Source organism: Schistocerca americana, chromosome 1, assembly GCF_021461395.2.
Source record: "Schistocerca americana isolate TAMUIC-IGC-003095 chromosome 1, iqSchAmer2.1, whole genome shotgun sequence".
In the NCBI taxonomy this organism is placed as follows: Eukaryota; Metazoa; Arthropoda; class Insecta; order Orthoptera; family Acrididae; genus Schistocerca; species Schistocerca americana.
The window spans coordinates 462,836,505-462,908,593 of record NC_060119.1 but is presented as its reverse complement, the minus strand read 5'-3'; the positions used below and the strand labels follow the sequence as shown (position 1 = coordinate 462,908,593).

Sequence of the window (72,089 nt, the reverse complement as noted above, 5' to 3'; positions counted from 1 at the left end):
GGATTCAACATACTCTCAACTATACGCCCAAGACAAAAGGTAAAATCTTCTACCTCGATTACCCTGTTAATGGACTACCAGTACACCACATGAAAACTGCACAGGTCTAAAGAGCATATTTCGATTCAAACTCAGATGCATTTATGAGAATGAACTATTTTTTTGCAAGATCATCCGCTTGGAAAAATCTTTCGCCAGGGAATGTTATAAATTTATTATAGGGTTTTTACCTCTGTTCATTTGCACTTTGGACTTACAGTAAATTTTTAAACAATTATTGGGAAAATATAGACTTCTTTATACATTTAACAAGCCACGAAAAAGTACTTCTTAACAGACGTGTCCAATTTTTATATATGTGGACTAATTTCTTATGTTGCAGATTAACATACGATCACGCTAATTCTGTGACTTTGTCCGTAATTATTGTAGGGCCACTGCAGAGCAAAAAGTGTGACAACATGCTTTAATATTTGCCTTTGGTAAATGTATGGAACGTGTTGGCAGTTTGAACATATGGCAGTGGGAGAGAGGAAGGGGTTGCTGATGTACCTGCAAGCAAGATATGCGGCATTGTCTGACCGCGGATGTGCCAAGATACTTTTGCAAAAAAGAATTCTCAAATAGCCCAATGTACGTCACAGGGAGCATTTCTATGGGTGAATTCAACAGGGAGGAACTTACAGAGCTACTTCATTTGGTTAGGCCAACTAAATTTCCATATTGGATACACTTGCAGTGGGAGTTAGTTCATAGCCCGAAAGACACAATGGATTTTTTTTTTTTTTTTACTTTGTTGAGGAACTGGATTAGGCAATAGTCCATAATCCTCAGTGCATGAGCAGCAGCAACATTGCCATCAGAGATAAGACATGCATAATTGGCCATACAACAAAAGGAGGGTAAAGATGATAATTGGAGGAGAAATCCAAACAGATTCAATGGCATCAATAATTTCCACAAATGTGACTCTGCACATACAAAGTAAAAGACATAGGACTGACAAGCAGAGATAACACGACCTATGTGACAGGACGGAGCAGGCATGTTCAGCAAACTAAACACTGTCTCAACTGTGGCCCAAGAGGAACAAAAATTTATATCTTAAATGTTTGTGTAATGGTTATCATCAAAAAACATACACCATGTACTGAAAATACTTTTTCAACACTGCATAGTGAATATAAAGACATTATTTTGTCTTTTGTTCTGTAACTGACAAATCAGTATTTTCAAACATTTTAAATGTTATGATGGATGAATGAAAATAATTAAAAGCGCATGCACAAAGATTCCAAATGAAAAAAGAGTGATACAATGAAAGAAGGAAAGCAAATAAATAAGTTAATATGACGATTAAAATCACACAGAAAACTACACTCCTGGAAATTGAAATAAGAACACCGTGAATTCATTGTCCCAGGAAGGGCAAACTTTATTGACACATTCCTGGGGTCAGATACATCACATGATCACACTGACAGAACCACAGGCACATAGACACAGGCAACAGAGCACGCACAATGTCGGCACTAGTACAGTGTATATCCACCTTTCGCAGCAATGCAGGCTGCTATTCTCCCATGGAGACGGTCGTAGAGATGCTGGATGTAGTCCTGTGGAACGGCTTGCCATGCCATTTCCACCTGGCGCCTCAGTTGGACCAGCGTTCGTGCTGGACGTGCAGACCGCGCGAGACGACGCTTCATCCAGTCCCAAACGTGCTCAATGGGGGACAGATCCGGAGATCTTGCTGACCAGGGTAGTTGACTTACACCTTCTAGAGCACGTTGGGTGGCACGGGATACATGCGGACGTGCATTGTCCTGTTGGAACAGCAAGTTCCCTTGCCGGTCTAGGAATGGTAGAACGATGGGTTCGATGACGGTTCGGATGTACCGTGCACTATTCAGTGTCCCCTCGACGATCACCAGTGGTGTACGGCCAGTGTAGGAGATCGCTCCCCACATCATGATGCCGGGTGTTGGCCCTGTGTGCCTCGGTCGTATGCAGTCCTGATTGTGGCGCTCACCTGCACGGCGCCAAACACCCATACGACCATCATTGGCACCAAGGCAGAAGCGACTCTCATCGCTGAAGACGACACGTCTCCATTCGTCCCTCCATTCACGCCTGTCGCGACACCACTGGAGGCGGGCTGCACGATGTTGGGGCGTGAGCGGAAGACGGCCTAACGGTGTGCGGGACCGTAGCCCAGCTTCATGGAGACGGTTGCGAATGGTCCTCGCCGATACCCCAGGAGCAACAGTGTCCCTAATTTGCTGGGAAGTGGCAGTGCGGTCCCCTACGGCACTGCGTAGGATCCTACGGTCTTGGCGTGCATCTGTGCGTCGCTGCGGTCCGGTCCCAGGTCGACGGGCATGTGCACCTTCCGCCGGCCACTGGCGACAACATCGATGTACTGTGGAGACCTCACGCCCCACGTGTTGAGCAATTCGGCGGTACGTCCACCCGGCCTCCCGCATGCCCACTATACACCCACGCTCAAAGTCCGTCAACTGCACATACGGTTCACGTCCACGCAGTCGCGGCATGCTACCAGTGTTAAAGACTGCGATGGAGCTCCGTATGCCACGGCAAACTGGCTGACACTGACGGCGGCGGTGCACAAATGCTGCGCAGCTGGCGCCATTTGACGGCCAACACCGCGGTTCCTGGTGTGTCCGCTGTGGCGTGCGTGTGATCATTGCTTGTACAGCCCTCTCGCAGTGTCCGGAGCAAGTATGGTGGGTCTGACACACCGGTGTCAATGTGTTCTTTTTTCCATTTCCAGGAGTGTATTTGAAATTTAAAAAATACATTTAAAACAAAGCTATTTCATTTAAGATCTAAAAATAAAACTGTGTGATCACCTCATTAGTTTTAAACACATGACTATCACATCGTGAAAGTATCCTAACAGCCACCCTATGCCACCACTATGGCTAACACTTATTTTTAAGTGTCTAGCCCACCACATGAAATTTTCTGCACATCCGCATTGAACTATTCATTCACATTTCAAGTGCTCACCTTTGCGAAAACTCTGATAAATAACATTTATCATCTTTCAAGCAATATTAATGAATTGTCCTCCGGTGCAATTACAGTAACCCTTGTTCATATTGACATGAAACAAGCTATTTTCCTTCGATGCACACAATGATTTCCATATCCTGCTGAATGATTGTATCCTCTCCATAATATAATGGCGAGTGAGGGAGTCTGGGAATGTTTTGCTTGCCAGAATGACCTACCTCCACTCTTATATACCTTGGGTGGCAGTAAATAAAACTTCTCTGTGGGATATTAGCTGTTGTTGAGAATATACCGGGTGATTCAGGAGGATTATAATTTATGCAGGGATTCTACATGCGAAAATAAACCGAGAAAGTTCTACGAACATGTCTCCGATATTTGATCATTATGGAACTTGAGCAGGTTGCATCCAAGAATGATTATGAAGACAAGTGTGAATATTACTCAGCCACTGTGGTGGACAGAATAATAGTGGGGCAGACAACTGATACACCACCAAATGGTGGTCAAAACGTCACCAATCCATCTCAATCCACTTGTCGACACATTGGAGGGTGTGTTGTGCTGCACACTAGACGTCATCTCAGCTGGCTTTAATGTGGGCAACAGCGTCGCTGATTGGAGCAACAAGTTCTGCGCACTTATCTACCTTCATAACGTACACATCCCCATTCAATCTGCCCCATATACTTAAGTCTAATGGTATTAGGTTGGGTGACCTGGCAGCCAGTTAATAGCTCCGTCACAACCAATCAAATATTGAGGAAATGTTTTATCCAGATACTGAGATACTTTTCTGGTACAGTGAATCGGTGATTCACAATGTTGCAGTACATCACCTATGAGCACGTGTGTGTATGCTGCGGCTGTCATGCGATTTGGCAGCAGTACAGCCCTATCACCAGGTCATCTATTAATCACACCACACCAGACATCCGCTGAGAATCTAATTTGGAATCTTGTTTCTCTAGTGTCATGTGCATTCTCACCTATGTATGAGAATTGTGGATGTTCATAATATCACGCCATGTAAATGTAGCCTCATCTGCAAATAAAGTTTATTGCATGATGTCTGTGTGCAACCAACCATTGCAAAATTGTTGTTTGCTTACTACGTGACCTGGATGCAGGTCTTGCACAGACTGCACACGAAAGTGGGTACAAGCCCTCAGAATGTAGCATACGCCACACTCATGTTTGTGGAAATTCGAGCTGACGGCTTATGCTCCATACACTGGTGCTGGGATACCTTTGTACTACGACAATGTCATCCCTTTCCTTCTTTCCTAAGGTGACTGTATGGCCTCACATTCTGATGTTACATGTATGCTGAGTAGTTTTCTGGATTCATTTAATGTCCGAAAAACCCTGGGAATCCCCCGACACAGGAGGTTCGTCGATCAGGGAAATGTCTCTCGTATTCCGCAACAGCCTCAAGGGCATGCCATTACAGTACCCGAACACAAAAAAACACGTCTGCGTATTCTACATGGGTTAAAGGTATGCAGCATTTAGGTATTCACAGAAACAATGGACATGCACAAGGACTCACAACTGCTCAATGATCCAACCCACAATTGCACACTGATTATGCTTACAGCCATTTCCTCTGTGTAACATCATACAACTGCCATCTGTTAGAGAGCCCCCCACCTCTTGTAGGATGTATCAGTCATCTGTCCCATCATTATTCTGCCCACCATAGTGCCTACACAGCTTTTCAGTAAGCAATATTCACACTTGTCTTTGCATTCAGTCATGGATGTGTGTAGTCTTCAACCTGCTCCAGTTTGTAACGATCAAAAATTGGACAGCTGTTCATAGAACTTTATTGGTTTATTTTCACATGCTTAATCACCTTATAAATCATGTGAAATATCTCCTGAACCACCATACATAAACACACAACAGGTCAATAATGCTAAGTTATCAAATGTAAGCAGTAGAACTGAGAATTATTTGTTATATATAGCCAATGAACCTTAGCTAGGCTGTTATTTTTGGTGTACTAATGGTGATAATTTTCAAATAACTTCAGGTAATTTAGCCAGGTAACAAGTTCAGCGACCGCCGATATTTCGGAGGGAGAACACCCCGCCATAATATTGGCGGTCGCTGGAAGTGTTACCTGGCTGAATCTCAGAAGTTATTTGAAAGTTGTATACGCCAGGAGAAACTCAGGTCTCATAATGGTGACATCTTTATCATACATCACAAGCACACACAGGAAACAATACGTATCAGTTGTAAGTCTACGAATCTTCCCAGTGTACTGAATTCCTGATGTTTTGCACCAACAGTCCATCATTGTTTACTATCATGCATGATACTCCATTTGGGCACCTGCCAGACATCTTCAGGTGAGACATCAATGACAGGGATCCATTAAAGACGCAATGTTTAATGGCACACTGTGTGCATTTTGCCCATGGGTCATGACTAATTGCAGGCTTAGTCACACTACCAGTAGGCTGCACACTTTATGGTGGAAATGTCAAATTCAGCTGTCTGGTGTGTGTGGTTACAGCGGTTTTTGGTTTACTCTGTTGTCCGTGATGAGAAGCAATCATTGAAATAATGGAATGAAAAGCAACTTGTGCTTAGATTACACCTAGTGCTTGGAATTGGCCAATGGGAGCAAAAAAAAAAAAAAGTCACGAAGTAAATACAATACAGAATGTTATGCAGCCATGGTGGAACAACCATTACTTCCTTCGCCCCATTAGTTAGCACATTTGTAGCTTTATAAATCTTTTTACAGAACCAACACAAGCATATCACAATAATGTTCTGTGTAAAACTTGCTAGGCTTAGTAAAGAAAGGATAATACAATAAGTCAGATAGGGTTAAAGCCTGCCCTTCATTTCCACGATAGACAAAACCCACTAAAGTTATTTCCCAATTATCACAACAGAACATCATTTGCACTACTCTACCATTTTAATATAATTTAACACACTTAAAATAACTTATAAGAATTATAAAATCAATTGCAAAAGTATGTTTCATGGCATGTAATTGTTTCTGGTGCTTACATTTCAACTTCAATGCATTCTCCACACAGCATCAACACTCACAATCAAAAACCTCCCACCACACTGCTAACAACTGAACCAACTTTGACAGAGTGGTGACTTTCTTTGTTATTCAGAAGTGCTGCCTTGTTTCAAAGCTGCATGTCTTCCTGTAAGGTGTTACAATATTTCTAACAATTGTCACACTTTATAGCCTAATGGCCGGGGTCCGCACATTATTTTAGATGGCGTCCAGAAGCTTTTGAAAATTTTTATTGAGGTCGACAAGAAAAACTTCATATTCCTTACTAATTTTTTATTCTAATTGTCACTCACAAAACCGTATGAAATACAATAGAAATTTGTATTAGAAATCAAGGGAGATATTGCATTTGTGGTCTTGAGCCAGTTTCTTAAATTTAAGTTCGCATGCGGAGCAGCTTAAGCGAATAGCTTCTTCAAAGTAGGCAGTCGTTCATCTTGAGCAACACTTGTTTAAGAAATTCTTATTTGAAAATGAAATTTCACAAATATATGCGGAACCAACATAGTAGCCAGAAATAGGGCTAATTTTTTGCAGTTTTCATATTTTCTGGGACAAGTTTACTTCAAAATACTACAGCAGGTGCAGTTATATATGACTGCAGGACGTGTCTTACTGCAAGACTATTACCTCCATTTGCTGTGACGGCTTTGAAAGGCAGAACAGATTTGTAGCCACATCTGTCCATTCTGCCACTGCAGAAACTTCAAAATGAGATTTTAAGAATAGCGACAGCTTCTGAAGTCTTGGAATCTAGTTGCAAATTCTTTCTTAAGAACTGACACAAAATTTGAGAATACTGAAATGTCTATTTCAGAATTACTTTTATATTCAAAAATTGTTGGAAAGTGAAAAATTTCTTGACTTGCAGTATTTTTTTCAAAGATAACCAACTTGTGATGAAAAGAAGACACACTTTGTATTACACCAAATATTAATGTCTCATTTCCTTCTAGCTCTGTATTGAGTGCATTTAAATGTTTCAGAATATCTTTTAAGAAAGCCACAGATAGAGTACTGCATTCATTTGCTAGGAACTACAAATGGTTCCTCGCTTCTTGTGAATGTAAGTTTACTAAGAAAGATGTTACTACTTCTTTATGTTACTTCTTTTATTTGCCAAAAATGTTTAATTACTTGACCTTTATTCAGCCAACGAACATGATTGTACTGTAGTAAAGTCAGAATGTGCCAAATCTCTCTTGGAAATAAACTCTGTGAACTGTCTGTGCCTAATAGCAGAATGAGACCTCATAAAATTAATCAACTTCAACATATCCATTACTTCTTTCAGAGTCATACTCAGTTTTCCACAAAGAGCTACCTGGTGAATTATGCACTGATAAGATAGTAGCCCAGCATTCATATCTTTGCTTCACTTTACTAGCCCTTCTTCTTGCCGATCAGGCTGGGGCCACATCAGTTAGAAGAGACACTGTTTTATTGTAATTAATGTTCGATTTTGTCATGAAGTCACCAAAAGTCTTGATTGAGTCTTGCCTTTCAGTGGCAATATTGTCCGCAATTCTTCCCCAAATTCTTTATTTTCAATACCCAAAACACACCCAAAAGCAGACTGTTCTTTATCAACTATGTTGCACGATTCATTTACCGCTATGGCATAGCCAGGCGTGTTCTGCAGAAAAGAAGCTACATGTGCCTGCAGTTTTTCTTGATGAGCTTCACTACCAGCAGGAAAATTTTTATGTAACTCTTGATAAGTTGTTTCACACTATCATTTTTATTGGCACTTTTAACAAGAGTGACAGTTCTGTTGCATACAAGGCAAAGTGGAACAGCTCCAAGCCTATCAGGCAACACAAAACAATGCCGTTCAGTCCACTCAGTCAAAAACTTCCTATTTTCACTACCAACTTCACACTTTTTAGGATCCATATCGATGCAAAAGAAATGTTATAAGCCTCAATAATACTGAAACACTCCGTACAAGCATAAAAAAATACCCCTGCTCCTGGAGCGAAGCAAAATCTTTTATCTGAAAAATAAAAACCACTTCTTTGAACTTCCAGTTCGCCCATCTGTGAATCATCTGCTAATATTAAAACTAAGGAATCTGGAAGACTATACTCAGTATGAACAATGTGTAGACAGCATAAGAGTGGACTCCTTCCAACAGGGATGGAAGGAAGAGCACCAAACCGCAGCAGTCTCCTTTATTGTACGAAGTTTATTATTAAGAGCAGTAGCATACCATATGTCATTACACTTTGGGGTAAAGAGAGATTTGACAAAGATCCGCATATGCCACAGCCAGAATAATGAAAACAAATGGGGTAAGTACCTGCTTTTGTAGCCAAACAGTCAGGCGGTCCATTCCCTGGGATACCCACAACTCGGGAGCCAGAGAAAGACATCTGAGCAGGCAGCACAGCCAAGGGCAGAGAGAAGGTGACCAAAAGGTGACGAGAGCAGTCAATTGCCTGCAGGCTGCTCATTGAGTCACTACATATTAAAACACTGTGAATGGACACCTGAGTAACTAACTGAAGGGGCTGTTAATGGCTAGCATCTCTGCTATGAACATCCATGATCCCAGCAACGTGTTCTAAGCCATTAAGCGACATTAAAGCATATCCCGCCTTACCTATCATCTCAGAACCATCAATGTAGAAGATGGTAGCACCCTGGAACTTTACAAGGATGGAATGTACAAGATGCTTGAATACCATAGGGGCAACAGAGCCATAGGACCCTAGGATAGGTCAGTCCTAATCCATAGTCCAGGCACCATCAAGGTGGGGTGTGGGAGGAAATACACGAGTGCATTCCAGTGAGTGGAGATGGAGATCCCGACAGAAGGAAGTGAAACACATTCCAACTAGCGATCCTACCCATTAGCAATTATCAAGAGGGAGACATCCCTTGTTCATGAAGAGAACAGGGTACATGGGATGGTCACGGAATTAGCAAAGGTGATTGTATAAGAAACCAGGAGTTAGCTCCATCATATCTGTGGAGGGGGAATCCCCACTTCTACAGATCAAGTATTTTCAGAGTGGAAGGAGCCGCTGAGCCATAAATCTGACTACCATAATCTAGTCCGGACAAGACCAGAGCATGGTAAAGATGAAGACAAGTAGTGCGATCTTCACCCCAAGATTTGTGGGCCAGGAGGCGGACAGCATTAAGCTCGCACATGCATAAAGTCTTCAGGTGGTGAATATAAGGCAGCCACATCAGCTTTTTATCAAAAATAAGGCCCAAGGAACTGGACTGTACTCCATTACAAAGAAGCTGGTCATCTAAATAAATTTCTGGGCGGGGTGTAGTGTGGGTAGACAGCGAAAATGCGTAACCTGTGTTTTAGAGGGAGAAAACTGGACGCCATGGAAGACAGCCCATCCAGAGGCCCGTCGGATGGCACCTTGGAGCCTGCACTAAACAGATGTTACCAGGTGAGAGCTGCACCAGATGCAAATCAACAACATGGAGTGCCGGGGTAACCAGATGCCCAACAGAGGTTACAAGCCCACTGATTACTTATAAGAAACAGTGTGACACTTAACAGAGAAACTTGTAGAATACCGTTCTCCTGGATTCAAGGGGCACTGTGAAATGCCAACTCAAACCCAGAAAACTCGCGAATAAAAATCTGAAAGTGGCTGCAAAAGCGCCAGTCATGCAGGATAACTAAGTTGTGATGGTGCCAAGCTGTGTCATATGTCTTATGTAGGTCAAAGAAGACCGTGACAAAGTGCTGGCAGTTCCAGGTTGCCAGAGTCTGAAATCAATATATAAAATTTCCTTGTTCATTAAATAAAATTCTTCTATTACATTTATGTGTACAGTGCTTTTATGTGGATCGACATAACATGCTTCGCTGACCAGCCAGCTTGCTCCCTTCTGCCTCCACTCTTCAGCATGCTGCCCTGTGCTGCAATGCATACAAACTATGTATTTAATCTAGCTATAACTAAGGACAGGAAAATTCGTCGAAACAGTAAAGCAAAAACTTAACACAAAAATTGGTGGTTTTTTGCAAAATGACACGAAATCATTGATTTTTATGAAATATTGTGAAATTTGTTGATTTACTGTATGAAAACGTAAATCTGAGGGTGACACTTAAGGATATTTGTGACTGATAGTTACTGAACAATGAAATTACATTTTCCCTACCTTTTTTCTCATGGCTGAGGTTTATTCTTTTAATCTTAAAATGACACTTCATTTCTCACACAACGAAGTGTCATGTAACGTCAAAAGTAGCACCAAAATACAAAAAATAAATAAATAATAAATAATTGGCAAATAAAAAACAATGAATTGACAAAAAATCTGCAAATTTGACAATACACACATCTAATCTGGCAAGAAGATACGCTGAAATTTACAAAAAGACAAAAAAAATTGGCAAAAAAGGCAAAACCGACCTCGGCGGAAAAAAAAAAAAAAGGCAAAACCGACCTCGGCGGAAAAAAAAAAAAAAAAGGCAAAACCGACCTCGGCGGAAAAAAAAAAAAAAAGGCAAAACCGACCTCGGCGGAAAAAAAAAAAAAAAGGCAAAACCGACCTCGGCGGAAAAAAAAAAAAAGGCAAAACCGACCTCGGCGGAAAAAAAAAAAAAAAAGGCAAAACCGACCTCGGCGAAAAAAAAAATAAAAGTAACCCAGAGCTCGGCAAAACATAAAACTGAGCTCGGCAAAACATAAAACTGAACTCGGCAAAACATAAAACTGAACTCGGCAAAACATAAAACTGAACTCGGCAAAACATAAAACTGAACTCGGCAAAACATAAAACTGAACTCGGCAAAACATAAAACTGAACTCGGCAAAACATAAAACTGAACTCGGCAAAACATAAAACTGAACTCGGCAAAACATAAAACTGAACTCGGCAAAACATAAAACTGAACTCGGCAAAACATAAAACTGAACTCGGCAAAACATAAAACTGAACTCGGCAAAACATAAAACTGAACTCGGCAAAACATAAAACTGAACTCGGCAAAACATAAAACTGAACTCGGCAAAACATAAAACTGAACTCGGCAAAACATAAAACTGAACTCGGCAAAACATAAAACTGAACTCGGCAAAACATAAAACTGAACTCGGCAAAACATAAAACTGAACTCGGCAAAACATAAAACTGAACTCGGCAAAACATAAAACTGAACTCGGCAAAACATAAAACTGAACTCGGCAAAACATAAAACTGAACTCGGCAAAACATAAAACTGAACTCGGCAAAACATAAAACTGAACTCGGCAAAACATAAAACTGAACTCGGCAAAACATAAAACTGAACTCGGCAAAACATAAAACTGAACTCGGCAAAACATAAAACTGAACTCGGCAAAACATAAAACTGAACTCGGCAAAACATAAAACTGAACTCGGCAAAACATAAAACTGAACTCGGCAAAACATAAAACTGAACTCGGCAAAACATAAAACTGAACTCGGCAAAACATAAAACTGAACTCGGCAAAACATAAAACTGAACTCGGCAAAACATAAAACTGAACTCGGCAAAACATAAAACTGAACTCGGCAAAACATAAAACTGAACTCGGCAAAACATAAAACTGAACTCGGCAAAACATAAAACTGAACTCGGCAAAACATAAAACTGAACTCGGCAAAACATAAAACTGAACTCGGCAAAACATAAAACTGAACTCGGCAAAACATAAAACTGAACTCGGCAAAACATAAAACTGAACTCGGCAAAACATAAAACTGAACTCGGCAAAACATAAAACTGAACTCGGCAAAACATAAAACTGAACTCGGCAAAACATAAAACTGAACTCGGCAAAACATAAAACTGAACTCGGCAAAACATAAAACTGAACTCGGCAAAACATAAAACTGAACTCGGCAAAACATAAAACTGAACTCGGCAAAACATAAAACTGAACTCGGCAAAACATAAAACTGAACTCTGCAAAACATAAAACTGAACTCTGCAAAACATAAAACTGAACTCGGCAAAACATAAAACTGAGCTTGGCAAAAAATAAAACTGAATTGGGCAAACAATGGAGTTCCACCAAAAATAATACGGAGTTCAGCAAAAAATAAAACTGTTCGGCAAAAAAATAACATCGGAAGTGGTACAAATTGAACAAAAAAAAGGCAGCACTAAAATTGGAGAAAATTAACACCATAATTGGAAAACAGTATAACGGAAATAGACAAAATAAAACACAGAATTTGGTAACAAGAAGCATTTAATGTGTGAAAACAGCACCGAACCTAGTAGAAAATAGCACCAAATGTGGCAAAAAAAGATAAAACCATTTTTTTCTGTCTCTACCAATAACTAACCATTAAGAATGTGCATTCCATGCGGGAAGGCATGCCGGTCCCCAGCACAAATCTGCAGATTAGTGTTGAGTTCCAGTCAGTCTGTGGATGGTCTTTAAGGCAGTTTTCCGTCTGCCTAGGCTAATGCGGGCTGGTTCCTCTTATTCCACCTCAGTTATACTATGTCAGTGGTTGCTGGTGTGAGACTTTCCCATGGGGTTCACAGGGAGCCAAACCACACAATAATCCTGGGTTCGGTGAGAGACAGTGGTGGGGTGAGTGGACCTGCTGTAGCCTGTTGTCGGGTTGTGAACCACTGAGGGCTATGGTGGGACGAAGCCTCTCCGTCATTTCTAGGTCCCCAGTTCCATGCAATACAATACAATACAACCATTAAGAATACGAATTATTCAGCAGTGAACTGTACACTACCTGAAAAATTTATAAGAGTAGAGCTCAAATGAATTGTTATTTACAGAAACTTTTTTTTAAATTTGAGTACATAATATGTGCTTTCTAAATATTTTTGGTAGACCAGTTTTTGAGCTTCAGTGGCCTGCCAGTTGTAGACCACTGCTATTTGGGATCATTAAGGATTGATCATGAAACTCTCACACCGTGCCACTTTCTGTGTTAACAGTCCCATATACACTATGTATTCTCCGATTTCAGTCTTCTCTAACAGCTTTCTGGTGTGAAGTTTGATCGTGTCGCTTATTGTAATGACATTCAGTTCTTCACTTAAGTCTCTTATTCCCTCCCCAAAATTTCCAGACTTTTCCGGATGGAAATTATACAATTCCCTTAACCAGTTTCCACTGTATGTGAGACAAGTTATACTTTTCTAGTTTTGAAGGCAGCAAATTAATTTTCTTCAGTTATTGCCTCACTTATTAGTAATTATTCAAAGTTCAGCTAGAATTCACAGTTTTCCCAACAACTCTATAGCTTCTAAGACCTTATCATACTTCGAAATTCCTTTGCTACTGTCATTCATTGCCATGCTGTCTCACTGAGTGATAACCTCAAACATATAATAAATCCTCACAGGTACACACTATGAACTGTTGTCATGGAATGTAGTGTCAACAGAATGATACTTACTAGGCATCTAATATGACTCCTTCCTTTCACATTACAGCAGACTAGAAGCATGATTCGCAAGATAGGTGGCATAGAACAACTCTGCAATGAAATTAATTAAAAAAAAGAATCAAAATCTGAACATTCTATGCAGATCTACAAAATGTGTGTTCAAATAAGAATTTATGTTTCACTAAATTAAAGCACCCACCTTTCGTTTTGTGTGAATGTCAAATTCACACTATGTGACAAATCCTCAAGCACAAGTTACACTCTGTCACACTACCGAGCTTTCAATTAGAAACAGCCCTAGAGCCACAGACAATAACAAAGACTTCTGAGGTTGGCAGGCATGCCAGACATAGCTGTGATGAGGTAACCAGTATTACAAAAGTTTAATGACCATTTGCACTTTTTCTCAGGTGATTCCAAAACAAATTGTTTCAGTAGACTGCATAAATTGCCACAAAATAACTGAGAATGTTTCTTTCTATCAATGAACAGATCTACTGCCCCTAAGTGCCTCAATTCAAATCTTCCTGAATTCCCTGATGTTCCCCATAGTTTTGTAGTGAATTCAATTTATCTGATTCCAATTTTCCAGGTTTTGCAGGCAAGCTGCCACTCTGTGTGATATTCCCCACTCAAAAACCTGAATTTAATCCACACTGTGGCTCAGAAATGACATCGTCGGAAAATAAAAGAAATAACTCTAGATGATGCTACCACATACAGTGAACATTGTGTGTAAAACTCAGAAATGAATTTTTATGGCATTCCACAATACATATACAAAAATGCCCAACTGCTCATGACACTTCACAAAAGTGTCAACAATTATGCAACAACTAACCTACTGATCTTCGCCAAGTGCTATGAGTGATGGTCTTATGTGTGAATACCATTTGGATTGTGATCAATATGTATAACCCCATTATTCACAGCACCTTATGAAAGCAACTATGCCAGTAGTTGATACAGTGTGAATAATTGGAATCATCAGTTTCACTGAACAATGTATTTGCAACACACACAAAACTTAAGTATCATAATACTCTTACACTAAAATACACACAGCCTCCAATCTAAACTTCATCACAATGCTCGTATTAGTTTATCTCCCAGTGTGTACGGGATTGTTGTCCACAATCCCATCAACCTACGCACCAGTAATGGATATTCTTACTCTTTAAAATATGATCCTAATCATTATAGCATTTTTCACATGCACAACACGCCTTGAACGTTGAAAGCTCTTCACCCGCCAATGCACCAAGAACGTTAAAAACAATGAAACTTAAATTAGTTCCTCCTGTTAAGGTAATGGCTTTTTTTTATATACAACCATTCCTCTCCACAAAGATATAAATTTCACGAAGATAGTCAAATGTACAAAGCTCAGTTAAATACTCAGGTGCAATGCACAAATGCACAGTTCACTATTAAGACAAAAAGGCAACAGGGTTTGGCACAAGTCTTATTTTCACATATTTCACAAAACTAATGGCAAAAGAGAGGAAATAAAAACAAGAAATTTTTGACTAAAGTTATAGATGTTATTCACAATCTCAAAGAATTTCACAGTCAGACTTAGTTGAGTTTAAAAAGCATTTGATCAACAAGTACACTTGCAGGTAGCACAAACTTATTTTATTATTTGTACATAGAAAAGCAGTTACCAAAAATAGCTCTATCTCGCATTTAACAACAGTTATCTTCATTTGTAAAATTTAATGTTTTTTATTTCCCTTGTTCTACTGAAAAAGGCTGATTACTTCACCCGGTGACATTTCTGCCATATGATGTGGCACTTTCAATGACCACGGTGCAATAAATGTTATCCAATGCAAAGAGGAATATGAATAATTTCCTTGTGCTGTTGTAAGGTCAAAGTAAGTGTGACCTCTTCGATTATTATTTTGTAGCCACGAGTGGTGCCAAAACCAGTCCACTAGGCTCTTCACTAGTTTCCAACTAATTTCATCATCAAAGCTGTATGAATTTGTTACAGCAGGGCAAGCAGTTCCATTTCCTTCCACAGTTTCTGTAGACTGTTCTGACAACTTCATTGCAATATCATTGACAATATTATGATTGAAGTCAACTGACACGGCAGTGTTGTCTCTATCAGATGACCCGAGAGAGGCAAGAATGAAATTTGTAACCACGGCATCAGCATTCTCCTGCTCACTGTTAGCTGTAAAATTCTGAGGTATCTCAGCAGCTGATTGACTGACGTCTTGAGTATTCCGAGAGATGGCATTTCCTGGTATTTGGCTGACAATAAATGCAGATCCTAGCAGAGCCAAAACACTTACAGTGTAACTTGTTATGCAAACAGCAGACACCTAAAAAAATAACAAAAGTCTATTATGTATCATTTGAAACTTTTCAAGAGGAAAAAAGAATGTTTTATTTAAAAATATCTTTTACTAATCAGAAGGTATGAAAATTACAACAAAAATATGGCCATTGAAAGCCTCAAGCAGAAAACAAACAATGGGCAGACTAAGCTCAGAGTATTTCAGGCACTGTGTGGTAACAGCCACTTACACAAGATCGAAAATGTTGCTAAGCTTTGGGACAATACCCTTTTCTGAAAGCTAAAGTGACATTTTCCATCTTTTTTGATGTACTTGATACCTGAAGTACTTGGCGAGTAGCTATATTAACACTGCCATTATAAAAACACGAAACTTAATATTTACTGACACTTGCTTATATAGCAAAATTTCATTTTAAAGTTTTAAATGTGAAGGACTTTGCATCAATTTCACGTGTTCAGTTTATTTTAACTAGTGGAAACATAACCTCACATTTTGGTTGTGATGCTCTTATACTCTGCCTGCTCCTCCCCCCTCTTTACATTACAGTGCCATTAACACACACACACACACACACACACACACACACAAGTCAGCCTGAAAGTTCCCAGAGTGGTACTACCCCAAGCATGTAAGCAATTTCATTAAAGTAAATACAGTGTCACCTTGAAATAACAATCATTGTAAATAAAAAAAATGTGCATTCGACCAGTCACTCATGAAAATGCAGCATTAAGTAGTGGACAGATATGTCAACATTGTTGTGTCACAAATCACAATAGAACGTTTCTAAATCAAGAGTTCAAAACTTCTCTAGAATGTTCTAAGGAAGAGAAAAGAGTGTGCAAAGTTTGTCGCAGACATATTGATTGCCAAATGAAAATGACAATGTAGGGTCATCTGGTACAAGTTTATTGAAATTCAATATTCAGACAATTCTTTACTTGAAATAAATCGTCAAGGGTTACAAGATTAGTGCTAACAATATGAAACCACCACAAAACGAGAAAGTACAGAATGGGTCATTGGTGGTTCGCCAAGACCGAAGAAAATATGAATGTGATGCACAGGTTAAACAACATCGCAAAGAAATTTTCTGAGTTTTACATGGTGAATGTTCTGTACACCATACTGAACTGGCAGGAGAAAATTTAGAAAAACTTGATGCATTAAAACTATAATCTCCACTTTTGTCTCTGTTTTCTTAATCCAGTCTTTAAACTTTTTGGATTGATGGTGTATTTGATACACACTACATACACAATCAAAATACCTGTCATTTTTTAGTTGTAACCCAACTGCAATAAACAAAGGAACACACGTCAAATTACATGAAAACATCAAGCACATTTTATTTGCAATTCAGGGGCATTTGGCACTGTGTCCAGGCTCGTTTGATGAACTTAAGCAAAGAGCATTAGTCAGTACCACTATGTCCACCCTTTCTTTAGTTGCACTAAATAAAGGCACAGCCAATGACCTTGCCGCAGTGGTAACTCCGGTTCCCATTAGATCACCGAAGTTGAGCACTGTCGGGCTGGGCTAGCACTGGGATGGGTGAACATGCGGTCTGCTGAGGGCTGTTGGCAAGTGGATTGCACACGGCCCTTGTGAGGCAAACTGAGGAGTTACTTGATTGAGAAGTAGCGGCTCCGGTCTCGTAAACTGACATACATCCGGGAGAGCGGTGCGCTGACCACATGCCCCTCCATATCTGCATCCAATGACGCCTGTAGGTTGAGAATGACATGGTGGCTAGTCGGTACTGTTGGGCCCTCATGGCCTGTCCGAACGGAATTTAGTTTAGTTTAAATAAAGACACATGCATCTGTTAATACTTTCATGTCTTGATTTGAAGACCTTCCCCTCTGCCCTCCATCCTGAAGGTGTGGCAAAATAAATACCAGTATATAGAGGGTCCAACTGCTCATAAAATCAGAATACTTGTTGAAAAAGAGTTACTTTTCTAATCCACATTTAAAACAATTATCCTGGCAAATGTGTTGCCAACAACTCAAAAAAATAAACAAACCAATAAAATAAAACTAAATCAAATGCATGTATCTGCTATTGCGGTAGAAGGCCTTAGGCAGTATCTGTACTGTAGTGCCACATCCTGTCTTCTGAGGATGTTATTCCTGCCTGATCTGCAGAAGATTCTCTGCATAGTTTGTAAGAGGTGGTGAGAGGTTATAGCAGATCAAAAGCTTACAGTCAATCCACCATGCATGCTCAGATCACTGAGAAAGTAAATATTTTTGTGTTAAGGGCAAAGATCCTTATCAATTTAGTTTCAAAATCTCAGGACATAAAGCTTTCATCATCACCCTATTCAAGAATGGAAGTGTCCTTCAGCATGTTAGCACGCTGTTAGATCTAGACCTCACACATGCTGCCAGTGTATTGTGTTCAACAGGCTGGAAAAATATGCTTGGGCATCCATCTATTGTGTGGAAAGAGGGAGGATCACACTCGGTATAGGTGCATCAATACAGTGAACGCAATTCAAGTGCACACACCTGCCATTACAGTCAAAACTGAAAGCCAGTAACAATATCTATTCAGCCGACTGCACATTTTCAAGCCAGGAGTAAAGCTAATAAGTAACTCCATATCAACTGTTTGAACGTGTCCTCTTCTTGGCACTATCCACCTCATTTATTCTGAAGCCAAATAAAGATAATCAGCCATTTTACACACAGATTAATGTACAGTAGTTTTTTAACCACCCTTCAATACTGAGATCTACTCAGAGAGCATCCAATATCAAGAAATCTTTAACATGATAGCTAGGGAGACGTATTGACAATATTGTATGGTTCAAATCTGTAAGATGTCACAAGCATACTGTTCATATTGCTCAGTTAAATCGTTAATAGTTATGAATTGCACTTACTGTAAGAACTGCATTCACTAATGCTGTTATGTCTACAGATTCCAGAAGTCTCTCCATGTCTGTATAAGTAAACCAACCTCTCCGCTTGCCTTCTTGTAATGCAATCTGCTTCTCGAGACACCTGAGCCTCTTCCAAAAATTCTGTTCACTCACAAAGACTTCCCAATTCTGAAACAATGTAAATGAAAGACAAGGTGACATAAAATATGTTTTCCTTACACAAAGTGATGAATCATTGTCCAAGTTAATCACTTCTTGCAGGTATGTTTTATATACAAAGGTAGTTTTACAAGAAGCTTCAAGTGTAAAATACACATGGACATTGGGATATTTTTCACATTTTCTGCTGAGTTTTAGTAACACCCTCTCATAATATTTCTTATCATACACTTGTACAAACAAACAAACATTAAAATCCCACCTTTTCCGGAAATTTGAACTAACAGAAAGTTCTCGAGTACTCCAATGAGTTTGATAACTAACTGATTCAAGAGGCCATTATGTCCACAACAATGCCACATCCCATACATACTCAACTCAAGTCATAAAATTTTAAAATACGCAGTGGACACAACTTTATCATCCTCTCTGTGATTTTCATTTGTTTGGGCCATTAAAGAAGCTCTAGGAGGGCTAGAATTTGAAGATGATGAGGGTATCGGGGGATTGGCATGCAATTGGCTCCCGACGAAACCAGTTTCATTAAAAAATCCTGTGATAAAAAGCGTTCCTTCTCGCTGGTAAAAATGAATTTCGAAAGCAGGAAACTATGTCAAAGAATATATAGGAATACTGTTGCATACAAATCTGTATGTCAATGGGTGCAGCTTCCACCATCCAGCTCACAAGAGAGCTATGCTGAATGCTCTTGTACACAGAATCAGAACTATGCTAGACAATGACCACCTCAATTCCAAGTTTAACCATCTAATGATTGTGTTCAATGGGAACAAGAATTCTATCCATGACATTAGGTGAACACTGTAGCGCAAACCAAGACGAAATCATTCAATGAAGCCACAAGGACCAACACAAAGTGTGATTTCCATTCTTAAATGCAAAAACTAATGGAATAGGTGAAGTCCTAAACAGCCAACAAATCAGACCGGTCTTCCGGCCATCCCAGAAAATTAAAGAAATGTTGCAGCCTGTTGAAGATAATTTTGGCCTGAGAGTTTCAGGGATTTATAATATTCCTTGCTAGTATGGCAAAAGTTATGTGGGACAGTCTATACGGACTGTTGCCAATGGCTGCGTTGATCATCAGTCACCTGAAGTACAGGAATTTGGGGAAAAAAAAATCTTTGTTGCCTGAGCAACGCCTGCTAAACAAATAAAAGATTTTGTTTTTTCACACAAGGGTTGCTACACATGTCACACTATTTGGACTCTGACCAGGGAAGCAGCTGAAATTAAACAAACAACTTTAATAGAAACAACAGTTTTGCACTGAGAAACGAATGTACGCATGACCTTGGTAAAGAAAGGACACAGAGGAGGACTTCACATACAGCAAATTTTGTATCGTGGCCATACACAGCTGTAGAAATGTACAAAGATGAATATGACCACATGAGCTGTATGATAAATCTTTATTTGTGATCCAACTAGTTTCGCGTCATTAGAGACGCATCATCCAGTATGCATATTTATTTTGTAATTTATTTCAAACAATAACCATAGAAATTTGGAACACATGAGGCAATACTGACCCTATGGCTTATCTTAGAAGCTAGATTAAGAAAAGGCAAACCTACATTTCTAGCATTTGTAGACTTAGAGAAAGCTTTTGACAATGTTGATTGGAATACTCTCTTTCAAATTCTGAAGGTGGCAGAGGTAAAACACAGGGAGCGAAAGGCTATTTACAATTTGTACAGAAACCAGATGGCAGTTATAAGAGTCGAGTGGTATGAAACGGAAGCAGTGGTTGGGAAGGGATTGAGACAAGGTTGTAGCCTATCCCCGATGCTATTCAATCCGTATATTGATCAAGAAGTAAAATTCAGAGTAGGTATTAAAATCCATGGAGAAGAAATAAAAACTTTAAAGTTCGCCGATGACATTGTAATTCTGTCAGAGACAGCAAGGGACTTGGAAGAGCAGTTGAACGGAATGGACAGTGTCTTGAAAGGAGGATATAATACGAACATCAACAAAAGCAAAATGAGGATAATGGAATGTACTCTAGTCAACTTCGGTGATGCTGAGAGAATTAGATTAGGAAATGAGGCACTGAAAGTAGTAAAGAAGTTTTGCTATTTGGGGAGCAAAATAACTGATGATGGTCGAAGCAGAGAGAATATAAATGTAGACTGGCAATGGCAACGAAAGTGTTTCTGAAGAAGAGAAATTTATTAACATCGAGTATAGATTTAAGTGTCAGGAAGTCATTTCTGAAAGTATTTGTATGGAGTGTAGCCATGTATGTAAGTGAAACATGGACGATAAATAGTTTAGACAAGAAGAGAATAGAAGCTTTCTAAATTTGATGCTACAGAAGAATACTGAAGATTAGATGAATAGAACACACAACTAATGAGGAGGTATTGAATTGAATTGGGGAGAAGAGGAGTTTGTGGCACAACTTGACAAAGAAGGGACCGGTTGATAGGACATGTTCTGAGGCATCAAGGAATCACAAATTTAGCATTGGAGGGCAGCGTGGAGGGTAAAAATCGTAGAGGGAGACCAAGAGATGAATACACTAAGCAGATTCAGAAGGATGTAGGTTGCAGTAAATACTGGGAGATGATGAAGCTTGCACAGGATAGAGTAGCACAGAGAGCTGCATCAAACCAGTCTCAGGACTGAAGACCACAACAACAACCACAACAACCAGTAAATAAGCCAACATTCTTGCTTTAACTGTGATAAAAATGTTCAATCATCACGAGGATGTTCGTCCAATTTAAAATACGGCAGAATGTAGTGATCTGAATTCATCTAGGTGGTCATTGCGGACCTCATATTGTCACGATGTTACACTACTGGTTTCCTGCAACAGTATTATGTTCCCTACATTCTGCATATTTTTATTTTGAGTACGGACCTTTTGACAGTTGAGCATTTTTATCACAATTGCAACAAAGAATGTTAGTCACCTATTGGTTACCATTTAAAATAATTTATTAAATAAATATGTATCCCCAAAGACATGGTTCTAATGCTGCTTAACTAGTTGGATCAAAAATTTAACATAGAGCTAAAGCAGTGTTTTTCATAAAGGTAGACTCCACATAGTTTATTGCCTGATACAAATCATGGTGCTGCAAGCAATGCTGGAAAGAGAGAGCGAACATAATCTATGGATGTAGAGGGGCCACCTCAGTACGCACCATTCCTATGGTATCATGACATAACCCAGCCAATCAGATGCCATTCAGTGGGTATAAAAGTGAGAGACTTGTCATTTTCACAATGGTCAGAATTAGCCCCAGACAACTACGCTGATGTAGGCAATAATCAAAAGCTAGGAACTTTATCCAAATTTGACATTGTAAGTAAATAGAACTTTCGTACAAGGACTCCACTGTGAAAGATTTTTTTTTTTTTTTGTGGTTTTTGGGCGCACAACTTCAACGGTCATTAGTGCCCAGACTATGTTAGGAATGCACTGCGAGGCACAAGTTTAAAACGGTAACTAAAAGGGAAAACACGATAAAAGATCGACAGGCATAGAATTAAAAAACAGCATAATCAAATGTCCTTAGACAGGTTGGTCAAGTTGATAAAACGAAGAACGCGAGCAGCTGCTCCTGGGTCATCCGCTAAAATGGCATCGAGAGTACATGGCAGGCCAAGATCAAGACGCAGTGTAGTAAAATCCGGACAGGACGTTAAAATGTGGCGGACCGTCAGCAATTGCCCACATGGGCAGAACGGTGCCGGCGCAGCCGTCAGCAGATGGCGGTGGCTGAACCGGCAGTGTCCAATTCGTAACCGGGCCAAAACTACCTCCTCCCGCCGAGAGGGGCAGGAGGAGGACGTCCAAGCCGGGGGAAGAGGTTTGAAGGCCCGAAGCTTGTTGTCCGTAAGTGCAGCCCAATCGGCATGCCACAGCGATAAAATGCGCCAACAAATGTCCCTGCTACAATCTGATGAAGGGACACAACAAGAAGCTGTTCGAGGCTGGAGGACCGCAGCCTTGGCTGCAGCATCTGCAGCTTCGTTCCCAGGGATACCGACATGGCCAGGAACCCACATTAAGCTAACCGGAGAACCGTCGTCCACCAGCTGCTGAAGAGAGCGTTGGATCCGGTGCACGAAAGGGTGAACCGGACACGGATCACTGAGGCTCTGGATGGCGCTCAGGGAATCGGAGCAAATGACAAGCAGAATGTCGGTGGCGGCAGATGTAAAGAACAGCCTGGTAGAGGGCAAAGAGCTCAGCTGTGAAGACCGAACAATGGCCATGGAGCCGGTATTTGAAACTTTGTGCCCCGACAATAAAAGAACAACCAACCCCGTCATTGGTCTTAGAGCCATCTGTATAAATGAAGGTCATATTAATGAGCTTCGAACGAAGTTCGACAAAACGGGAGTGGTATACCGAACCGGGGGTAACCTCCTTTGGGAGCGAGCTGAGGTCAAGGTGAACGCGAACCTGAGCCTGGAGCCAAGATGGCGTGTGGCTCTCGCCCACTCTAAAGGTTGCAGGGAGTGAAAAATCAAGGTGTTGAAGGAGGCGATGAAAGCGAACTCCAGGGGGTAGCAGGGCAGAGACATACAACCCGTATTGACAATCGAGAGAGTCGTCAAAAAAGGAATGATAAGACGGGTGGTCGGGCATTGACAGTAGCCGACAGGCATACCGACAAAGCAGTATATTGCGCCAGTAGGGCAGTGGCAATTCACTGGCTTCAGCATGAAGACTCTCGACGGGACTAGTATAAAACGCTCCGATCGCAAGACGTAAACTCCGATGTCGTATGGAGTTGAGGCGGCGTAAGATGGACGGCCGTGCAGAGGAGTATACGAAGCTCCCATAATCCAGCTTTGAGCAGACGATCGACTGATGTAGGCGAAGTAGGACGGTTCGATCCGCTCCCCACGACAACCCACTGAGAACACAGAGGACATTTAGAGAACGGGTACAACGGGCAGCCAAATAAGACACATGTGGAGACCAGCTAAGTTTCCTGTCAAATGTAAGACCTAAAAATTTTGTTGTCTTCACGAATGGGAGAGCAACGGGACCGAGTCGTAAGGACGGTGGGAGAAACTCTGTAGTGCCAGAAGTTAATACAGACCGTCTTCTCGGCAGAAAAACGGAAGCCATTGGCGACACTCCAGGAGAACGCTGAAGACAGCGCTCCAGGAAACATGTACGCTGCGCGCTGCAATAGATGGTAAAATCGTCCACAAAAAGGGAGCCTGATACATCAGCTGGGAGGCAATCCATTATTGGATTGATCGCTATGGCGAAGAGAGCGACGCTCAAAACTGAGCCCTGTGGCACCCCATTCTCCTGGCGAAAGGTGTCCGACAGGACAGAACCCACACGTACCCTGAACTGTCGATCCATTAAAAAGGAACGAATAAAAAGAGGGAGGCGACCGCAAAGGCCCCATGTATGCATGGTGCGGAGAATGCCCGCCCTCCAACAGGTGTCGTAAGCCTTCTCCAAATCAAAGAACACAGCCACGTTCGGGCGCTTCCACAAGAAGTTATTCATAATGAAGGTCGACAAGGTAACCAGATGGGCAACAGCAGAGCGGCGCCTACGAAATCCACATTGTACATTGGTAAGTAAGCGTCGAGATTCGAGCAGCCAAACCAAACGAGAGTTAACCATTCGCTCCATCACCTTACAGACACAGCTGGTAAGCGAGATGGGTCGACAACTGGAAGGCAAGTGCTTGTCCTTCCCCGGCTGAGGAATCGGTACAACAATAGACTCGCGCCAGCATGCGGGAACATGTCCCTCAATCCAGATGCGATTGTAAGTACGAAGAAGGAAACCTTTACCCGCAGGAGAAAGGTTCTTCAGCATCTGAATAAGAATAGAATCAGGCCCTGGAGCGGAGGACCATGACCGGGCAAGTGCATTTTCGAGTTCCCGCATGGTGAAAGGGGCATTATAACTTTCAAGATTCGAGGAGCGGAAGTTAGGCGGCCTAGCCTCCTCTGCCTGTTTTCGGGGGAGGAAGGCAGGGTGGTAATGAGCGGAGCTCAAAACCTCTGCGAAAAAGCGGACGAAGGCATTGGAGACATCCTCAGGGGCCACAAGGACGTCATTCGCGACCGTCAAGCCAGAAACTGGTGAGTGGACCTTAGTGCCAGATAGCCGGCACAGGCTACCCCAGACAACAGAAGAAGGAGTAAAACTGTTGAAGGTGCTTGTGAAAGCAGCCCAGCTGGCTTTCTTGCTTTCTTTAATAATATGACGGCACTGCGCACGTAATCGTTTATAAGTGATACAATTCGCCACTGTAGGGTGGCGTTTATAGGTGCGTAAAGCACGTTGACGATCACGTAAAGCGTCTCTACATGCTGCAGTCCACCAGAGGACCGGTACGCGACGTGGAGAAGTAGTAGTGTGAGGGATGGAATATTCAGCAGCAGTGAGAATGACTTCCGTGAGGTGTGTGACCTGACTATCGCAGCTTGTGAAGGTTTGATCCTGAAAGGTCGCCCTGGAAGAGAAGAGCCCCCAGTCTGCTTTGGAGATGTTTCAACTAGCTGAGCACGGAGAGGGGGTATGATGCAGGAGATGGATGACACATGGGAAGTGGTCGCTCGAATATGTATCAGAAAGGGCATACCACTCAAACCGGCGTGCAAGTTGGGTAGTACATATAGAGAGGTCTAAATGGGAATAGGTGTGAGATGTGTCCGAAAGAAAAGTAGGGGCGCCAGTATTGAGGCAGACAAGATTGAGCTGGTTGAAAAGGTCTGCTAACAGGGAGCCCCTCGGGCAGGATGCTGAAGAGCCCCAAAGGGGATGGTGGGCATTGAAGTCTCCAGTTCACAAAATGGTGCAGGTAGCTGAGCAATAATTTGCATCATGTCTGCCCTGGTAACGCCAGACGACGGAGTGTAAACGGTACAAATAGAAAATGTAAAAGTGGGGAGAGTAATTCGGACGGCAACTGTTTGCAGGCCGGTGTGCAATGTGATGGGATCGTAGTAAATATCATCCCGGACCAGCAACATAACCCCTCCATGAGCCGGAATACCTACCACATGGGGTAGGTCAAAACGCACAGAGGTGTAGTGTGCCAAGGCAATGTGATCGCATGGGCGTAGCTTCGTTTCCTGGAGGACTACAACGAGCGGACGGTGCAAGCGGAGCATCAACTTCAAGTCCTCTCGGTTGGAGCGAATGCTGTGAATATTTCAGTGAATAAGAGCCATTTTGAGAAGAAAAGGAAGATGAAAGAAGGGGTCACCTCGAAGGCCGCTGAGGGCCTGGCTTCGAGCGAGTACCGCCGCCGCTATCAGTAGGCAGACAGTCATCGTCCATTGGTTCTATAGGTTCATCGGCCATCTCGTTAAGATGGCCGGGAGGAGGAGCTTCCTCCGCCGGTGGACGGCCAGATGTTCGGCTACCAGCGGTGCGGCCAGGCGAAACGGATGACGGCCCGGGGCGGCAACCGCTGGGTGGCGCAGGAGAAGAAATGCGCCGTGGCAGAGAAGGAGAACTGTGCTTCCTATGAGCCTTCTTGGAAGGTCTTTTAGTGGAAGTACTGGTCGACGGCTGGGAGTGCGAGGTACGTAGGAAGTCTGCACGGGACGGTTCCTTCTTGAAGGCCCGTGCATCTGACTTCTGGGTCTTCGTCTTGGCAGAAGCTGATGAAGGTGCTTGTGTTGGAGGGGTGACAGGAGGAAGAGGAGACGTCGACCGCGTGATCTTAGCACTGGCCGAATGGACGACCGTGGTGCTGAAGGTCAGATCGCATGTCTGCGTCGCCACCTCCCTGGTAGTCCGAGGAGAGGCGAGGACAGTACTGTATTTTCCCGCTGGGAGCAGCGTGGGCTTCCTACTAGCAAATAGCTTGCGAGCAGCCGAGGTGGACACTATCTTTGACCCGAATTTCTTCGATACAGCGTTCTTCCTTGTAGATGGGACAGTTGCGGGAGGACGCTGCATGATCACCCTGACAGTTCACACAACGAGGAGACGGAGGTGGACAGTCACCCTCATGGGCATCCCTGCCACAAGTGACACATTTAGCCGCATTGGAACAAGACTGGCGAGTGTGATTAAAGGGCTGACACTGGTAGCAGCGTGTAGGTGTCAGGACATAGGGGCGAACAGAAATAACCTCGTAGCCCGCCTTGATACGCGACGGCAGCTGAACACTATCAAAGGTCAAGAAAAGTGTCCGGGTCGGTACAAGGTCATTGTTGACCTTTTTCATGACCCTATGGACAGCCGTCACGCCCTGCTCAGCGAGGAAAGACTGAATCTCCTCGTCAGTCAATCCGTCGAGTGATCGAGTATATACCACGCCACGAGACTAATTCAAAGTGCGGTGAGCCTCCACCCGGACAGGGAACGTGTACAGGAGTGTGGCCCGAAGCAGTTTTTGTGCCTGAAAGGCACTCTCAGTTTCTAGTAACAAGGTACCATTACGCAACCTGGTACACGACTTGACAGATCCGGCTACGGCATCTACGCCCTTCTGGATAACGAAAGGGTTGACAGAGGAAAAATCCTTGCCGTCCTCAGATCGAGAAACTACGAGGAACTGTGGGGCAGGCGATAGTACTTTTGTCACTGGTGGCTGGTCAAGTTTCCGTCTATGGGCTGAAGTCGAGAGAGAAGACGAAGAGAAATCCATTGCGGAGGAATCCCCCATGATTGCCAGCGTCTCCGATGGCGCGCTCCTTCCTTGTGGGGACCCTCTCGGAGGGCACTCCCGCCTTAGGTGAATGTTTACACCTCAGGTCACACCTCCCGAGAAACAGACGGAGGGACCAACCGGCATGGTCAGAAGGTATCAGCTCAGGCAATCACCCCTCCCTGGGCCTGGCCTTTACCAGGGGGTACGTGCGTGCTTTACTTGTTTACTTGGGGAATTACGCGTTACCCCGTCACCGGCTACGCGTGCGAATGCGTGGGTCGGCCTTCAGGCGCGCACAGGGAGGAAGGAAGAAGAGGAAAAAGAAGAGAGAGAGGGAGAGAGAGGACAGACTGTCTCAAACGCCGAGGCGGAGACCAGAGAAGGCAATGAGAAGGCAAGGAGAAGAAGACAAGGGAAAGAGTAAGGAAGACAGTGAGATGGAGAAGAGCAAAGAAAGGGACCAACCAAAGGAAGGAAGAAACGAGAAGAAGTGAATAACCAAAATGACCGCAAATAGAGGTTGTGGAACCGTCTGTCTCCGGACGCAGGCACTAACTACCCCCTTGAGGGGGAGGGACTCCTTTTAGTCACCTCTTACGACAGGCAGGAATACCTCGGGCCTATTCTAATCCCCGGACCCACAGGGGGGACTGTGAAAGAGATTGTAGACAAACTATGTACGAAGATAAATTATACTTGCCTTTCATGTTTTAATTTTTTTCTTAATAAACTCCTGTTTATATTTCATTGACTGTATTTAATGTACGAAGATGGAACTGGTATCAGTGTCTTCTGGAAGAGCTCCACTGTTTTCATTTTACAAGGGAATAGTCCAACCCAACAAGCTGACAAAATTTTTCATGTAGGAAGCATGCACCGAAAGAACTGCAGTGTCAAGACATTAGCTGTTAAGGCAGACTGCAATTATTTGTAAAAAATGATAAAAGTTACTAATATCTGCTGGACAAAGAGCCACATAACAATGGTTTGTATAGCCCTTCCTGCCAAACACAGGAATCGGCGACCAAGTAGACACAGCAGTGACGAGAGTATAGCTCGAAATCCGTAAGTATTCACATGAGAAGTGTGAGCAATTAAGCCACACCAAAAATGCCTCAAATCATTAATTGTTTGAATAACTTGCGCTTAATATTGAGAGCTAAATTGTTGCTGATGTAATTGTTACATGTGGCAATAGAAGAGGAAAGAAAATCCAGGCAATGTATAATGGTAACTTAGAGAGGACTTCCATTAATTTCGACTTTAATCTGTAGACATAAAATATTTTATAACAATTCCCACAGCACATTTCTTATGATAATTTTTAAATGATTTATATTTTATTGATGATGAAAACATTGCTTGTTTATTCCTTGTATTTGTTACAAAAATGTGAAGTGTCTCAAAAAATAGAATGACAAAACCAAATATTTTCCTTAGACAAGGCACACCTGACAAAAAGAAAATTAATGCATTTAGGGCCTTCATAGTAATTACTACTTTTATTCAAACAAAATTGGGATGGACTAGGAAATGGCTGTGGCCATTGTTCTGCATATTTTGCTACATACCAGGCACACTTGATCGAATTCATAAAACTTGGTGTTGCAAACTGACAATGCACAAATGTCCAAAGTTTAACAGTACAAATCTGCTGACAAACCTGAAATGGCAAAGAACTACTGCAAATTATATTGCCCAACAATTTCCTGCAAAATTTTTCACTCTTCAGAAAAATTTCTTTATGGAGAGGCTGAATCATACTGTTAGTTCTGGGTGGAATCCAAATTATATTAACAGTCATTGCCCTAAAGACATTATTCTCTTCCATTTTTCCAGATGTTGCTACATCGATTACAATATCTACACAATCATTTTTTTTTTTTTTGCCCTATCTGCTCTGAGGTTTCTGAGGAAAAATACAAAACTGCACAAACTGATACTTTCCACTGACATTATTGTAATGAATGTCTTCATCAACTGTCTGTCTGGCCATATATGCAGTACTTTAGGGAGTGGCAAGGAGTTTTTTCTTCTTGTCAGCTACTAATTTCTCTATAGTATTATCTATCAATGTCATCATATCCACACCTTTTCTTGAAGTAAAGCTCTTAATTTTCTGACTTCCTTTTTCATATCATTTCCTGAATCTGTTTAAGCAGGTCAAACAAAACCTGGAGATCAGTAATGTTCATCTCACTTGCAATTCAGAGTGCTCAAGTCACCTATATCTCCCTCTGTAAGGGTGCACTGTCTCTCAGAAGCTGTTCTATATTGAAAGATTTCCTTTTACATGTCTCCGAGTTGCATTTTTTCTATTCATACAATTTATGCTCAGACTATGAAATGAATCCGGCTTTGCACACTGGATTTTGTGCAAGAGTTTTGTCCCACTTTCATTTAAAATTTATAGCCTATTCTTTCTCGCTGGAAGTTATTATTGTACACATTTTTTTGGGCTTGGAAGGTCCTTCACTTTTTTTTTTTTTTTTTTTTTTTTTGACTTTAATTAGCACAACAATCACCATTCAGACCACAATTCACATAATCACCCAAGTTATTTCCCATTGCCACAGTTTCTAATGAAATGATGGCATCATTCAAATGAATGTCAAAAAATCAACTATGAAACGTACACCATTTTGACTGTGTAACACATCCAACAAACACTAAAAAACACCAAATATACATTCTTAAAAGGCCAGATAAAAACAAACGACACAAAAAATCGAAAGGCAGCCACTCTAAAAACCTCAACAAAGATGCACAAAGGCCATACCCCTTTAAGACTGGTCGCCACCTAACACACACACACACACACACACACACACACACTTGTTTCACACATTAACTCTATCAGAGATCTCTTATATGAAATACTTTCGGATTTAATGTGACACAGCATGCTCCACTTCCATGTCAAAAACTCAGCAGCCCCCATTTAGTATCACTACAAGAAACATAGTGGTAGGCTTAAAATTAACACATTACTGTATTTTTTGATCAATTGCCTGGTAGTCAAGGTGAGGAAAATGGTTATTGATTTGGGAGAATGAAAAGTAGTGATCAAAATACACTACTGCAGTTATGCTGGGCCTATATTGCAAACAGTAAGAGAAAGTTATTTAGTGTGATAAAAACAGAGTTCCTCAGATGAACTTAATTTGGACTCTGATGCTAGTAATAGCACTCTTATTAACTGTAAAAACTTAAATACATTATCTGAGCAAAAAAGTAAAGGACACTGCAGACATAGCTGGATTTCAATATAACCACATACATGTACACATCACCAGCAGGTACGTAAATTATTGTAGTTGCAAATCTCTGACACAGGTAGAACAGCCACCTTAGTGTTGTTAGTGTTTAGTATGACTTCAGGTCACAAACAATGTTGCCAGGGAACTCTTGACAGCACAACGGTGCAAATGTCACATACGTATGTGGGCTCATACTGTCAAGTTCTTTGTAAATTTGATTCAATCACTGAAATAAAATCACACAGTCTCAAACCATGAAATTTCATTTAATTTCCTCTTCACCTGTTTGGTACTTCAGTTTTGTTGTTAGGCAATGCATAATTTTGTCACCCATATACTTTAATCACATACACCAAACATTTAGTTGAATACAGCTGAGCATCTTTTTAGTGAAATAAAGAAGTAACCACTGACATTAGTCTTATCGCTATCAATAACCTTTAGTGACACTGTCAGTATTTAATGATGTAACAATTTTTCATAACAATTTTTATTAGTTTCATTCTACCTTGCTGTTTCCACGATACAGTTTGATGCAGAAATGACTTTCCTAACAGCTACCTTGGTAAGTGTCTCGACTTCAGCAGTTTTTTTTTTTTTATTATTATTATTCCTGGCAACATTGTTTGTTTTTTATTATTCCTGGCAACATTGTTTGTTTTTTATTATTCCTGGCAACATTGTTTGTTTTTTATTATTCCTGGCAACGTAACCTTTAATTTAATTTGGGTCCATATCAGTTCTATTGGGTTGAAAGGACTGACAAAGTAACAGACTAAGGCCCACTGCATGCATCAAAGACAAAGAGCAGAGCACAGCAGGGCCTCTGCAGATCAGAGCACAGGCACAACACAGCTGCAGAGCCTCCACAGTTAAGAGCACAGAACTCCTAGGGCAAATGGAAATGGCAATTGTACAACTGTCATGGAGTAGTTGATGGAAAAATGTAACAGTGATAAAATCTCTGTGACCTCTTCCTCCTACTTCAATTATGAACAGTTCCAGTCTGCAGTCTTAAAGGCTACATTACGCATTTACTTCTATAGATGTGGATTCAAAGGGCTAATTTAGTGTCACAAACATTTATTCGAATTCAGTATTAAGAAAAACACTAACTGATGGGACTCTACTTATCCCACACGGTAAACCACTTCCTGGACAACATAATGGAAACTTCTCACCTTTTTGTAGGAGATGAGTTGTTTCCATTATTGTAATACTTCATGCTACTGATGTACATACAAAGTTGCTGATAAGAAAAATAAAGTTCTTTGCTACAGGCTTTCTCGTGTTCATCAAATACTGGAATGTGCTTTTGGTACACTGAGTTCAGGCATGTATTCAAGAGATCCTCAGTGTAAGCTGGACACTGAATATGGAATAGCTATGGCTACATGCTTGCTGCTTTATTATTTGATAAATCAGAACACTGCATCAATGGGATGTACATGCACACAAGAAAAAAAAAAATCCCACATTTCCCAGTTGAAAATACAGTATATCCCCGCTTTTACATTCCTAGAATTAACATTTTCCCACCGTTTATGACATTTTTTATCAGTCCCATCCTATTTCCTATGCCCTGATTTTGTATCAACATGTTTATAATTTTCCCGTGATTCACGCATTACAAAAAAATGTTTGTGGAAAAAATATGATGCTGGCATAATGTTGGCCATCCAGTAGTGTTTACAAATATTAGGTGGTTAAGTTTCTCGACACCAGGGAACTCAGTCATCGGATTTAAATGGGTGAACGAGTAAAAATTGTAAAAATTCGTGCCGTACCTCCTGCTGCTGTTGCCGCCAAGATCTATGTGGTGCGGTGGCTGATGTGAGTAACTAGGTTCATTCGAATGAAGATGATATGCCAATCACAACCATTTCCAAACTGTCTCTACTGCGCAAATGCAGTTTCACAACTGCTGTGATCATCATGACACCTATGTCAAACCATATTTAGCGTGTTTTGGCATACGGCCACGTGGAGCGCTAGTTGACATCGTCATTCACTTTGTGTTGCTCAAATGTTTTTAGTGTATGTAAACACAGCACCGATTATGTATTGTATTCATGCTGAGCAAAACGAGTTTTGAGAATTTATTCTTGTTAAGTGCAGTATTTACGTAAGTATTATTTGTGATGTTACACAAACAAACAGTGTGAATGATAGTTTGTGTGTGTGTGTGTGTGTGTGTGTGTGTGTGTGTGTGTGTGTGTTTCTACATAACTGATGTGAGACACTACCCGATAACCTCAAAAAGACCAGTACAGTGCAAGAGACACAGAATAACGCATATTCAAATGCCATGCAAAATACTTATTTACACATTTGCACTTGACAATGATAAAAAATTTTCAAAACACGTCTTGCTAAGCATGAGAAAGTATGTAACTAGGCAGTATTTCATTAATTAATTAATGTATGACAGCTGCAAGCTTTCCAAAACCATAGATTATGACACTTGAAATAAAGTCAAACACTTCCACTTCCCAGATAGTTATCAGTTCCAGTTACATCAGCAGTTTTTATTAGATAATAAAACTTTATTAGATAATAAAAAAAGTCCCGGACAAGTGTTTTGATGCTTGTTATGTACATACATTATACATAAAGTGCAAGGGGATATCCTATACGTAAATTTTACAACTTGAAACATTACTGCCCACATTTTATATTTTCCCATGTTTTCGACCGTTTTTTGAGGTCCCTTGGAAAGCGTAAAAGCAGGATTTCACTGTACACTTTTTCCTGGGTGGAAAAGTGTTTGCCAAGGTAAGTGGCAATGTACTTTCCCTTGGAGCTGTGAAACTTGTAATCCTTTGAATAATAAATGTTTTATACACTGGTGTAGAACTTCAGCACTTAAGGAAATGAAACACAGCAAAAAGCAATGCATTTCGGAAAGATCTTTTACGCTCGGCGACATGTACACTGCATAATTTCATTTCACAAAAGTATAAATATGGATTCCACAAACTACAGCAAATTAGCATCCAAAGCACTGAAATGAAGATTGTGCTGCAGACTATTTGATATAAAAATAGTGTAAATATTAGTGTACCTGTATAAAGATGTGTAACATTAAATCTCAGATAAGAAATGTAATTAATAATTCGTTTCTTGGATTTTTGAGAGAACTATTATTTTTATTGTTTTACACAGACAGAAATGACACGTTGTCCAATGTCTTTGTATATCAAGAAGTAGTTGTGTTATATCAGTAGTAAAATTAGTACACTAAAGTCAAAAACGTATTATTATGAGTGCCATAATTTATTGTCATTCTCATACGGGTTTAATCCACAAACAGCTTTGACATTATGTATAAAAATTTAAAAAGATTAACAACATTTTCATATTGGATTTGTGCCTACTGACTACTCAACACCACAACTGTACATCAAGTTGTTACCTTTACTCATACTATCCGTTTTTCACAAGGACCTTCCATTACCAAATTCACACCAGTCCCTCACCAAATACATAAGTGCAATCTATATTCCTTGGTTACACTGCTCCTCTCCTGTGCCTTTGGGGAAATTTCACTTTTCTAAACTTTCCAACTTCTCATATCAGAAGTGCTCATCTGCTGCTCCAACTGCTGTGTCAAGATAGTTCCTTAACCATCAGTTATGTCACTGCAGAACTGCCACAAAGCCTTTCACCTACTTGTTTGTTAAGAATCTGTTAAGCAAGGAGCAGATTACATGCCCAAGGTGAACATTCTATTGCCTAAGAGAATTCTCATTTATTGTTCCATCTCAGTTGCTCATTTTTAATTTGACTGCATACTTCGGCCACTCAAGATCGTCTTTAGATCTAAAACTAAGTGGAACTAAATATGCACCACCTATATTTTACAACAAGTAGAAACAGTAGTAGCTGTATCTAAATGTAGGATTTACCCAAGTAGTTGCAGCTGCAACCCATCTTGTTTACTCAGAATCACTCAGAGTACTTTGTTTTGCATCTGCAGTCAATGTTTTAAATAGGCATATGTTGGAGGTAGGACGGGAGAAGGCAAAATTGAATGAGGCTGATTAGAGGATGTGAAAGGAAACAGGGGGGGAGTGGTGGGGATGTCATGAGTTTAACAAGAGCCTGCCAATAAGCCCCCCCCCCCCACACACACCCACACACACACACACACACACACACACACACACACACACACACACACACCTTTCCTGCTACCAATACCCTCACTCCTTTTTATAATTTTGCTATTTTATGCCATTCACATTTCACATACCCATTTTTCTCCACTTTCAGTATTTTAACGAGAATTTTTATTTAATTGTACATTCTATAATTTCAGCATAACCCTTATCGTTATTTCCCTTCCCCCTATCACCAACATACACCTAATTAAAATACTAACTCCAGTTGCAAAACAAAGTATGTGATATGTGGTACTGAGTTGCTGACAACTATTTAGGTAAATTCTGCATTTATGTACAGCTATTGCCGTTTCTTCTACTTAAAATATTAGGTGGTACAAATTAAGTTTTACTTTATTTTAGATCTGAACATGATCCTGAGTGATCGAAACCTGTAATCCAATTATAAATTTGCATGTGAGACAGAACAATAAATGAGAATTATTTTAAATATCAAAACAACAGCTGAATCTCTCGAGAGGAATGTGTCAGCTATAATGCTATTATCTGTTGCTGTCAGAGAATCTTACAAAAAGTAAGCCAGACAAAGTGTTTAAGTTGTTAAATTACAAAATTTACAGAAAGGAGAGTCGTGCAAACAGAATGAAGTCAGGTGCATGACTTCAACCATCTGTTACAGCATATTGAATGCACTGGAAGAAATGCAGTGCAATTTTAGGCTGAAATAATGAACTTTTCGGTTGGGAAAGCTCTACAGTACTCTCACTCCACTGAAGAATATCTTCATAGAAATTCAAAATCAACGTTTTAATTTCACAAGTTTTAAGTCAATAATCAGTAGTAATAATTAACACTGACACTATAATATAACAATATTTTATTGTGAAGAATACAAATAAAAGTACATCTGAGTTCTTTCCATATTCCAGGTGTCCCCGCTGCATGATCCACAAAAATGACTAATGTATGTATTGATGTAATGACACTCGCTGGGAACTATTTGAACACTGCACATAAACTTGTGCTTTGGTGTGGCACATTGCAATATAAACAACTAACCCATGATGACCTCAGCTCCTAACAGAAAGTAAATTCCCAGGTGTAAAGTGTTACCAAAATTCTGTATTACTTGTTGTATGTATTCCAATCCCTTTCTCACAACACAATTTTTGCCCTATATAACCCTCTTTAGTAAAATGGGAGTTATTCCCTGATGTCACCATAAGTTACCTATCAGCCAATTCTCCCTTTCAGTGTTCTCCATGTATTACATTTTTCCTTACCAGTTCTGTGGAGAACCATGGGTCGTATCAGTTTTTTTTTTACACACACACACACACACACACACAGACAGATAAATTTTAGTTAGAAATCAAATATCAACACAAAACTTACAATAGCCTGCAGGAAGTCTCTTTCAAAACGATTCATTTCTTTCACGTCAATTCCTGCTGATGCTGCCCACTCATCATTGAAAACTTCATCTTCCTCACCATCATCATACAGAAATTTGCTGGCCACCATCTGAAAATACACACTTTATGGCTTAATTTACACAAAGAGAAGCAAGAAAACTAACAGAAAATGCAGCTACAGCAACGGAGTAATTAAACAGAACATGAAAGATTAAATTATGAATTTGTCCCCTGATCATTTCAATAAATGCTTCTTAAGGGATTCTCCATCCCATTATTACTGCTAAATGCTAATTGGTTTCAATTATTTCTACATAGTGGCATCTGGAATACAGGACAGCAAACTACTAACAAGGGAACCTTGCCATCGCACCCCCCTCAGATTTAGTTATAAGTTGGCACAGTGGATAGGCCTTGAAAAACTGAACACAGATTAATCGAGAAAACAGGAAGAAGTTGTGTGGAACTATGAAAAAAATAAGCAAAATATACAAACTGAGTAGTCCATGTGCAAGATAGGCAACATCAAGGAGAAAGTGAACTCAGGAGCGCCGTGGTCCCGTGGTTAGCGTGAGCACCTGGCAAACGAGAGGTCCTTGGTTCAAGTCATCCTTCGAGCGAAAATTTTAATTTCTTTATTTTCGCAAAGTTATGATCTGTCCTTTCGTTCATTGACGTCTCTGTTCACTGTAATAAGTTTAGTGTCTGTGTTTTGCGACCGCACTGCAAAACCGTGCGATTAGTAGACGAAAGGACGTGCCTCTCCAATGGGAACCGAAAACATTTGATCGCAAGGTCATAGGTCAACCAATTCCTCCACAGGAAAACACGTCTGATATATTCTATACGACACTGGTGACGGCATGTGCTTCACATGACAGGAATATGTTGTCGTCCCACCTAACTTGTACACTTGGCGAATGGGTAAAAAGATTCTTCTACCTTGCCCGATTTAGGTTTTCTTGTGGATGTGATAATCACTTCCAAAAAAGTGATGAAAACATAAGAGTTTGTCACATAAACTGCAACAAATGAATGCAACAGTTTCACAGTCGCACAGTTTTGCCGTGCTCTATCAAAACATATGTTTGTAACGTTTTCAAATTTTTCCGTGTGTAGACCGTCAAATCCTGCATATGTCCAAGCAAATCTGAACATGTCCTGGAATTTTGGAGAGCGAAGTTGATTATGTGTGAGTGCCTGAACTTTGATAATTGTCTGAAAACAAAAAAATTAAAATTTTCACTCGAGGGTTGACTTGAACCAAGGACCTCTCGTTCCACAGGTGCTCACGCTAACCACGGGACCACAGCGCTCCTGAGCTCACATTTTCCTTGATGTTTCATATACTGCACATGGACTACTCAGTTTGTATATTTTGCTTATTATTTCATAGTTCCACACAACTTCTTCCTATTTTCTCGATTGATCTGTGTTCAGGTTTTCAAGGCCTATCCTCCGTGCCAACGTATAACTAAATCTGAGGGGGGTGCGATGGGGAGGTTCCCTTGTAAGTAACAAACATTATAACATATAATCTTTAGTTATGTCCCCGCACATTCTTTGCTTCTAACAATGGTGTACAACAAAGTAAGCATATATAGACATCCTAAGTGGAAACAGGCAGCTCAACCCAAGTTCTTTCAGTATTCTAAGGCATACTACTACAGAGTATCTTGATATATTTCAGAACAATTAACATACAATAAATGCTGTTTTCAGGATTCTAATCACAGTGACAATTACATAGGACATCTGCAACTGAGTAACATTTCATAATATAAGAATCCACTTCAGGATGAAGCTCTAATGCTCAGACTGGCCATGCAGTTAAAGAAGTTTTCATTCTACCTGACGCAGACTCTTGTTTTAAGAAGATGACAATTCTATACTGTGAGAAATTATTTAGCTGCATTCTTCACATCTTCTAAGCAATGATCTTAAATTTGCTTACTGCCTGGACTACAATCGGGTAATGTAATACTGTTCACATGGTGTCTATTCTTTAATTTCATTGCCAGTAATCAATATACTCTTTGATGTATATTTGTTTTCCTGTGCTTCTGCCGTTATTCTATGAAACATAGATCTCTTTGGAGTTTTCCAGCTCTAGCAGATGAGATGACTGAATAAAATGAGTGCTTAGATCTGAAAACCTGATCAAATTAAACCCTCCATCTATATTTGTAAGCTTTTCTGTCACTCTCATTTCAAGACATTAATTGCTTTATCCCAGAAAATTGGAATCATGATACCAGTCTTGGTACATCACATTCCACGATTGTATTCCAGACTGCATTGAGAGAAAGCTGCTAGGTTTGGCCATTTCAGCCTGATGTGTCAGTCCTGTTACACCTCAGAAGCCAGAAACTGTGGTTTCTTGTGTGTGTGTGTGTGTGTGTGTGTGTGTGTGTGTGTGTGTGTGTGCACGCGCACGCGCTTTCCAATGACAGACTTGTTGGCCAAAAGCTTACTTTCTGACAGTCTCTGTGTTGTGTCTATCTGCAACTCAGTGTCTCCACTATATGGTGCATAGCAATTATCGTTTTGTGACTCTTCAAGCTTTCCCAGCGGATGTGTTGTAAATGGTCTTCACGGGTTTGCCGCTGGATCCCGTTGTGGAAATTCCACAGTATTTCCTCGGAGCAACTGTCCGACATCTTCAGGTGGTTCAACCTGGCTTGTGGCTAGGTACGCCTGACTGTATCCGCACACCGACACCCCGTTTTTAGAACACGCGCGCAAAGAATTCGCAGCTGCAGAAATTGCACATGCACAGTGATTTGCCATATTCAAACTCCCTCTGCCGAAAATCGCAGAGCGGCTCTCCCACGCGTGCGCTGTACGCTGCGTTTGTCAACAGTGAGGTTAGACATTACTCACCAACGGCTGTACTAGGCCAGTGTTATTACGAGCCTGTTAACGAAGAGTCTTGATTTTCGTGTCATGATTTAATAGCAGCCAATGCAGGGTTCCAGGCTGTGCTCAGTTGAAATCCCGTATCCTTGTTGATGAGATTATTGGCTGTACGGATATGTATTGCTTCCTTAATGACAAAGTCCCTGCAAGATGATGCCGGGGATAAAACTTCCATCTCTTCATAAATCATATGATGTCCTGTATTCAGGCCATGTTCCACAATTGCCGATTTTTCCAGTTGACGAAGGCTTATATGACACTGCTGTTCATCACAGCATTCTTGTACTGTGCGGCATGTCTGGCCTATATACCCTGCCCCACACTGACAAGGAATCTTTTACACACCACATTTCCTCATTCCAAGGTCATCCTTAAATGAACCCAACAGGCTTCTCAGGTTTGCATATGGTTGAAAAACACACTTAATTCCGTATTTTCCGAGGGCTCTTCCGATTCTTGACATGGCACCAAAATACGGCAAAAAGGTCAAAGTGGTGGGTGTCTTCCTATCTTCAGTCTGCTCCATAGATTGAACTCACCTGGGCCTGAATGCATTATGTATCTGTCTCTCAGAATAACCGTTTTGTTGGAACACTGTCTTCAAATGCTTTATTTCATTCGACAGGCTCTCAGGATCAGATACCACATGTGCTCTATGAACTAACGTACGTAATGCACTACCGCATTGTGCAGGATGATGGTACTTTACCTTTCATTGATGTCTTGGTACGAGCGAAAGCAGATGGAACCGTGGGACACAGCATCTACCGCAAGCCAATGCATACACATCTATATCTGCAGGCCACAAGCTGGCATTGCAGAACACTGCCTGTATACAGGACATCGTATGATTTATGAAAAGACGGAAGTTTTATCCCTGGCATCATCTTTCTGAGACTGCGTCATTAAGGAAGCCATACATATCCGCACAGCCAATAATCTAATCAACAAGGATACGGGATTTCAACAGAGCACAGCCTGTAACCCTGCATTGGCTGCTATTAAATCACAACATGAAAATCAAGATTCTTTGATAACAGGCCCGTCATAACAGTGGCCTAGTTCAGCCATTGGTGAGTAATGTCTGGCTGCACTGTTGACAAATGCAGTGTACAGCGCACACAAGGGAGAGCCGCTCTGCGATTTTCAGAAGAGGGAATTTGAATATGGCAAATCACTGCACAAGCACGATTTCCGTGGCTGCGCATTCTTTGCACACGTATTCTAAAAATGGGGCATCAGTGTGCAGATACCGTCAGTCGTATCTACGTGATCCGACGGCAAACCCGTGAAGACTATTTACAATTATCCTTTTCATAATACTGTTGTAAACTCTAACCAATACAATAAAAAAAATTCCTGATGAAATCTGAAAAGGAGGGCAAAACAATTTTCCTTTCTTTATTAAGAGACAAATGGATGGATCAATTGGCCAAGACATTTACCAGAAATTCCACATACCAACCCCTTCCTTAATGTCTCGAATCACCATTGCTGTCATGAAGAAACACTGAGATGAGGACTCTGGATAATAGTGTTTGCGTGGCACAGACAGGGAGCACCAAGCCAAAGAGCTTTTACACTTACTAATAGTATTCCAAACAAATGATTTAATAGTCTCTTGACTCAAATTTTTACATCATTTGATTCAGGTACAGGAGACACACCTAATTTAAAATAACACTTTAGCACTGTACATGTACAATAAAACACTACAACAGCAATACAGCTTCGATTTATTCGCCTCACTGATGTGTGTGTCCACAGCTGTATAATTCTAAATATATGGGAAAACTACATTTGGGATAGCTATCTTTATTACCTTCTCTGGGAGAGCATAGCTCTTCAGGTCATAGTTCTATTATAAAATGAATATCTAAGTGTTTAACACATCCAAAAGAAATTATTACAGTCTTTTTCCACAAGGGCAATATTGGTCTATAATTAACTGAAAACTTGTTCAGAGTTACTATGCACAATTTACTAGACGCTTTTACATTTGATCCTACATGAAGAATGTAAAATACATTATAACAGTTACTATTACACTGAGGTGTTCCTTGTGTGTAACACTTCATTGGGAAGTAATTCCTTTCGGTTATATTAAAATAGTGGTATGCACTTCATAATGGAACTATACATTCCAAAACCAATTTTGTCTTAACAGACAAGACAAAGTTGCTGCATGGAAAATAGTTGTCTCAAATATCTAAATCTGAATTCTCTGTCCTAACAGTATACCATTTGTGTGCTTCAAATAGTATATATAAGGGGTGTTCAAAATGAAATGAGTCGGAGGCATAATTACAGAAACCAGTACCTGTATGTCAGAAGTATTGACCCCGGCTGTTGAGACACTTGTCCCACTGTGACAAGGCAATGAATGGCTGTCGCACAAAATTCCTGGGGCTGTGATGTTAACCAGTTTTGCACTTACAGTTGGACGTTGTTGTCCAAGGTGAATGTTTGCCCCTTCTTTATGTTGTTCTTTGACCAAGATGGCCCCCTTCTGATTCACTTCCTGTAGCACGTGACAACAGTGAATGCCCAGCGTTACTCGCAAACCTTGACTACCCTTCGCCAAGCAATCAAATCAAAACGACCAGGCCATCTCACCCATGGGGTCATTCTCCTCCATGACAATGCAAAGCCTCATACGGCCAACAGAGTCGCGGCACTCCTGCAGAAATTCATATGGGAGGTTCAGACCTCTCTTCTTGTGATTATGCCATTTTTGGTCCTCTTAAAAAGACTATGAGGAGCAAACAATTCACCTCTGGCGACGACGTCCAGCTGTACATGCTAAACTGTTTAACATCACAGCCCCGGGAATTTTATGAGACAGCCATTCACCACCTTGGGTCACAGTGGGACAAGTGTCTCAACAGTCAGGGTCAATGGTTCTAACATTTAGGTCTGGTTTCTGTAATTACGCCTCCAGATCGTCTCTTTTTGGACACCCCTTATACATAGAGGTATAATTCAACCACATTCCTGGTATGATTTCTTACTAGCTTTTCTGCAATAGTTTACCATTACACTCTCTCTTGCACCAAGACACACGATTTCAGTTTTATACAATGAGAACAACTTGCACTTCACTGACAAATATTCTATCCCACCAAGAGTCTAAGTACAATGAGCATAAAAAACCTCTTGCACTATAAAGAATAACAGAGTGAAATCTGTACCAATAACACAGCAGACATATTTGGCTGAAAAGTATTCACAGAACATTTTTAGAAACTCACCATTGTCACCAAGAATAATTCCGAGGGTGGAACCTGACGTACGTATTCAACATTTGAAACCTTCAGCCTTTCTAAGTAAACAAGTGCAAGAACCAGAGAACACGGAGACACACAAGCATTCCGAGACATTGATGCAGCTTCCTCCAGGCGCAATCTGTCCAAGCTGCGGCCATACTTCTCTTCAGAAAACAACTCTGCAGCAAGCTCTGTTATAAAAAGTCATAAACTAATTAAAAACATGAAATATATTTCTAAATTAAAATCACAGATATGCTGAAACAGTACATCAAAACCTTTTGAAAAAATTCGGTTGAGTATTTTCTGGAATGGTTTGTACAAAAGTAATAAATAAAATGACGAGAAATACACATCTCTTTTGCTGCACATAATTTGGGGCACCATTAAAAGGCACATCAAATGTTTCTCTAATCTACTTTATTTTTACTTTTATCTAAAACATTTCAGAAAACATTCTACTGATTTTTTTTCCATACATCTTTTAATTTTCAAGTTTTGCTCAGAAAGCATGACCTTTTTAATTGACACTTCAGTCCTAGCATCTCCTATTCTTGAAATGTACTGTATTTAATGCCTGATTAAGGTAAAAGCAATTCAACAGTTAAGTATCACAGCAAAGTAACTTTTTATGTGCAGAACCGCTAGTTCTTGAAGGGATGGACCTTTTTTACATGGACAAAAACTCATTTTGTAATTTATAATGTATTGTTTTCACTTTCCTCAAACATTTGACCAAAAATAAACGAAGAAAGGGGCACAGAGAGACACTGTCGTCACAAAAGGTCAGAATATGTAAATCTGTGAAATTCCCAAGAAACATGGATACATTATTCAAAAGTTAATTTTAATAGTACTAGCATTCATCATCATCATCATCATCATCATGTTTTCCCAGATGTGCTGCAAAAGCTCTTGTCAGTTCCACCTGCACATTAAACTTACTTTTTTTTTATTTTTTTTATTTTCTCCACGGCATCTTCCCAGTGCTTACACGTCAAAGCATTTTGTTGTAGATTGAAATTTCTACATTGTCATATTTGACTAATATTTTAAATTTCTCTGTTCTTACAAAGTGACCATTTCACTGCAACTTTTGCTTTTTTTGTTTTTCATCATCCATTAGCTCTATTGGCCTTACATAAGAGAGTACATGTTTCCAGTCCATAGGTCAGAGCTCAAAGACCTACAAATTACATTAAATGATTTCTTTAGTGCTGTTGGATGTTTTTTTAGTCCACAGCAGTTTCCGTACAGGGTTGAAAAACTGCAAGTAATTTTGTGTGCTGTTGAGTATTTCTTGTTTCACTGTCTCGTTCTTTGGTGTAATACATCCCAGCAATGTGAAACTTGAAACCAGTTTCAATCTTGCTCTACCTAAAAGGATATTTGAAGTTGTTCCTTTTATATTAACCATATTTGCACAGTTTTCATGCTGCTTATTTTAAGCTCAAATTCTCTGAAATGGCCATTCCAAGCATTATGCTTCTTTTGCACGTTGAATAATGGTTTTTTATTTCCAAGAAAATCATGCTCTCTTCTGTGAAAACTCTGAAGTAGCACTCCCAGATATATTAATAAGAGCTCTGAAGTATCTCAAGGAGATGTTACCAATCGAATTGTCAAATTCTCCAAGAAACCAGTTACTGTCAACAATGATGAAGCTAAAATATATCCAGATTTCCTGAAAAGTGGTGCTAGAACTCTTAACTGGCTAGTGAAACTTTTAATGATATCATATGACATAGTATTTTTCTATCCCTGCTCAAGATAACTATAGTAGTTGTCATCCTACAGCCTACAAAAAGCAGAAAAAATGCTGCGGATTACCAACCAATCAATCTTCAGGCATATGCTACAAACTAATCAAAAGCATAATTTACAACAGAACGTTTGCCATAGCCTTCAAACAAATAACACACAAACAAGCTGTACTCTGAGCAGATCAAAGCTGCTGTGACCATGTACTGGCACTCACCAATCACACAGAGAGGGATTTCAAGCTAAGAATGCGACGATCACAGTTTTCGTGTACTTGACAGACTACGAAACAGTATGACGAGAGATGATTGCAAAATTCTTGAAGATTACTCCATATAAGACCCTTGCGACTTTTCTAAGTAACATGCTATGCAGGTTTTGAAGTACATATAAATAGCAGTGTGTGAAATTTGCATATGCAGATGGCATAACTCTGAAATCTCAGTCCAGCAACTTCAAAATAGCTGAAACTGTACATGCAAAGAGTCTACACAACTTAAACATAGTGACTTAAACATAGCTTTCACAAAACTGAAGCAAGCTGCTCCCATCTGGATAATCAAAGAGCGAACTATGTATTTTGAGAGGAATTCAATGACCAACAACTAAAACACAATTCTTGCCCAAAGTATCTGCATGTCACAATGGACCTGACACCGTCATTGTGTAATACTGCAACACAGATAAAAAATAAGGTAATGTTGCACAAGCTCAGTGGAACAGTTGAGGAGCAAACTCAACAGCTCTGTAAAAATCAGCCATTGCCTTGGTCTGCCATATTGCAAAATACGGCTGTCCTGTTTGGCTCAACAGTATACATACTATTTAAGTTGACATCTTACTGAATAATACAATGACGGAAACATGAGACACCATATCAAATTGCCACCGCTCAAATGTATTTTCAAGAAGTGGTGCCCGACAGCTCATATCTGAAAATTATCGCATTACCACCATGAAACCATGCTGGTAAAACACTGTATTTACACAACTAGTTTCAGTCATCTGACCATTATCAAGTTCCTATATAACAAATCGAATAAGCCCAAGAAACATTACAGGCTTAAATTGTCAAGAATCTGTTGACTGATGTAAATGTTAACAACAATACATTTGTAATGAAATGTTGCATGTTCACACAGAAGTATTCGCAGCATCATGTTAAGCGAAATATAAAAGATAAAATCATGAATTCTACACTGGAAAAACTGCTAGCACCAGCAGCTCAGGCCCGGATTACATCATCTGTCTGTAAAAAGTGTGCTACGTAGTGCACTCATTCACAATTAAAACTAACCAGTACTGACATTGTAAACAAATTCATACCACACAGATGTGACTGCACAGCTGATCACTGTTTACTGGTAGAGCCAAGGATGGTATCAAGGACTACGTACATCGATAGTCACTATTATCTTACAATTAATAAGCTGTGTGCCAACTGATACAATAAGTACATGTGCCAGTCGTAACAGGTGTTTTAATATGTTGCACCTAGTAGGAAATTGCACATGTTATGATCACAGTTTGGGTGACAGAAAACAAAACGCACAGGAGTAATGCCTTATACATAGTCATAAGCAATAGTGTGAAATGAATATTGGTAACTTTCGTATGTGTACGGCTTCCACTGTGCAGTAACCTTTATGGGTCAGGCTACATACAGGGTGTTTCAAAAATGACCGGTATATTTGAAACGGCAATAAAAACTAAACGAGCAGCGATAGAAATACACCGTTTGTTGCAATATGCTTGGGACAACAGTACATTTTCAGGCTGACAAACTTTCGAAATTACAGTAGTTACAATTTTCAACAACAGATGGCGCTGCAAGTGATGTGAAAGATATAGAAGACAACGCAGTCTGTGGGTGTGCCATTCCGTACGTCGTCTTTCTGCTGTAAGCGTGTGCTGTTCACAACGTGCAAGTGTGCTGTAGACAACATGGTTTATTCCTTAGAACAGAGGATTTTTCTGGTGTTGGAATTCCACCGCCTAGAACACAGTGTTGTTGCAACAAGACGAAGTTTTCAATGGAGGTTTAATGTAACCAAAGGACCGAAAAGCGATACAATAAAGGATCTGTTTGAAAAATTTCAACGGACTGGGAACGTGACGGATGAACGTGCTGGAAAGGTAGGGCAACCGCGTACGGCAACCACAGAGGGCAACGTGCAGCTAGTGCAGCAGGTGATCCAACAGCGGCCTCGGGTTTCCGTTCGCCGTGTTGCAGCTGCGGTCCAAATGACGCCAACGTCCACGTATCGTCTCATGCGCCAGAGTTTACACCTCTATCTATACAAAATTCAAACGCGGCAACCCCTCAGCGCCGGTACCATTGCTGCACGAGAGACATTCGCTAACGATATAGTGCACAGGATTGATGACTGCGATATGCATGTGGTTTACTGATGAAGCTTATTTTTACCTGGACGGCTTCGTCAATAAACAGAACTGGCGCATATGGGGAACCGAAAAGCCCCATGTTGCAGTCCCATCGTCCCTGCATCCGCAAAAAGTACTGGTCTGGGCCGCCATTTCTTCCAAAGGAATCACTGGCCCATTTTTCAGATCCGAAACGATTACTGCATCACGCTATCTGGACATTCTTTGTGAATTTGTGGCGGTACAAACTGCCTTAGACGACACTGCGAACACCTCATGGTTTATGCAAGATGGTGCCCGGCCACATCGCACGGCCGACGTCTTTAATTTCCTGAATGAATATTTCGATGATCGTGTGATTGCTTTGGGCTATCCGAAACATACAGGAGGCGGCGTGGATTGGCCTCCCTATTCGCCAGACATGAACCCCTGTGACCTCTTTCTGTGGGGACACTTTAAAGACCAATGTGTACCGCCAGAATCCAGAAACAATTGAACAGCTGAAGCAGTACATCTCATCTGTATGTGAAACCATTCCGCCAGACACGTTGTCAAAGGTTTCGGGTAATTTCATTCAGAGACTACGCCATATTATTGCTACGCATGGTGGATATGTGGAAAATATCGTACTATAGAGTTTCCCAGACCGCAGCGCCATCTGTTGTTGAAAATTGTAACTACTGTAATTTCGAAAGTTTGTCTGCCTGAAAATGTACTGTTGTCCCAAGCATATTGCAACAAACGGTGTATTTCTATCGCTGCTCGTTTAGTTTTTATTGCCGTTTCAAATATACCGGTCATTTTTGAAACACCCTATAGATACATGAAATGTATGCCAAGCCACAATGCCTAAACATATGAAAGTATGAGAGATGTTACATGCTCATGTTCATGGACAAATAGTTACATTAACATCACACAAAACACACTAAAGCAGCATCTACATGTAGTTCATGACCAATTAAGGATTTTTCACAGACACATAAGTTTATGCTGATTAAAATCATGTTGGGGTCAGCTTATGTTGGTTTACAACTTGTCCATATTATAATATTCATAAGCTCTTATGTAGACAAAGTTGAGACTAGAAGGACCATGTCAGCAGAAAATCAGACAATAACCTCTAAGCATAATTAACTTGTGTGCAGCTATCTTTATATATGTATAGCTGCTGATGTCTCTTAAATAGTGTAGTATTGTTTTCATTCTTTTAACATGCCTGTAAACATAGCTGATGTATCTGTAATGCTATGTCACCCCACTGCATACAAGTTAAAAATAGTTGGGCTTAGATGCTTATGGTGTCTGACATTCTGTTGACAAGGTCATTCTAGCAATATTTCTGTCTGTCTAAGAGGGGACTGATTACCTCAGATGTTAAGTCACATAGTGCTTAGAGCCATTTGAACCATTTGTCTACATAAGAGGTTAGATATGTTGTAACATAAACAACCACTACCACAACATTAGCTGAACACTTTGTACAACATGGTATCAGTCAATACATGCCTATTGCGTCTGTGAAAAATCCGTAATTGGTAATGCATTACATGTAACTGCCATTTTAGTGTGTTATGTGAGACATCAGTATAACTATTTGTCCATGAAAAGGAGCTTGTCGCATCTATTATACTGTTGTATATTTAGACAATTTGGCTAGGCATACATTGTAGGTATCTATACAGTCTGACCCATAAAAATTTCTGTACTTTGGAAGCTGTACACATATGAAACTGACTAACTTGTTTCACACTAGTGTCTCTTATGAGTATATGTAAGCCATTACTTCTATGCATTTCATTTTCTGTCACCACAACTGTGATTGTAGCCCACCCAAGGCATACAGAACACCTGTTACGACTGGCACTTGTACTTAATATAACAGATGACACACAATGGAGTTCTTCAGGCTTTCCCATCAAGGCATTGTCATGTTGAACTACTGGGTTTATGCGAATAACTGGCAGAAGCCCATTATTCAACAACATGACACACAGCTTATTAATTTTACGGTACTAGACAGACACTGTCAATGCTTGCAGACCTCTATGACCATCTTTGACTCTGCCAGTAAACAGTGATTAGTTGTGTAGTGGCCTCAATGTAGTATGAATCTTTCAAAACATTAACGCCAATTACAGCTTTTACATGAAACAGTACACTACCTAGCACAGTTTTTATAGACTGACAATTTAATTTATATTGTAATATGATAACAGGTAACTGTACAAAAGTGAATCATGATATGTGGTTTTTGTAATGATTGACATCATTTTCTGTTAACAACCCATGGTTTTATCACCGATTTTGTTTTAAAGAATGAAGGTCATACGTGCTCATGTCAGATCCATAAAACACAATTGAGGGGGGACAAGGAGGAGGTGTTAAAAATGGCTACATGTTAAGCCCAATCAATGGAAGAAAAGATAGCTCAAAACAGGGACTTGGGAAACGGTCCATAAAATAGGCCACTGAGAAACAGAGGCCCTGAACTAATGATTACAATGTCCTTCACCATATTGCTATATGATGGATAAAAAGTAAAATGCAGTCAACTGCCTTTGCTTCATTTGTTAAAACAGCTGACAATCAGACAGCAGAGATAAATGAGAACATAAGGGGTTAAAAGAGGGCATTCCATCAGGAAACAGCAAACCATCAGAGGTTGAAAGCAACAAGCACAAAGTGGTGGGGAAGCACCACTTAATTAATGGTGATGGCTAAAACTACGTTGCCCAATACGCAACCTAGCTAAAATGATCCCATGGTGACAAGAGGGCTGAGAGGATGTCGTCCAAGCTGCTGGGAGAGTCAATTTCCCGGAGCTTGTTCCCATGAAGGGAGGGATGATAAAGTGACATCACCTGCTGACAAACGGCAACACAGAGATCGGAGGGAATGGAAGAACTGGTGGGACAAGGTATGAGAACTGCAGCCTTTGCAGCAGCAGATTTAAGTGACCAGGAACCCACTTAATCATCACAGTGACTCCATCAATAGTGAGCTAGTGACAGCTTTCCTGGATCCGCTACACTAAGGGATGGACCGTGTAGAGCACATAGAGGCTCTAAAGGGCACAGAGAGTTGGAGCAGATGACACAATTGAAAGGGTTGTGACACCGGATATACTGCATGGCCTGATACAGGGCAAAGAGCTCTACTGTAAATACTGAACAGTGTCCCAGTAGCCAATGCCGAACAATGTCGGTGCCAATGACAAAGGCACACTCGACACCACAATCAGTCAGAGCCATCAGCGTACACAAAGGTACTTTCGTGAAGTTCTGTGTGAAGTTGGTGGAACTTATGGCAACAGAGCATGGCTGGAGTAGTGTATTTAGAAAGACAATTAAGGCCAAGGTGAACACAAGCCACTGCACAAAGCCAAGGTGGTGAAGGGTCCACACCCCCTGGAAAAGTGGCAGGTTGCGTGAGGTTAAGCTGCCACAACAAAAGCTGAAAGTAAACTCCAGGAGGTACCAGAGAGGAGGGATGCACACCGTACTAACGATCAAAGGAGTCATCGAAGAAGGAATTGCAGGATGGGTGGCCAGGCATGGCAGACAAACGGCATGCATATCTGCTGAGGAGAAAGTCATGGTGGCATGACAGCAGTAGTTCGGCAGCTTTGGCATACAGACTATACAGTATTCAGACTGCGTTAGAGGCACAGACGTGCAGATGCATAAACAAAACACCCATAGTCTAGTTTCAAACGGATAAGGGACTGACACAAACAGAGAACGGAGGTCTGATCCACTACCTGGGAAGTGCAGCTGAGGACACATAAGACACTAAGAAACTGCATACAGCAGGCAGCAAGGTAAGAGTCTTAGTGAGCCTGAGCCCCAGCAATTTTGTAGTTTCAACGAACTGGACCAAATGTAAAGACGGTGGAAGAAGTCAATTGTGCCCTGAGAAATCCATACAAATGGTTTTGTCACGTAAAAGCTAAAACCACTATCGAAACACCACGAGTACAGACGATCGAGACAGTGCAGAAGATGCCGCTCAAGGAGACAAGTCCACAGAGAACTGGAATAGATTGCAAAATCATCAATGAAAAGGGAGCGGGAAATACCTGGCGGGAGACAGGCATTATGGCGATAGCAAAGAGGACGACTCTCAAAACGGAACCCTGGGGCACACCATTTTCCTGGACAAAGGTGTCCAACAAGGCAGAACCCACTGGTACCTTGAAAACTCACCTTTCAAAAATTCCTGAAGAAAACGGGGCATGTAGCTGGGAAGCCCCATGTGTAGAAGAGTACAGAGGATACCAGTTCTCCAGCAGGTGTCAGGGTTTCTCCAAATCAAAAAACACAGCCACAGTCTGGTATTTCTGCAGAAAACCATTCATGACATGGATTGACAGAGGGACGAGAGGGGCCCCTCTCTTACAGTTCTGGGAATACATCAAAGGGGATGGTGTGAATTAAAGTCGCCGAGCAGCAGAAAGGGGTGAGGGAGTTGCCCAATAAGCTCGAGTAAGTCTGCCCTGGTGACATCGAATGATGGAGGGATGTAAACAGTACAAAGCAAAAAGGTCAAGTGAGGAAGGAAAATGTGGACTGCAACAGCTTTAAAGTGGGGAATCAGCTGCTTGGTCCTCAGTTTGCAGGCCTGTGAAGGACCTCAGCTGAGAGAATGCTGAGAATTTTGCAGTAGCCTTTAATTGCCATTGCATCAGGACTGTAATCTCCAGAAACCACAGGATGTAATTCCAGGAACCCAACATGGAAGCTTGGTGAGAAACTCATCAAATCAAATTACGATGCAGATCAAACGCGGCAAGAAGAATGGCCTCCATCAAATTGAGACCACTCAGGTTTAACCAACAATCCATGCACAACTCTGCCAGTTTCAATTCACTATGATAGGAATGGACATCTTTACATAGAATTAGGACAAATCATGGAAGACAAATTGTGGCTGCCCAAGTGGGGAAATGCTAAAAACTCATTCTGCAACAGTGTAAATGTGCAAGAGAACATCCAGCACATTGCTATGGAATGTCCAAGGAAGGGATTTGAAGTAACTATGCAAAATGTACACTGTGGTACTGCTCACAATATGAACTGGCTGAAAACACTGCACCTCACATTTTAACTTGCCTAATGTGATCTGTGGGTTTGTCACAGCACTGCAAAGAAACTAAGAGGTACTGGGAAAAGACATCTGCCATCACATAATATTTGTTTTGCCTACCTTCTATGTTAAACTTTTGCAGTAAAAAGCACATAGAAGAAAAATTAACGTTGACACAGCCCAGTCAACAAAGACAAAAGAAAGTTGATGGGGGGAAAAAAATCTTGTAGTCCCAAATTTTTGTACAGTGATAGGAGGGAGTGTCTTTAACATTATATTAAAAATCCTGACTGGTGGATGTGAGGAGGGTTTGGAGCATTTAAAGTACACTTTTTTTCTCAAATAAATCTGAAACCATGGCTTCTGGGGAAAAGGTTCCTGGGTATAAAACTAAACTACATTAAATTCCCTACATTTAGGTAAGTTAAAATGCGAGGTCCAGTGTTTTCAGCCAGTTCATGTTGTGAGCAGTGCCACAGTGTACATCTTGCATACTTACTTCACACCCCTTCCTTAGACATCCCGTAGCCATGTGCTGGATGTCCTGTTGCACATTTACATAGTTGCAGAATGAGTTTCTAGCATTTCCCCACTTGTGGAGCAACAGTTTATGTCTTCCATGATTTGTCCTAATTCTGTTTAAAGGTGTCCATTCCTTTCATAACAAATTGAAACCAGGCGGAGCTCTGCACGAATTGTTGGTTAAATCTCAGTGGCCGCAATTTGAAGGCCATTCTTCTTGCCACGTATGATCTGCATCAAAATTTGATGTGCTGAGTTTCTCACCAAGCTTCCATGTTGGTTTCATGGATTTATATCACTGTGGTTTCTGGAGACTGCAGTCCTGATTCAAAGGCAATGAAGGGCTACTGCAAAATTTTCACCATTCTCTTCGCTAAGCTGTTTGTCTTCATATACAAGGGGGATATGGGTGCCGGATAACTATGACATTAATTCAGGGGATTTAAAAATGTGATATTACTGCCTTGAGCTGCTGTTAAAATACTTTTTCCACATAACCAGTTAGTCATCTGACCATCATTGGATTCCTAATAACAAATGAACTCATAAGTAACATTATATGCTTAAACTGTCAGAAATCTGTTAACTGATGTAAATGTTACCATACACACATTATGAAATGTCATTTATACAAAATCATTCACAGTGTCGTGATAGACAAAAAGTCAGTTGTCAGGTGATAAGTAACTCTCCAAGGGAGCTCGTCACTCTTTGGTGGGGTTCGTGCTTGGCTACTACGGGGCCCCAGCCTTTGCAGCATCTTTTCCCTTCTGCGCTGCATGTCTATCCTCTTGCTATTTTTTTCCACTGGGGAACATGTCTGGAATGTTTTTGGAAAAGTGTTCAGGATTTTCAGTAGCCGATATAAAATAGTCTCTCCATTGTTTTTCCATTCCACTTTTCTTTCTTCGTTCCCCTCCTCCTATCCTCCTTCGGCTTCGGTGTTGAGAAGTTCCTCTTTTTCTTCTTGCTCCCTGTGCTTGCTTGAAGGCCAGCCAATGCATCTGGCACCTAACAGGTGAGGTAGGGTTTGCACGTACCTCCTGGTAAACACCAGGCCCAGGGAGGGGCAATTGTCTGAGCTGCTACCTTCCCAAATTGCCGATTGGTCCCTCTGTCAGGTGTTCAGAAAGAGTGAACAGTCACCTAAGGTGGGTGTGCCCCCTTCAGAGGAGGCCCCCCAGTTAGCAGCAGTGCTTCATCAGAGACACTGGCAATCATGGGAGATTTTCTCGCAATGAGCCTGTTATCTTCACAGTCGATGTCTAGTAAACGTAAATGGAATAAGACTAACGATTCAAAGACCCTGCCAGATGCACTACAGCTCCTCGATGATTCACATACTGAATGCAATCAGTCCTTTGCTACGATAAATTCATTATTCAGAAAGGCGCTTCAATTTTTAGAGACTACTTCCGATTCTCAAGCACAACTACTGCTCACAGCTTCACTCCTCCACAGCTATCCTGTTCTGTCGAGGCCCATCGAATGCTAAATACTTCGCGTGGTGTTATTTACACAAGGCTGCTCAATGGTCTCACCGAGGCAAAAATCCAAACATACCTCTCTGATCAGGGTGTCACGGCAGTCCATCAGGTGTTGAAAAAGGTAGATGCATCCTTAGTGCTTACACACACACACACAATCTTTCTCTCACTGTTGATAGAGTGATGCTTCTGCCAAAAAATTAAAGCAGGTTATGATTGGTTGGCTTAAAAGGGGAGAAAGGGACCAAATTGCAAGTTCATCGGTCCCTTGTTCCCAGTAAAACAATTACCCAAGGGAGAGAAGAAAAATATGACGTACGGCACAATAACAGGTGAAAGGAAGAACCAGAAGAATGACAGGAGGACAACAAACACTACAATGGACAAAACAGGACAAGAAAACCACAGCGAGAAGCAAGAAACAGGGAGAGGAGATTAGAAACAAGAAAGCACATTACCATGGATGGCTGGCCATGAGAATAAAAAAAGAGAAGCCAGCCACTGTGCAACACATTAAGACCTCCACCCTAAAAGCCCTAGGGTGGTGGACACAGAAGGACAAAGGACATGTGCTAAAACTCAGATCAAATGATAAAACCCACCCTCATGAATAAAACGTAAAACTAAAGCTGCTGTTAAGGGATTGTCGCCCAACACCGAAGGCAGTATGCTACGAAAGTTAAAAGTCCGCCGCAGAGCATCTGAAAGCGGGCACCCCAGCAAGAGGTAGATGACTGTCATTCGGGAGCCACAGCGATACTGAGGTGGGTTCTCGCGATGGAGGAGGTAACTGTGTGTGAGCCAAGTATGGACAACGCGAAGTCAACACAGGACAACTGATTCCCTGTGAGAAGCCCGCAGGGAAGACGAAGACTTCCACACATTCACAGTCTCCTTAATGAAATGCAGTTTGTTGTGCATACTGTTATGCCACTCTGTCTCCCAAAGCTAGAAAACCTTGCAGCGTAAAACAGAACGCAGGTCAGTTTCAGAGATGCCCATCTCCAGGAGCGGTTTCCGCTTAGCATGTTTGGCCAGCCTGTCAGAAAGTTTGTTGTCTGGGATTCCGACATGTCCTGGGGTCCACACAAACACCACTGAACGACTGGATCATTCCAGGGCAGCGATGGCCTCCTGGATGTTTGCTACCGAAGGATGGTGAGGGTAGCACTGGCCGATAGCTTGTAAGCTGCCCAGGGAGTCAGAACAGAAAAGAAACGACTCACCAGAACAGGAATGGATGTACTGAAGTGCATGAGGTATGACCACAAGCTCTGCAGAGAATACACTGCAGCCAGTGGGCAAGGAATGCTGTTCAATATGACCTCCGTGGACATAGGCATAGCCACCATTACCATCAACCATCGAGCCTTCGGTGTAACCAACTTTAAAGCCCTAAAACACATCAAGAATTGAGAGGAAGTGACCGCGGAGAGTGGCAGGGTTAACGGAGTCCTTAGGGCGATGCAAAAGGTCCAGAGGAAGCTTCAGCCAAGGTGTACATCATGGAGGTGTACGTGAATGGACGTCAAGTAGAGGTGGTAAAGGGAAGGACTCCAGTTCGGAGAGATGGGAAAGCACACAAACCGCAATTGTGAGCCCTGGCCTGGGCCACCGATGTAGGAGATGATGTGCCGTGGGTGGGAAAAGGAGACAGCAATTTGGATGCTCAGGAGAACTACGAACATGTGCAACGTAACTGGCAAGCAGTTGTGCACATTGTATACACAATAGAGGGACTCCTGATTCCAACAGGACACTGGTCTCCGGACTCGTTCTAAAAGCTCCCGTCGCTAGGCGAATGCCACAGTGTTGCACTGGCTCGAGGAAACACAACGCTGAGGGCTCACCGAACCTTAAACCAGACTCCCATAGTCAAGGTGGGAATGAACAAGGACTCTGTAGAGCTGCAGCAGTGTAGAACGATCTGCACTCCAGTTGGTGTTGCTCAGGCAGCGGAGAACATTGAGGTGCTACCAGCACTCCCACTTAAGCTGGCGAAGGTGAGGTAGCCAAGTTAATTGGGCATCGAAAACCAGTCGTAAGAATCAATACGTCTCCACTACAGTGAGTGGATCATGAGTAACAAAGTTCAGGTTCTGGATGAATGGTACGACACTGAGAGAACTGCATGACACACACGACTTCGCGGCTAAAAACTGGAAGCCGTGGGCTACAGTCCATGACTGCCCCCTTCTGAATGGCTCTCTGTAGGTGCCGCTCAGCAACACCTGTACTGGAGGAGCAATACAAAATGCAGAAGTCATCTGCATACAGAGAAGGGGAGACCAACAGCCTTACAGCTGCAGCTAGGCCATTAAAAATAGAGATACATTCAATACGAAGCCCTGCGGAACATCATTCTCCTGAATACGGGGGGAACTATGGGAGGCACCAACTTGGAAAGTACAACAGGAAGTTTTGGATAAAAATCAGGAGCAGCCCCGGAGACCCCAATCATACAATGTGGCAAACAATGTCAACAGGTCGTGTCGTATGCTTTATGCAAGTCAAGAAAGACGACAGCAAGGCGTTGGCGTCTGGAAATGGCTGTTCTGACGACAAACTCTATGGACACAAGATTATCACTGGTAGAGCAACCCTGGTGGAAGCCACCCTGACATGGAGCCAGTAGGTCACGCGACTCCAACCCAACCGCCGACACACCACACATTCCAGCAGCTTACAGAGAACGTTGGTGAGGCTGATGGGCTGATAGCTATCCACATCAAGCAGATTTTACCAGGTTTTAGCACCAGAATGATGGTGCTCTCCCACCACTGCGATGGAAACACGCCATCGCACCAGTTCCGGTTGAAGATGACAAGGGAATATTGCTTGTAGTCAAGACGAGAGATGTTTAATCAGCTGACTGTGGATCCGATCCGGCCGAGGCAATGTGCATGGGTATTCAGGAGCTCCCACTCTGTACATGGGGAGTTCTAGGGTTCACTGTGGTGTATAGTGAAAGAGAGGACTTTCCTTTCCATGCGCTGTTTGAGAGTGCGAAAGGCTGGGAGGTAGTTCTCTGGCGCAGAGACTCGAGCCTAGTGCTCAGCAAAGTGCTCAGAAATCACGTCTGCGTCGGTAGAGAGCACGCCATTGATGTTAATGCCAGGGACTCCTTTTGGGGTCCAGACATGGGAAGGTGATGTATGGCATCCAATGGTCGACACATACCTCTCCCAACACTCCTGTTTCTGTCGTTTTATAAGCAGGCGAACACAGGCACGGAGCTATTTAAAGGCTATGAGGTGCTCCAGGGAAGAGTGCCACTTATGTCGCTGTAGAGCTCGCTGATGCTCTTTAATCGCCTTAGCATCTTCTGGCAACCACCAAGGGACTGTCTTTCACTGGGGGCACCCTAGAGAACAAGAGATCGCGTTTTCCACCGCAGAAATTATCGTTGTAGTGACCTGCTCAATCACAACATCAATGGCACCACATGGAGGAGATTCTACAGTGACAGCAGAGGTGAAGGCTACCCAGTCTGCCATGTTTAAGGCCCATTTGGGTAGGCGTCCGTGGACATGTCGTCAGGGGAGTGACAGGAAGATGGGGAAGTGGTCACTACCACACAGGTCATCATGTGCTCTCCAGTGGATAGATGGGAGAAGTCCTGGACTGCAAATTGGTAAAGCAATGGCCAAGTAACTACCATGAGCAACAATGAAACGTGTGGCAGCCCCAGTATTTAAGAGTCACAGGTCAAATTGGGACAGCAAATTTTCGACATCTCTGCCACAGCCAGTAAGCATGGTGCTACCCCACAAGGGTTTATGGGTGTTAAGATCTCCCAAAAGTAGGAAAGGTTTAGGGAGTTGATCAATCAGTGCAGCCAATATGATCAGGGGTCTGAAGGGAGATATACATTGCAGACAGTTATTTCCTGCATCATCCATATCCTGACAGCCACAGCTTTAAGAGGAGTTTGAAGGGGCACAGGTTCACTAAATACCGAGTTGAGGACATACACGCAAACTACACCTGACATGAAGGGCAGGGGTCCACAATGCCGGGAACCAGGTTTCCTGGAGGGCAATGCGTAAAGCAGAGTTTAAGCTGCCATAGCTCAGCCACGTGGTGGAAAAGACTGCTGCAATTCCACTGGAGGATGACGTGATCGTGAGGCTGGGAAGGCATGAAACACTCAATGAGGCAGTCTATGCCTCAGGGTCACGTGCTGCCACTGACTTATTTCCTGAACAGGCTATATTCACTGTGTCTGAGGGTCCGGCGAGATCTAGGTCCTCAGCGGATGCCAGAATCTTCACCTTATCCTCAGATGCAGAGCTTGTGGGCAGCGGTGGTGTGGGTTCCACTGCAATTCCCTTGGACTTGGGGGTCTTCTTTCTGGATTTTCTTGATCCTTGGGTTTCTCTGGATGTGGGGGGCTTCACTGATTAAGTCTCCAGAACCGAGGATGATCGTTAAGCCCTACGACCAGCTGCTTTTGGGCACTTCAGCCACTGGCAGGTGTCATCTCTCCCACTAGCAGAAACCTGAGAGGGTAGTGACCCAAGGGTCCCCTTCCTAGCGAGAGGAGCTGAAGAGGACTTATGCTTCTACAGCTGAGATGTGGGGGCTGGTGTCCCCAATGGTTGGGGGGACAGTGCTCACAAGGTAGATAGTGCGGGAGCAACAGGGAGGGAAGTGCCCCCACCATCAAGGAGACAGGTGTAGTCTTTCGGCTCTGAGAGCCGACAGGAACTTGCGAAACTGATGGGGCTACAATTGTTCTCGTAGCGGCGGCATAAGAGGTGGTCATAGCTACAGGATGTAAGTGCTCAAATTTCCTCTTGGCCTCAGCCGTAGGTCAGTCGGTCCAGGGTCTTGTATTCTATGATTTTCCTTTCTCGCTGTAAAATCCTACAGTCTGGTGAGCATGGGGAATGATGCTCTCCACAGTTGACACAGATGGGAGGTGGGGCACACGAAGTATTGCAATGGGAGGGACGTCCACAATCTCGACATGTGATGCTCGAAGTACAATGGGAAGACATATGGCTCAACTTCGAGCACTTAAAGCACCGCCTTGGGTAAGGGATATATGGCTTGACATCACAGCGGTAGACCATCATCTTGACCTTCTCAGGTAACATATCACCCTCGAATGCCAAGATGAAGGCACCAGTGGCAACCTGATTATCCCTCGAACCCTGATGGATGCGCCGGACAAAATGAACTCGTCGCTTTAAGTTGGCGCACAGCTCGTTATCAGACTGCAAAAGAAGGTCCCTGTGGAATATAATACCCTGAACGATATTTAAGCTCTTGTAATGTGTGATGGAAACATCCCCCAGCTTGTCACAAGCAAGTAATGCCCGTGACTGGGCAGATGATGCCATTTTTATCAATACTGACCATGACCGCATTTTGGACAAGCCCTTCACCTCCCCAAACTAATCTCTAAATGCTCTACAAAAAACTGAGGCTTCATCAAGACAAAGAAGTCCCCATCAGCTCTCATACATACGAGGTACCGGGTTGAGTAAGATTCGCTGCCATCCTCAGCCTGGTGTGCCTCCCATGGTGGGGCCAGGGAGGGGAACGATTTAGAATCATACTTCCTTGCATTGTACTGAGACTCGGAATGCTTACAGACTGCTGGCATTTGATCACCAGCAAGTAATGTCGTGGTATGCTTCATCACGCATCATTCGCCCTGATGCTACCCATTCAGACCAGGGGCCCCTCCCACGAGCGCCACCCAGCCACAGCAAAGGCCACCTGGCAGGATGGCCATTGCCGAGAGTCCGGCTGCCCCAGAGTGACGGGCATCTACTCCTTGGCATATGTGGAGAGTTAATGGCGCAGGCATCAGCAGAGCGATCCCTGTGTAGTCAGGGGGCTAAAACCAACAGGGAATGTGGCAGCCCCACCATAACGGACTCAGCATATGACACACAATGCATTACAGCAGATTACTGTTCTAGACAAATTAACACCAGTCTTTAAAGGTATAATGTAGATGTGTGCTAAGTGGCTCCACTCAGTGCATCCCACTCTACAAGTATCAGCAATTCCAGAATGGAAAACACCTAATAGTGAGAGAAGTGCACTAACTTACTGGTCAATTATTAATTCACAACCAACTGACTACTGTGCAATTTCGTGACTTTGCAATACTCAGGCAACAAGACAGCTACAAGGAGTCACATTTGTCAATTCAGTACCTTTCCCACCACCACAACACAGGTCACTGACAACAACACACATACAAATTAAACACTTCTCAGTCATTTTTTACAGGAATGGATTTTACATAATAGCTCATTTAACATCTGCAAAAAGGACTCATTTAATAAACGGAAAACAACTCCACTATATAAATAAGAGCTCAGTGAAGTTATTTTGTCTGTTCACAGGAGAGAACTGGATATGAAATGCTGGGGATGTATGGTATGTCTGTAAACTGAAAAGGAAGTCATGCTGGTGGTGGATAAGTTGCCCTTTTCAGAAGAACACTACAGCATCTACACAGTACGACTAGGAATCAATTTCCCCTGCAGCAGTGTAGAACAATGTGCAGGGATTTATGCAGATTCAGTCCATATGCCTTTCATGCTTTACTAATAGTAATAATAATTATCTGTTTTCCACATAGTGCTAATGCAGTTAGTGGGAAATAAATACCCCCTGGGTATGCCTGTGTTGTGCATTGCCAATGCATCATAAGGTGTGCAGTGGAGGGGTGGTATAACTTTGTGAAACACCTGCTCAATCTTCCATTTGCAGGGCACGCCTATGATGGAAGGAAGTGCATGAACACAATCTGACGACCTACCTTACCTTACCCCGTGCTTCTACGCCACACATTCCTCCTCCCCCCCCCCCCCCCCCCGAACACAATTTGCCTCTACTTCACTTCAATGTGGTACACACATTTAATATTTGTTTTAAAACACTTCATTTAAAAATAAACAGTTTTATACTGTTAAATCAGTATTAATAATTTGCGATTTTTCCTATCCTCTTCAATGAAAGAACTGTTGGCCGTAGAGTAAAAATAAGAACTTTTCTACTGGGAATTTACTGCATTTAAATTTTGTACAGGGAAAAGTTTTTTTGCTAGGAGTCACAGTTTCCAAGTTAATCGAGGAAAACAAAGTGATCTATAACCACCCCCTCTCTCTCCCCTCCACCTCAATGCTCACATTCTACCACTCAGGGATTTTAGCATACTATTCCGTGGCAGTGGGCAAAAATTTGCAATTACACCATTCCTCCCTAATTTTCCTTTGTTGACTGGAATATGTGACAGTATTTACCAGTTCTAAATGGTATTTTTATCACCAAGCGAATAGTGGATTTGCATGTCACTCTGGCAGAACCCACTGATTTGAGGATTGAAAATGTAATGCTGAATCCGCAAGGTATGCGGGAGAACATTTGTGTAGTTAAGAAAGCAAGAGAGGCAATGACACGAATGAAGCTGTGAAAGACCAAGGTTAGTGTGTAACTAGCTCAGTTGGTATGATCAGTGCACTGTTTTACCTGACAAAGTTTTAAAACGACACACACTCCATTGCAGAATGAAAGATTCATTATATCTTCTATATAGTGACCTATAATTACGAAATGGCAATTCACGTATTTTCGAAGAAAATGAATCATACAGCTGATTAAATGCAGGCAGTGGCATACTTCATTTATAATATAAAAACAATAACAATAAGGAAAACAGGTATCAAATTTTTCCCAAGTTCACAGTGTCACAACTTTACGATACTTAGTATATTACGCTTAGCTGTCGCAATGCATGTAGCTTCTGATAAGATAATTATTGGTAAAAACGTTTAATTGAAAATTTCTCATATTACGAGAGATATATCACATCTCAAATACTGCATTTTTTATGGCTATGATTCCTACCGGCCAGTTTTTTTTATTATTATTTTTAAACAGTCGTAATCATCCTGTTAATCCTTAATGCTACTATATTATTTCGTCGCGATAAGTAATTATTTATTGCCAACAGTAACTTTTGGCTAATTCTGCTTTCCAATTTTACAATACGAAGAGACAGCTTGGAAAATCAGTCAATCTCGTCTTCTGTTTATAAATTTTGAATTCTGTGGACTCTTTAGTAGGCTACATGATACAATAACGTGAATGTTTCTATCAGACACATTTACAACAACCAGCTTTTACGAACTGATAATCAGGTAAACAACCATGCAAACATAAACTGCAATAGAAGGCATTTATGAACGAGCAAATAATTCTTAGAAAATGATGAAAATGAGGTGATCCAAATACCTGAAACGGGTAAGCTAAATCTCTCTGTCGTCGGTAGTTTCCCATAGTACAATGTTTTATTTATTCGTGACAAGAACTCTTCATGGTCTCCAATCACCTACGTCAAATAAGTGCAACAGTTAAAACCATCGACTGCTACATAACACATGATTAAAAAGCTTTGCTTGTAAAGTACTTGTTGTCACTGTACCTTGAAATTCTTTCTAGCCAAAACCTTCCCCTTTCTGGGTGTAATGCGATTAGACATTCTCGAATGTTAAATCACTAACATACGAAGTCTACAATACGTTGAAAGAATTAAACTGATTACACTGAAAAGCTGGACGTTAACCTAAAAAACCGCCAACCCACCCACTGTTACTTCTTATGACATCATTTCCCCACCACCTCAAAGATACGTAAAACTGGCATTCCACAATCTTTGCTCACACGTGAACTATGAAATTTGATTCTACATCATATGATTCATACGCAGAGATCACTTGCCAAGAGCGAAGGATGTTAGAATCTATGACGGCATTAATGGCGTAAATCACTCATCTCTTTACAACCTGAATGTAAATGTCAGTGAGCTTAGTATTTGAGCTCACTGCTTGGTAACGGCGCCCCATACGTTCAGTAATATTGGCATACCATCAACATATTGACCATCTGAGGGCGCGTATTCACGTATTGTCAATACTAGGTACGTTGACGATAAGTATTGATATACCTCAAAATAAATACTGAACGTGTGAGGTCCAGTATTGACGGTTTGACACATGGAGGTAAAACCTCCATGGTTTGACAACATTCTCCATTCCGATGTTGACAAATGACAGAGCGTCAGGAACAGAGCATATTTCTCAATATGTCGTGGTATATACCACACATCAATTCACTTTTTAAGGAGTCTTTTAACACAAAATAATTTTAATAAGCCTATGCAAGGGTAATCATTGTATATACATCACGAGAAGTACCGTGGCTGCGCTTCTTTCAAAGATATACTTTGGTTCTGAGGAAACTTGAGTCTACAGAGCGACACGCAACTACGGCACTGGAGCCGAGCGACCTTTCACGGAAAGAACCGAAGATGCACGAGGTAGCAGATGACACGCAACTACGGCTGACAAGCGAGCCACTTTGTGAAAAGGAGACGTTTTACTTACTGTATTATAAATTTTTACTGTTTTAATCACGAATGTAGCAGAAAATAAAACTATTAAACAAGAAAGCCAAACATAGGGCAATGATTTAAATTAATTTCTTCATATTTAATAAGGGATAATAGTCATTCTTATGCGACGGACTGAAGTTTAATAGCAACAGCAAAATTACGATGTGAACTGCAAAATACTAAGGAACGTCACAAACAAAGGAATTAGGTAACGTACATTTTCACTGTATAAACGTCAATATCTATTGACTGTCTTGTAATAGAGAAACAGTAATGTCTTGTGCCTCAGCTGTACTTGGTTTCTCGAAATGGTGCACTTTCCTCCTCTGCTTTGTAGAGAACAACCGTCTCTGAGGCTGTATATTTTGTTCCCTTCTTGATGAAGTAGTGCAGGGGCCAATTCCTGAATTATCTTTATTGGAGTCAACAGCAGCTAATGTAGCTTTCAAGCTCGACAGCTGGCGTTTAAAAACTTCCAGTTGCCCTGGAGAAGATATTGTGTCAATCACTTCAGCCAATTTGCTTTTCATTTTCTCCTTCTCCTGAGTTAAATCTGAAGATTCAATATTTCCTCTGCTGAGTTCGACCAATATACTTTCTTTTTCACTTGCTACTGATTCCCCTTCTTCATAATTATGTAATATATCCTCGTCATCATTAACATCACGAAAATTACTGACGTTCACTGAACTGGATGACTTTCTTGTTTTGAATAGGCAGACAGAGTGAATATGTTTACACATGTTTCATCTGATACTCGAATCTACGCAAGAGCATGCATACTGATGTATGCAGGCCTGGCAGTCAATACAAATCAATTTACAGCTGCAGTCTTGCACATTTTGCTGCACAAAATAAGTGACGCCCAACTCAGAAGTAGATGGTACAAGCCAGCCTTTTCCTTCTTCAACTATGCGTTCCTGAACCACTTCAGAACTTAAGCCATGCTTTGAGCGAATATCCTGGAGTTTGCTTGTCAGTTTTCCCTTGGTCAGAATAATGAGCCTGTCATGTAATTTGTCCCTGACGAAGCTCATTAATGCATGAATGAATTTGTCAAGTCGTTTTACATGTTTACCAGGCAAATATATGTATTTTACTGTTCGATGCATCCTTTCAATATCCATGTTTGTATTGATACCACTGTTGGCTCTGTAACTATATGCCCAGCACCTGGTGCTTTTAGCATAATGTTCTTGGAGGTAGAACCCAAATACCGCTGTTACAGGATCTAAAACCAGGCGCTCCAGAGCTAAAGGAAATACGTGCTCAAATGTTATGACGTCTCTTTCTTGCATTAAACTCCTCACCAGCTTATAAGTTTCAACCTGTCTTTCCTTTGATCTGATTTTAATACATATATTTTTCCTCCATGCCCTGTCAGTACGCCACGAGCAATAAAGTCTTCCCACAGGTTCTTCCATCTGTGAAAGCCAAGCATTGTAAAAAGACTCAGCTAAATCTGACATGAACACTTGAGGACGTACTTTTCCTACTTTAGTCGTTATTTCATTAAAAAATAATGACAGCACATCTTGATCAGACCTGTTTGAGATAAGAAAAGCACAAGGAAACCCTTGTCTCATGTCGTCAAGCACAAGAAGTGAAATTAAAGAGAAACCATAACCGTTAGTTCCATGAGTTCCATCGATGCAAATACAGTCACTGCCGTACTTCTTCCGAATTTCACATTCATAACGATGAGGACAAAGTCTTCACTTCTCAGGAGAGGATGACTTTGGCTGCTTGTATGTTGTGGTTTGTAGAATAAAACACAGGGATTATCGCTAGCATTGATTTCGTTTACCCACGCTTCTACGCTGATGCTATCGTCTCTATGTCTCATGACCTCGGAATGTAAATTATTACACTGCTCAATGTTGTATAAATCTTTTTTTGTCAGTAGATGGATACACTCTAGCATGGAATCAGATAAAGTGTCTCTTACTTTGTCGAGTATCGCTTGCTACGGTACCTTGTTTGGGATGTCAAAGGCTAACGTGTTTCTTTCTTCTTCTGTCTAATCTAAATGTCTAACACCATTTTGATGACCCACATGAGTAACCACGTATTTTACTTTGCAGCTACCATCTCCATCTTCGGTTACTTCAATGCTGGAAGCACATACACCTCCTATTATGTTAGTGCCTTGGATTTTCATGCGGCGAATACCTTTACTCTTATATACATATTGTCCTGAACGATGGCATACAAAGGAATGCCGAGTGACATTGTCCAAAGTACAGTACGACCCACACTTTTTGACGTAAAGTGACAACGTTTTGCCCTCAGTCTGCTTCTTCCACTCACTGAATTCCTGGAAAGATGCAAATTCAGTCTCTTCAGATGTTATCGACACAGCATGTTTCATTGACAAGTGATCATAATAGTTTTTCTTCGAAAGAACTGAAATATCGCACAATGGGCATTTCACTTTCCAATCCATTTTCCTTTCTTTCGTGGCACATTACATTGCGCTCATGGTTGAACTGTTTGCCACATAAACTACACAAATATTTATAAAACTACTGCACTTTTAACTGTGGAGCGGTATCATTTAACTTTCCTGAATGTACCTGTGATACATGTTTCCTCAGAGTTTTGTTATAGCTATAGCTTTTTCCACACTCTGAACATGTGTATCTCTTTTCTGGATTCAGCATATTTCTGATGGTGCTGTCCTAGTTCAAGAAGGAGAAAACCTTCGCACTTTCAAAACACCTCGAAGATTTCACACGACGACAACGAAAACTACACACGCGACACATACACAATAGACCACAAAGGCTACTAGCATCAGGCCGCTATTCGCCGAACATGCCATTTTCCGTGTCGTCTGCTGCATCGTCTCTTTTCGCTAACGCTCGGCTCCGGTGCCACAGTTGCTTGTCACCCTGTAGACACAAGTCTCTCGAAGGTATCGGTGGATGTCTCTGTTGCCAGGGTATCGTCTTGACTGTGGCAGCCATTCCAGCAGACGAATTAAAGCATAAGCTCTTTGATTGTTCAGCTGGTTCATTCATAGCAAATCTGGAAACTATTCCTGTCTTTTCTTTCTTTGAAACTGACCTTCTGCCCGCTTCATATACGTAGCAGTATGTACTACAAATGGTACTTAACAAACGCTACCAACGACAAATAAGTGTACTGCTGTTTGAAGTATGTCCTAATCTGAGAAAAATTACAATTATTGCTGTATTTTCTTTCTTTAAAAGTGAGAACCTTTTAACTACATACTAGTTTTTTATGTAGTGATATGTATTACAAAAATTGCTTGGGGAGAAGCTCCCCCACTGATAAATAAATGTGCTGATTGCGTCAAGAATGTTCTAATATGCATGAAAAATTACAATTCATTCTCAGGGAAGCAAACTTCTTTCTTTCCTATTGAAAGCAACTGAAACAACTAGAAAAAACACCAGCAATGTCTGTACCGTTACAAGAATATATATCCTACATATATATGCTTAATTTGAAGACGTTCTTGTTTGGGAAAGAAGTCTCCTAAATAACTAGTTTGTAAATTTTCCTTTATACTTTATAGACGGCTGACAGTGAGAGTCACCTTTTAGTTCTTTCTCACATGTGTCAGTCTTGTTTATTTTTTCTCTTCTGACAATGAGTGATACTTTCTTTTTACCAGATAATCAACGCATATTGAAAATTCACCAGAATTACCGTATTTCATGCTTAATTTGTTAATGATTGACAATGCTAAGTCACAGAAGCTGTCAGAAACATGAAGACGAATATTAAATTTTTTGCAGATGGCAGGACGCAAACCGAAAATTCTACACATGTTATATAATCTCATCCTATTGTTGTTACCCAGTACACTACAGTGATCACTTGAAATTTGTAGTTTTGGTCTGAAACTTTTAAATGCTGATATTTCATTACTTGACATTCAGTATCAATAAACTGTACCTTTACCAGAGATCCTCAATGTGCTAGTATTTTCGAACAGCAGTTATTTACAGGACATAAATTATAAGTTGGTTATAATATAAAAGAAACCAAATACGAGCAGATGAAATCCAATATGGGCTCATACAGATGCTTCGGCTAAAGCATGTCTTTGAAAGTAGTGCAGCCACAGATCCTTTGGGGTGATGTATATACAAATAAAGTCACATCTTCACAACAGTTAATGGAGGATTCTCCATGACACTACTTAGTTTGATAATTTGAAAATATAGCATAAGCTGATGTATTACATAGCAGTTTGGAAAAAACGCTCCCAGTTCGAAAAATAGGCCATATATCTGCAATGACTAGTAAGAGGTCTGCGAAATACATGTCAGTTTCACCAAATTATCAGAAAGCGAAAAAAGAAACTGTTATAAGTTAACTGGCCAAAAAGATTCTTGCCCAGCAGATATAATTTCTTCACAGGTTTCCACAGAATTTTTCTAATTGTACTAGCTGATATTACAGAACTAAACTCCGAGCATTACAATGACCTGCCTGACACCAGAAATCACAAAGTTACTCCTATTCCCTTGTCGACAGCGATTGCCTTTCTGATTAACGCATTTTGTTTCTCTGTCTTATCTTGTATCAGCGCTAATAAATTGATATATGATGCAGGGTTCATCGGAAAACAATTTATGAAATCTTTTGGGGCCATGGTTCTGATTTCTGACCAGTCGCTCCTTTTTTCCAAATGTTCTCGAACCCATTTTGCCTTTTTCGTTGTTTTCTGTTGCTTGCAAGCTATCTATAGCTAATATAACTCCAGTACACGCTTTCTTTCGGGTTTTCAGCATTTTGACGTTGTAAAATTGCGTCACCAACTGACAATTTTTGTCAATGTTGCTGACAGTGTGAGATCTCTTCAATGTATTGAAGGTTTGAAAAACTAGAATTGTCAATAAATGTTGAATGTGCAATCTCCTGTAGAGGCGTGGTCTCTGAATATAGAACTGTAGCGTCACTGCAGACTCATATGCTTTGCATCATAGGCCATGTTGTAGTTTCGCAAACAATTATCCATTGGTCTGTATGTTACAAAGAATTGCAGACTGATTTCTTGGTTTTAACTTTATGCCAACATGTGATGTAGTAGTCTGATTTTGGAGGGGAATCGAAAAGTATTTTCTTATCATATTCTAGTGACATTTCCTAACAGCCTTGTTACAGTTTGGCAAGAAACGAAATATGAGCATCTATGGCTATCACCATCCGACAGCTGAAGTTCAACATCGAGATGGCATAGAGATCACTGCCATAAATGCAAGGAGTCTATACTTATTGCATAAACGTGAAGCCAACGATTTATCCATTCCACCAGACGTTTGAGACCAAATATTGTGAGTTGCATGTGTGCACTGTAGCGTTATTTATCGGAATACAAACGTAAACATGGCTGAAAATCGTTATTCATATTACCTACAGATGCGCAAATACAAGCAGAAAGTCTGCTGTTATTTTCTACAGGTAAAGGCCAATTCACACTGCCAACACATCAAATCCCTTCCCATCAAAACATTCTGCAATGCATTTCAAATGGTGGCATCCACACTGGCCACCCAGTTTCGTCACGTCATGGCACAATCGAAGTTTCTCTGAAAGAAAGTTTTGCCAGCTGACGACGTCCATCTGATGTTGGTCACATGGCTCATTTCCTCTCGATACACAGCCATACATGGACCTCCATATTTCGTTCTTATGGCTTTTGTGCTTAATATTAGCAATTTTTGTTGATTATTTATTATAAATTGCTTCATTTAGTTATTTCTTTTGTTAAAATGTATAATAAATGACGAAGGATTACCTGAACCAGTGTGACAGCAGTCTGAATCGTTCAATATGAGCGTACTAAATTGCTTGCCCTCCACTACATCTTCAAAGTGGATTTTTATACATAATAATATCTTACACAACATAATATCTTACAATGAAATTTATTGCAATATGGCTCTAACTTGAAGTGAAAGTGTACTATGGGTAGAATCAGACTGATTAGTATCTGTAATTTATTTGTATGTTGTCAAGCATTTGTACCATTTCATAAAGAAATGGACTGAAACATTTAGACAACACAAGTTGTTTCTTTAAACATATTTGTGGCAGGCTTATTTGCTGTTAAGTAGTTCTCTGGGTTGTGTGCAAAACAGTTTATCGAGTGTCAGTGGTCAATATTTACGTGGTTTCACGACCAAACCCCCTTATAAATAAGGCATTTGAACTATTAAAGGCCAAATACAAGACAGCAAGATAACTTACAAATCTTGATGGGAAACATGTTAAGGGAGATATGACTATTGGACAAAAATTTGCACTAGACCAGCAACTAAACTTAGCCTCAAGTAAACGAATTTTTCGTGGGATGTAGTGGCAGCCAGTAACACTGTGTTCCTTTCAGTCGTTCTGGATGCAATTTCACATAACAAATTTTTTTAAAAAAACTGACGTTTCGACTAACTGAAATATAAAATGAAGATTCCTCTCAAGATCCTAGTATAGTGTGTGAAATTCCCCTTCTGCTCCACTTAATAACACTTTTCGGTCCCACACCCTTTTTTGTGTTGTTCTACCCTTCTGCCTTCCTTCTCTAATATACATGTTATCCTTGCAAGCTGTAAACCATTTAAGTCCAATAAATGTCAATTTTGTACAAATGTGCACTCCAGTATCCACAAACATATGCTGTCTCAGTTGAAAATCATCTTGAGAAGCCCACAATGCACGCAAAAAAACAGATGCGGACAGCCACGCGAGTTAAGATCACCCTACTTCAATTGACTTGCTGTGCCATGATGTGATGGACAGTGTGAATACACCTTGACCTGACCGTTCCGTGACGTAACCTTGCCGTGACGGCCAGTGTGAATTGGTCGTAAGTGCTTTAGCTAAAATAATACTTCTGTTTTATATATGCACTATTCGTTGCAGAATGTAAGCTTCACTAAATCTTTCATAAATGATTGTAATGTATCAGTCCATGACACCAATTTTTTAATAGACTTTAATGTTAAACTTGTTTCCCTTCGCTGTCAACAGCTGGTGTCATAGCAGCTGTCCACGCATTGTACACTGAAGCGCCAAAGAAACAGGTACAGGCGTTCGTATTCAAATGCAGATATATGCAAATAGACATAATACGGCGTAAATTTAGAGACATGTAAACAGGCAGAATACGGCGGTCGGAAACGTCTATGTAAGACAACAAATGTCTGGTGCAGTTGTTAGATCGGTTACTGCTGCTGCAATGGAAGGTTATCAAGATTTAAGTAAGTTTGAACGTGGTGTTACGGTCGGCCCACAAAAGATGGGACACAGCATCTCCAAGGAAGCGATGAAATGGAGATCTTCCCATATGGCCATTTCACGAGTGTACGATGAATATCAGCAATCGGTAAAACATAAAATCTCCGACTTCACTGTGGCCAGAAAAAGATCCTACAGGAATGGGACTAACTACGACTTAACAGAATCGTTCAACGTGACAGAAGTGCAAACCTTCCCCAAACTGCTGCAGATTTCAATGTTGGACCATCAACAATTGTCAGTCTATGAACCATTTAACGAAACATCATCGATATGGGCTTTCAGAGCCGAAGACTCATTCGTGTACCTTTTGATGACTGCACAACACAAAGTTTTATGCCTCGATGCCTCTCCTGGGCCTGTCAACTCCCACATTGTGCTGTTGATGACTGGAAACATGCTGCCTGGTCGGACGAGTCTCGTTTCAGATTGTATCGAGTGGATGGATGTGTACAGTAATGAAGACAACCTCATGAATCCATGAAACCTGCATGTCATCAGGGCACTGTTGAAGCTGTTGGAGGCTCTGTAATGGTGTGCGGAGTGTGCAGTTGGAGTGATATGGGACCCCTGATACGTCTAGATACGACTCTGACAGGTGACATGTACGTAAGCATCCTATCTGATCACCTCCATCCACTCTTGTCCCATTGTGCATGCCGACAGACTTGGGCAATTCCAGTGGGACAATGCGACACCCCATACGCCCAGAACTGTTACCGGGTGGCTTCGGGAACACTCTTCTTAGTTTAAACACTTCTGCTGGCCACTAAACTCGCAGACATGAAGATTATTAAGCATATCTGGGATGCCCTGCAACATGCTGCTCAGAAGAGATCTCCACCTCCTTGTACTCTTATGGATTTATGGACAGCCCTGCAGGATTCGTAGCGTCAGTTTCCTCCAGTACTACTTCAAACTTCGGTTGAGTCCATGCCACATCATGTTGTGTCACTTCTGCATGCTCGTGGGGGGCCCTACACGATATCAGGCAGGTGTACCAGTTTCCTTGACTCTCTGGTGTATATTGTACTTATTTACGTTTCAGATAATCCAGTAGTGAATGTTGTGTCTTGGCAACAAATTATTCATTTAAACTTTTCAACATATTATCACTTCATGACACTATTTTTCTATCAAGAGAAAGCTGTGCACTGTATGTGAAGTAAACAACTAAAATCAGGAAGAAGATCAAGTTTCTTCAGCAGCAAAACTTTCAAATAGCCAAACTGTCAAATAGTGATTTGTATCATGTGATAAAGGTCTTTCAGAAGACCACTTGCATAGATGAAGGATATTTCTGCACTGAACTTTGTATTACAAGCTACTGCATAAGAGGTTAAAAAAATATGAGTACGATATACACCTCATTCTGCTCCACTGAAACAAGTCATAACCAAGTTAAAAGTTGTCATACCTGCTTCAGCCAGCATATATAGGAACAAATGCTATCCTTGAGATTACTGATGCTTGCATAACATACAGATAATTATACAAAGCAATTTAAAATAGGCTTGTTTAGAAGCAGAAAATTAAAAAAATTCGGAGTTGTCTGTAAACAATCGAAAAATTATTATATTTAGCCACATAAAGAATCTATTAGTCATCAGAGGTTCTCCAGCTTATCAGAATTTAGCAAAATATTCAAAAAATAAAAATTGATCACAGAAGTCATACTAAAATCAGATACATTGTATT

General features: G+C 41.2%; 1 protein-coding gene across 1 annotated transcript; it reads right to left on the bottom strand.

Moving 5' to 3' along the window:
• Window positions 1–14,493: 14,493 nt before the first annotated feature.
• Window positions 14,494–62,396, bottom strand: LOC124603352 (protein CNPPD1). The gene is made up of 6 exons (XM_047136389.1): window positions 62,151–62,396; window positions 61,961–62,057; window positions 42,441–42,646; window positions 36,251–36,379; window positions 18,680–18,847; window positions 14,494–15,807 (listed from the first exon to the last, which is right to left on the bottom strand). The coding sequence occupies exons 1-6, from the start codon at window positions 62,205–62,207 to the stop codon at window positions 15,214–15,216; spliced, it is 1,251 nt and encodes a 416-aa protein (XP_046992345.1). The 5' UTR covers window positions 62,208–62,396; the 3' UTR covers window positions 14,494–15,213.
• Window positions 62,397–72,089: the final 9,693 nt, after the last annotated feature.

Bases quoted from the DNA above. Each gene is read 5' to 3' on its own strand.
- LOC124603352 (XM_047136389.1), bottom strand. From the start codon at position 62,207: ATGTCTAATCGCATTACACCCAGAAAGGGGAAGGTTTTGGCTAGAAAG. The intron at 18,848-36,250 runs GTAAGTTTTGTG...ACATTGTTTCAG, and splicing joins GAGACTTCCTGCAGGCTATT to AATTGGGAAGTCTTTGTGAG. The intron at 15,808-18,679 runs GTAAGTGCAATT...TTATTTTTTTAG, and splicing joins TAGTGAATGCAGTTCTTACA to GTGTCTGCTGTTTGCATAAC.